Source organism: Anomaloglossus baeobatrachus, chromosome 11 (genome assembly GCF_048569485.1).
Source record: "Anomaloglossus baeobatrachus isolate aAnoBae1 chromosome 11, aAnoBae1.hap1, whole genome shotgun sequence".
NCBI classification, from domain to species: Eukaryota; Metazoa; Chordata; class Amphibia; order Anura; family Aromobatidae; genus Anomaloglossus; species Anomaloglossus baeobatrachus.
Window position 1 is genome coordinate 161,560,013 of NC_134363.1, and position 72,089 is coordinate 161,632,101.

Below are 72,089 nucleotides of genomic sequence, written 5' to 3' on the forward strand. Positions count from 1 at the left end.
GGAACATCAGTGATGCCAGAAAAAAAATGGACATGTCTCCATGCGGCAATCACGCACACACGGGTACGCCGCACGGAGACACGTGCAGTGAAAAATCACTGACGTGTGAGCAGACCCATTCATTATAATGGGTCTGCGTATGTCAGTGATTCTGGTACGTTTAAAAAAAAGCACAAACGTACCAGAATCACTGACGTGTGAAAGAGGCCTAAGGCTATGTGGCCATGATCCAGCGACACGGCGTCTAGTACACAGTGTCAGCCTTCCTGCAGAGATGTGAGTGTTGTCCACGGGAGAACGCAGCTGCCCATGCCCACGATTTGGGTTCAGGCTGCTGTGGACTTTAGCTCTATTCTACCTTCAGAGAACACTCTCGTCTCCGCAGCATAAATTGACATGCTGATCCTCGGGAAGCCACGCCACCGGTCAGTTTATGCTGCGGAGAAAAGAAGCACAGTGGACATGGGATCTCCAAAAATCCTTCCACTGTGCTTCTACTGCACAACGCAGCGTTATGGACGCAGGGAAAACACTCAGCGCCCAAACCACTGCAAAACCTGATTGTGGGCACACAGCCTAAAAAGCGTCAATGGATGAATGGATGTCAAATATATATATAACGTCCCACCCCCGCCTGCATATTCTAAGCTGGCACCTTTATTACCTTTCATGTGGCACTAAAGGGTGCCTAGCTTAGTATTTATCCAAAAAAAAAAAACAATGAAAAAAATGGCGTGGGGTCCCCCCTATTTTTGATAGCCAGTCAGGGTAAAGCAGACAGCTGTAGCCTGCAAACCACAGCTGGCAGCTTCATCTTGTCTGGTGATCAATTTGGAGGGCTCCCCAGGCTTTTTTTTTTTATTTATAAATAAAGAATTAAAAGAAAAATAACGTGGGGTCCCCCCAAATTAGATCACCAGCCAAGGTGAAGCTGACAGCTGGGGTCTGGTATTCTCAGGGTGGGAAGAGCCATGGATATTGGACTCTTCCCAGCTTAAAAAATAGCAGGCCACAGCCGCCCCAGAAGTGGCGCATCCATTAGATGCGCCAATCCTGGCGCTTCGCCCCAACTCATCCCGCGCCCTGGTGCGTTGGCAAACGGGGTAATAAGGGGTTGATACCAGATGTGTAATGTCACCTGGCATCAAGCCCAGCAATTAGTGATGTCACGGCGTCTATCAGATACTAGACATAACTAATTGACAGTTAACAAAAGCAAAAAAAATGACAACAATTTTTTATTAGAAAAAACACTCCCCAAATCATTCCCTTGTTCTCCAATTTAATCAAAAAATTTGAAAAAAATGGGTCCGCAGAAATCCATTTGGATGTCCCACGTCGGCTCTGGACCTTCTAGAATATGGGGGCACGTTCAGGGAACGTATCCCCCATTTTCTAGGAGGGCAGACCCTCCATTTGAGGAGAGTGGGTGCCAAAAATCTGCACCCACTCTCCCCGGGTCACAGCTGCAGAGTGCGAGCAGCCAGCACAGCTCTCTGAACACAGTGCTGGCTGTCAGCTGCTCTGCTCATGTGACCGCACTGACCGGCGTCTGCTGTGAAGGAGGAGGGGCCGCGGGGGATCAGCGCTGCGACCGGACAGGTAAGGGGGAATACCGGGGGGAATAGGGGGTGACCTGGCAGGGCCTGGGGGGCATTTTTCTGTCGCATGTCTCAAGGCACATGCGACAGAAATCATAGGAGCAGGGCGGCCGGTGCACTACTGTGCGCGCGGCCATGTTGGATTTTCGGGAGGGGGGGGGGGGTCGGGGGTCGGGGCGGGCACTTTGGCGACACCGGGGCCTTTCCAGGACTTTGCCAGGAAGTGAGGTCAACAGGAAACCTCTTGACCTCACTTCCAGGTAAATGCCTGCGTTCTGTGTGCCGACAAAGCCCGTGGTCCGCAACAAAAAAGCAGCTCACTGCGGTGTAGCTGCGTTCTGACCCCACATCATTGATTCAATGGGGGAGAGAACGCAGCCACAAAGCACAAAAGAAGTGACATGCTGCTTTTCTTTCCGCACCGATTTTTGGCATCCAAAACGCTGCGTTTAGAAACGCAGCGTGTGCACTGATTTTTTGGCTTTCTCATACACTTTGCTGGGAAAGCTGAACGCATGCAATTTGCCACTGAAACGCTGCGGTTCTAAACGCAGCGTTTCCGCGGTAAAAAACGCAATGTGTGCACACAGCCTTAATCTACCTGCTATAGCTATTAAATAGCAAACTAACCCCTATTCATATTGCCCTCTTAAGGGCTCAAATACATCTGAAAATATTTCAGATTTCGGATCCGAAATTCGGACCCCATTGAAATGCATTGATTTCAATGGGGTAAAACACACGTCCGAATTTTTTTCGGCCGATCCAAAAAAAAAATTCGGATGCATGTCCGAATTTTCATTTTCAGACTGAATTTCAGCCCAATTATAATAAATGTGAAAAAAAAATTCGGTCCGAAATTCGGTTGTACTTGTAAACGGAACCGAATTTCAGGCCGAAATTTTTATTTTTTTTTTTTTCATTTTCCCATTTAATTTACATCCGAATTTTGGATGTCCAAAAAAAATTTCGGATCCGAAATTGCGCAAATTCAGACCCGAAATTCGGATCCGAAATTTTTTTCGATGTGTGTCTTAGCCCTAAGGGTGCTTCTTTATGTTACCCGATGTTTCAAAAATGGTGCTGCCTCAGTAACTGACTGCAGTGGATTCACATGATCAGCAGAGACAGGACATAATCAGGACTGGCTATCAACTAGGGAAAGATGGATGCCCTCTAAAATGCATTAAAAAACTGATTACTTACCACCATATTTTTTCATTCCACTGAAATTCGTACACGAAGTTCTTACAATTTTCTGGCTCTCATCGAAATTGATGAGCTCGCCTCGATATTCTGCAACAAAACTCCCTTTTTCGATTTCAGTTTCAGCAAACACTCCTCTTCCTGTAGAAAATATTTATCATTACCTAGGACAGTCATTCTAATGCATGACAATATTAAGGCAATTTAGTTAAAACTTGTTTTAACTCACCTTTAAGGGGATTGATGTATTTCATGGTCAGTCCAGGTTTGTCAGTGATGGCACTGACATAAGGTATGGCGTCTTTTTCGGGCGTTATCCTTCGCCTTTTCATTGTGAAAATCCAGTTGTCTATATCAAAGCAAATTCTACTACTTGTAAAGTATGCAGAAAATGAAATGTAGAACATATAACATCAACTGCTTAGGAACGCATCATAGGTTAGTACTTAAAGGGATATTGTCATGTTCTAGTCATAATGCAAGCCGGACATTTGTCATGTTACCCTGTAATCGCCGGCCTGTTCTAATGCTCACAAGATATAGGCTCAGCTGCTCAGGCTCCCCTCGGCCTTCTGTCTGGGGGCCCTGAGTTATGTCCCAGACACACGTGTGCAGTAGGGAATATCCCTGCTGAGATGCCAGGGCTAGAGCACGCGTTTGCTGTGGAGTAGGGAATATCCCTGCTGAGATGCCAGGGCTAGAGCACGCGTTTGCTGTGGAGTAGGGAATATCCCTGCTGAGATGCCAGGGCTAGAGCACTCGTTTGCTGTGGAGTAGGGGATATGCCTGCTGAGATGCCAGGGCTAGAGCATGCGTTTGCTGTGGAGTAGGGGATATGCCTGCTGAGATGCCAGGGCTAGAGCACGCGTTTGCTGTGGAGTAGGGGATATGCCTGCTGAGATGCCAGGGCTAGAGCACGCGTTTGCTGTGGAGTAGGGAATATCCCTGCTGAGATGCCAGGGCTAGAGCACGCGTTTGCTGTGGAGTAGGGAATGTCCCTGCTGAGATGCCAGGGCTAGAGCACGCGTTTGCTGTGGAGTAGGGAATATCCCTGCTGAGATGCCAGGGCTAGAGCACGCGTTTGCTGTGGAGTAGGGGATATCCCTGCTGAGATGCCAGGGCTAGAGCACGCGTTTGCTGTGGAGTAGGGGAATATCCCTGCTGAGATGCCAGGGCTAGAGCACGCGTTTGCTGTGGAGTAGGGGATATGCCTGCTGAGATGCCAGGGCTAGAGCACGCGTTTGCTGTGGAGTAGGGGATATGCCTGCTGAGATGCCAGGGCTAGAGCACGCGTTTGCTGTGGAGTAGGGGATATCCCTGCTGAGATGCCAGGGCTAGAGCACGCGTTTGCTGTGGAGTAGGGGAATATCCCTGCTGAGATGCCAGGGCTAGAGCACGCGTTTGCTGTGGAGTAGGGAATATCCCTGCTGAGATGCCAGGGCTAGAGCACGCGTTTGCTGTGGAGTAGGGAATATCCCTGCTGAGATGCCAGTGCTAGAGCACGCGTTTGCTGTGGAGTAGGGGATATGCCTGCTGAGATGCCAGGGCTAGAGCACGCGTTTGCTGTGGAGTAGGGGATATCCCTGCTGAGATGCCAGTGCTAGAGCACGCGTTTGCTGTGGAGTAGGGGATATCCCTGCTGAGATGCCAGGGCTAGAGCACGCGTTTGCTGTGGAGTAGGGAATATCCCTGCTGAGATGCCAGGGCTAGAGCACGCGTTTGCTGTGGAGTAGGGGATATCCCTGCTGAGATGCCAGGGCTAGAGCACGCGTTTGCTGTGGAGTAGGGGAATATCCCTGCTGAGATGCCAGGGCTAGAGCACGCGTTTGCTGTGGAGTAGGGAATATCCCTGCTGAGATGCCAGGGCTAGAGCACGCGTTTGCTGTGGAGTAGGGGATATCCCTGCTGAGATGCCAGGGCTAGAGCACGCGTTTGCTGTGGAGTAGGGGAATATCCCTGCTGAGATGCCAGGGCTAGAGCACGCGTTTGCTGTGGAGTAGGGAATATCCCTGCTGAGATGCCAGTGCTAGAGCACGCGTTTGCTGTGGAGTAGGGGATATCCCTGCTGAGATGCCAGGGCTAGAGCACGCGTTTGCTGTGGAGTAGGGGATATCCCTGCTGAGATGCCAGGGCTAGAGCACGCGTTTGCTGTGGAGTAGGGGATATCCCTGCTGAGATGCCAGTGCTAGAGCACGCGTTTGCTGTGGAGTAGGGAATATCCCTGCTGAGATGCCAGGGCTAGAGCACGCGTTTGCTGTGGAGTAGGGGATATCCCTGCTGAGATGCCAGGGCTAGAGCACGCGTTTGCTGTGGAGTAGGGGAATATCCCTGCTGAGATGCCAGGGCTAGAGCACGCGTTTGCTGTGGAGTAGGGGAATATCCCTGCTGAGATGCCAGGGCTAGAGCACGCGTTTGCTGTGGAGTAGGGAATATCCCTGCTGAGATGCCAGTGCTAGAGCACGCGTTTGCTGTGGAGTAGGGGATATCCCTGCTGAGATGCCAGTGCTAGAGCACGCGTTTGCTGTGGAGTAGGGGAATATCCCTGCTGAGATGCCAGTGCTAGAGCACGCGTTTGCTGTGTAGTAGGGGAATATCCCTGCTGAGATGCCAGGGCTAGAGCACGCGTTTGCTGTGGAGTAGGGGATATCCCTGCTGAGATGCCAGGGCTAGAGCACGCGTTTGCTGTGGAGTAGGGGAATATCCCTGCTGAGATGCCAGGGCTAGAGCACGCGTTTGCTGTGGAGTAGGGAATATCCCTGCTGAGATGCCAGGGCTAGAGCACGCGTTTGCTGTGGAGTAGGGGAATATCCCTGCTGAGATGCCAGGGCTAGAGCACGCGTTTGCTGTGGAGTAGGGGATATGCCTGCTGAGATGCCAGGGCTAGAGCACGCGTTTGCTGTGGAGTAGGGGATATGCCTGCTGAGATGCCAGGGCTAGAGCACGCGTTTGCTGTGGAGTAGGGGATATGCCTGCTGAGATGCCAGGGCTAGAGCACGCGTTTGCTGTGGAGTAGGGGATATGCCTGCTGAGATGCCAGGGCTAGAGCACGCGTTTGCTGTGGAGTAGGGGATATCCCTGCTGAGATGCCAGTGCTAGAGCACGCGTTTGCTGTGGAGTAGGGAATGTCCCTGCTGAGATGCCAGGGCTAGAGCACGCGTTTGCTGTGGAGTAGGGGATATGCCTGCTGAGATGCCAGGGCTAGAGCACGCGTTTGCTGTGGAGTAGGGGATATGCCTGCTGAGATGCCAGGGCTAGAGCACGCGTTTGCTGTGGAGTAGGGGATATGCCTGCTGAGATGCCAGGGCTAGAGCACGCGTTTGCTGTGGAGTAGGGGATATGCCTGCTGAGATGCCAGGGCTAGAGCACGCGTTTGCTGTGGAGTAGGGGAATATCCCTGCTGAGATGCCAGGGCTAGAGCACGCGTTTGCTGTGGAGTAGGGGATATGCCTGCTGAGATGCCAGGGCTAGAGCACGCGTTTGCTGTGGAGTAGGGGATATGCCTGCTGAGATGCCAGGGCTAGAGCACGCGTTTGCTGTGGAGTAGGGGATATCCCTGCTGAGATGCCAGGGCTAGAGCACGCGTTTGCTGTGGAGTAGGGGATATGCCTGCTGAGATGCCAGTGCTAGAGCACTCGTTTGCTGTGGAGTAGGGAATGTCCCTGCTGAGATGCCAGTGCTAGAGCACGCGTTTGCTGTGGAGTAGGGGATATCCCTGCTGAGATGCCAGGGCTAGAGCACTCGTTTGCTGTGGAGTAGGGGATATGCCTGCTGAGATGCCAGGGCTAGAGCACGCGTTTGCTGTGGAGTAGGGAATATCCCTGCTGAGATGCCAGGGCTAGAGCACGCGTTTGCTGTGGAGTAGGGGATATCCCTGCTGAGATGCCAGTGCTAGAGCACTCGTTTGCTGTGGAGTAGGGGATATGCCTGCTGAGATGCCAGTGCTAGAGCACTCGTTTGCTGTGGAGTAGGGAATGTCCCTGCTGAGATGCCAGTGCTAGAGCACGCGTTTGCTGTGGAGTAGGGGATATCCCTGCTGAGATGCCAGGGCTAGAGCACGCGTTTGCTGTGGAGTAGGGGATATGCCTGCTGAGATGCCAGTGCTAGAGCACGCGTTTGCTGTGGAGTAGGGAATATCCCTGCTGAGATGCCAGGGCTAGAGCACGCGTTTGCTGTGGAGTAGGGGATATCCCTGCTGAGATGCCAGGGCTAGAGCACGCGTTTGCTGTGGAGTAGGGGATATGCCTGCTGAGATGCCAGGGCTAGAGCACGCGTTTGCTGTGGAGTAGGGGATATCCCTGCTGAGATGCCAGGGCTAGAGCACGCGTTTGCTGTGGAGTAGGGGATATCCCTGCTGAGATGCCAGGGCTAGAGCACGCGTTTGCTGTGGAGTAGGGAATATCCCTGCTGAGATGCCAGTGCTAGAGCACGCGTTTGCTGTGGAGTAGGGGATATCCCTGCTGAGATGCAAGTGCTAGAGCACGCGTTTGCTGTGGAGTAGGGGATATCCCTGCTGAGATGCCAGGGCTAGAGCACGCGTTTGCTGTGGAGTAGGGGATATGCCTGCTGAGATGCCAGGGCTAGAGCACACGTTTGCTGTGGAGTAGGGGATATACCTGCTGAGATGCCAGGGCTAGAGCACGCGTTTGCTGTGTAGTAGGGGAATATCCCTGCTGAGATGCCAGGGCTAGAGCACGCGTTTGCTGTGGAGTAGGGGATATGCCTGCTGAGATGCCAGGGCTAGAGCACGCGTTTGCTGTGGAGTAGGGGAATATCCCTGCTGAGATGCCAGGGCTAGAGCACGCGTTTGCTGTGGAGTAGGGGATATGCCTGCTGAGATGCCAGGGCTAGAGCACGCGTTTGCTGTGGAGTAGGGGAATATCCCTGCTGAGATGCCAGGGCTAGAGCACGCGTTTGCTGTGGAGTAGGGGATATGCCTGCTGAGATGCCAGGGCTAGAGCACGCGTTTGCTGTGGAGTAGGGAATATCCCTGCTGAGATGCCAGGGCTAGAGCACGCGTTTGCTGTGGAGTAGGGGATATGCCTGCTGAGATGCCAGGGCTAGAGCACGCGTTTGCTGTGGAGTAGGGGATATGCCTTCTGAGATGCCAGGGCTAGAGCACGCGTTTGCTGTGGAGTAGGGGATATGCCTGCTGAGATGCCAGGGCTAGAGCACGCGTTTGCTGTGGAGTAGGGGATATGCCTTCTGAGATGCCAGTGCTAGAGCACGCGTTTGCTGTGGAGTTGAACCCTATGTGAGCAGTTCTTACCTTCAATGAGCAGAAGTCTCTTTTTTCAGATTTCAGTATCTCTGTGGGTATCTGGCAGAAATATGGAATACTCTTTACTGCTAAGACCCTGCACACCACTACTGCTAAGTGACATGACCAAGACTGTATCTGTGTCCCCACAACACGACAAATGTGTGTGTGAGCCTGCATTGTGGGGTATATAGAATATATTATAGAGCTGGGAAGGATCGTTCTAAGCAGTGAGCTGTTCCAGTATTTGTAGGAAAATACCCAGTAGAAGCATCAAACACAGCACCAATACCTCCCATCAGTATCCCACCACAGTGCCATGTAACCCATGCCCTACACTCCCATCTACACCAATACTATACAGGCACAAGCTAGTATATCTGACTAACAGCCCCCAAAATATAAAGAACAGCCTATAGTTGAGTGTGGATATAAAATCTATGTGAGCAGAGCTAGAATAGAAATCACTGACCGCATTGAAGTCATTCTGACCATAAATCACCATGATATCAAGGTGAGGAGTTGTGTGTTACTGCTGGGAGGAAAGGGTTAACAGTGGAATATTAAGCTGCATTTCTGTGTGCAGTGTTGCTAGTCAATGTAACAATTCAGTATGAGCTGCTCTTGGTGCGGGGGGAGGGAGATGCTCTCCTGAGCAAGCTAGATGGGGAATGAACATGATATCTATATAGTGTAAGGGATATATATTCCACATACTCCGCTTTCGAGCGGCCGCAATTGCGTCCCACTTTTGCAAGAACGGACCGCAAATGCGGCCACAAAAACAGCAGCAGTGTGAATGAAGTGCAAATAGTAAATTTGACAAGTCATTTAAGGGTACGTTCAGACGTGGTGGATTTTTCACAAGGTTTTGCACGGAAATGCCACTGCGTCCACGCCCTCCATTATACCCTGTGTGAACAGCAAAAAGCAGTTCACACAGGGCGGAAAATTGCCGCCGTGGAAAGCAGGCCGCAGTGCGGCAATTTTCAACCACATCTTGTCAATTTGCCGCTCGGATTTCTTGCGGAATACAAACGGAAATTGCTTATAGGTTAGAATTGAACCGCTGTCAGACCGCTCTTGCAACATCTTAGCAGTGTATTTTTTGGCGCTTTTGCCGCACATAAGAGCGCCAAAAAAGCACCTCAAAACCTGCAGAAAAGGTGGAATTAATTTTGCCAATTGCAATAACAAGCATGAAGTCTGTGACAGAATTACCTAACAGATGAGAATTATGGCTCGTCCACACATGCCGGATTTGTGGCGGCTGATCCGTAGCCGCCAGCAAAACCAGTACTGATGTCATTGGTCGGATTATTTTCATCCGGAAATTGATCTGGACTGCCGTTATTCTCAACCACATCATGTCAATTTGACGGACAGGATCCGTCCGATAATTTGACATGCTAGAATGGCAGAAACCGTGGCTAAATATCAGCCGCGGCTTCTTGCGGGAATTAGCGGTGGTAAGGAACTACCGCCGCTATTCCACCCTATTACTGCCATATATACGCCGACCAATTGGTATATATACTCTGGAATACCGCCGCATTTAGCGGCCAAAGTCCATACGGATTCCAGACGCCATACACCCGCAGCGTGTGGACGTACCCTTAGACTTAACTCAGATTTAAGGTCCACTAAGAGGTCCCCTTATCCTTTATATATTACACATATATCATGTTTATTCACCAACTATTTAATCGCTTAGGAAAGTTACTGGAAAGCTGGGTATGTGGGATATATCTATTACACTGTATACTGTACATATATCATGTTCATTCCCCATGTCTCTTGCTCAGTACAGTTACTGGAAAGCTGGGTATGTGGGATACTGTATATCCATTACACTGTATACTGTACATATATTATGCTCATTCCCCATGTATCTTGCTCAGTACAGTTACTGGAAAGCTGGGTATGTGGGATACTGTATATCCATTACACTGTATACTGTACATATATTATGCTCATTCCCCATGTATCTTGCTCAGTACAGTTACTGGAAAGCTGGGTATTTAGGATATATCCATTACAGTGTATACTGTACATATATTATGTTCATTCCCCATGTCTCTTGCTCAGTACAGTTACTGGAAAGCTGGGTATGTGGGATACTGTATATCCATTACACTGTATACTGTACATATATTATGCTCATTCCCCATGTCTCTTGCTCAGGAAAGTTACTGGAAAGCTGGGTATTTAGGATATATCTATTACACTGTATACTGTACATATATCATGTTCATTCCCCATGTCTCTTGCTCAGTACAGTTACTGGAAAGCTGGGTATGTGGGATACTGTATATCCATTACACTGTATACTGTACATATATCATGTTCATTCCCCATGTCTCTTGCTCAGTACAGTTACTCAGTACAGTTACTGGAAAGCTGGGTATGTGGGATACTGTATATCCATTACACTGTATACTGTACATATATCATGTTCATCCCCATGTCTCTTGCTCAGTACAGTTACTGGAAAGCTGGGTTTGTGGGATATATCCATTACACTGTATACTGTACATATATTATGTTCATTCCCCATGTCTCTTGCTCAGTACAGTTCCTGGAAAGCTGGGTATGTGTGATATATCCATTACACTGTATACTGTACATATATTATGTTCATTCCCCATGTCTCTTGCTCAGTACAGTTCCTGGAAAGCTGGGTATGTGGGATACTGTATATCCATTACACTGTATACTGTACATATATTATGCTCATTCCCCATGTCTCTTGCTCAGGAAAGTTACTGGAAAGCTGGGTATTTAGGATATATCTATTACACTGTATACTGTACATATATCATGTTCATTCCCCATGTCTCTTGCTCAGTATAGTTACTGGAAAGCTGGGTATGTGGGATACTGTATATCCATTACACTGTATACTGTACATATATCATGTTCATTCCCCATGTCTCTTGCTCAGTACAGTTCCTGGAAAGCTGGGTATGTGGGATATATCCATTACACTGTATACTGTACATATATTATGTTCATTCCCCATCTCTTGCTCAGTACAGTTACTGGAAAGCTGGGTATGTGGGATATATCCATTACACTGTATACTGTACATATATCATGTTCATTCCCCATGTCTCTTGCTCAGTACAGTTACTGGAAAGCTGGGTATGTGGGATACTGTATATCCATTACACTGTATACTGTACATATATCATGTTCATTCCCCATGTCTCTTGCTCAGGAAAGTTACTGGAAAGCTGGGTATGTGGGATATATCCATTACACTGTATACTGTACATATATCATGTTCATTCCCCATGTCTCTTGCTCAGTACAGTTACTGGAAAGTTGGGTATGTGGGATACTGTATATCAATTACACTGTATACTGTACATATATCATGTTCATTCCCCATGTCTCTTGCTCAGTACAGTTCCTGGAAAGCTGGGTATGTGGGATATATCCATTACACTGTATACTGTACATATTATGTTCATTCCCCATCTCTTGCTCAGTACAGTTACTGGAAAGCTGGGTATGTGGGATATATCCATTACACTGTATACTGTATATATATCATGTTCATTCCCCATGTCTCTTGCTCAGTACAGTTACTGGAAAGCTGGGTATGTGGGATACTGTATATCCATTACACTGTATACTGTACATATATTATGCTCATTCCCCATGTCTCTTGCTCAGTACAGTTCCTGGAAAGCTGGGTATGTGGGATATATCCATTACACTGTATACTGTACATATATCATGTTCATTCCCCATGTCTCTTGCTCAGTACAGTTCCTGGAAAGCTGGGTTTGTGGGATATATCCATTACACTGTATACTGTACATATATTATGTTCATTCCCCATGTCTCTTGCTCAGTATAGTTACTGGAAAGCTGGGTATGTGGGATACTGTATATCCATTACACTGTATACTGTACATATATTATGCTCATTCCCCATGTCTCTTGCTCAGTACAGTTCCTGGAAAGCTGGGTATGTGGGATATATCCATTACACTGTATACTGTACATATATTATGTTCATTCCCCATGTCTCTTGCTCAGTATAGTTACTGGAAAGCTGGGTATGTGGGATACTGTATATCCATTACACTGTATACTGTACATATATTATGCTCATTCCCCATGTCTCTTGCTCAGTACAGTTCCTGGAAAGCTGGGTTTGTGGGATATATCCATTACACTGTATACTGTACATATATTATGTTCATTCCCCATGTCTCTTGCTCAGTATAGTTACTGGAAAGCTGGGTATGTGGGATACTGTATATCCATTACACTGTATACTGTACATATATTATGTTCATTCCCCATGTCTCTTGCTCAGTACAGTTACTGGAAAGCTGGGTATGTGGGATACTGTATATCCATTACACTGTATACTGTACATATATTATGTTCATTCCCCATGTCTCTTGCTCAGTACAGTTACTGGAAAGCTGGGTATGTGTGATATCTATCCCTCATCATCCACATTACGAGCCTTGTGTACACTTATATTCATAATCCACATTATGCAACCCTATGTGCAGTCACCCCAAACATATAAAGAGCAACATACAGCATAAAATAGAGAGTTGTTTGCTGTGGAGTTGAACCCTATGTGAGCAGTTCTTACCTTCAATGAGCAGAAGTCTCTTTTTTCAGATTTCAATATCTCTGTGGGTATCTGGCAGAAATATGGAATACTCTTTACTGCTAAGACCCTGCACACCACTACTGCTAAGTCATATGACCAAGACTGTATCTGTGTCCCCACAACACACTTTAAACAAATTTGTGTGAGAGCCTGCAGTACCTCGGTTTGCCAGAGGTGGAATCTTGAGGCTTTTCTGAAGTGTGTATCAGCTTGCAGTACCACAAAGGCACCAGAGAGGGAGTGTACACACATTGAGCACACGCACTCATACACACTCATACACACTTTCTCTTATATATGTGTATAAAGAGGACACTTGAGATTTTGATGCTAGGTGTATAAACAAGGTCTTCTCCATTGATTAGCATTGGCAGCTTTGTGGGGACCTGATTTTTGGTCCCCACGAAGACAGAGGTCCCCACACTGTTGGTGTGTATTCAGGTCCATGTCCCCACAAGTATAGCAAAACAAGTACACACACACACACACACACACACACACACACACACACACACACACACACACACACCTGACTCATGGCAGTTTATAAATTGCATTTTTTTTCTGGGGAGGATGGGCCTCCTATAGATCTGTCTTTCACATTGAAAGAGTAGAGTAAAAAAAAAAAAAAAAAAAAAGTCAAAAATCAATAGAAAAAAAAAAATCTTCCTTTGGGTTTGCTTTTTGTATGGTTTCTGCCATTAGATCAGACTGATTAAAATGGCAACTGCTGCATTAAACATGCAAAGGGCAGCAAGAGGTGCCAAGAATAACTTGGAAAGAGTCCAGTGAGCGGTCCTACTTGGTGAGCGCCAGCCATCTCTGCATGCACAGATACAGTAAAGGCTATCACTCAGCAAGTAGTACCGCCCACTGGACTCCTGAGGCATCTTCCCTATAAGAACTGGGTCCAGGTGGCGAGTAATACATTATCTTACCAGTTCCTGCCTTTGGAAACCGCAACCCCATCATGGAATGGAAGAAAACGTTGTTCCGTTGTGATGTCCATGAGGAGGAAGGTTCCAGAATATTTGGGAAGTACCTAGGTATCTAAACTAGTAAAAAAAGGCATCAGAGAACATAGCCCATATCAACAAAAAATTCCCATATACTCACCTCCGGTACCGGCACTGCTCCAGTGGTGTTGGCACTCAATCTCCCAGGGCTCATGTGAGGTTGTTACATCCCGCGAGCCCTGCGCTCAATCACCACCGGCTTCACTCTCACCACCTTCGGATGACTCGACCATCAGAGTTAAAACTTCAGCTGCTCTCTCACTTCCTATGGATATTTGCTATGTCTAAAAGCTGGTGAGAGTGAAGCCGGGGCTGATTGGGCACAGGGTTCGCATGATGTAACAACTTTGCAGGAGAGCAAACGCCAACACTGCTGGAGCAGCGCCAGCACCAAGGGCAAATGCCAACACTGCTGGAGCAGCGCCAGCACCAAGGGCAAACGCCAACACTGCTGGAGCAGCGCCAGCACCAAGGGCAAACGCCAACACTGCTGGAGCAGCGCCAGCACCAAGGGCAAACGCCAACACTGCTGGAGCAGCGCCAGCACCAAGGGCAAACGCCAACACTGCTGGAGCAGCGCCAGCACCAAGAGCAAACGCCAACACTGCTGGAGCAGCGCCAGCACCAAGAGCAAACGCCAAACACTGCTGGAGCATTGCCAGCACCAAGAGCAAATGCCAACACTGCTGGACCAGCGCCAGCACCAAGGGCAAACGCCAACACTGCTGGAGCAGCGCCAGCACCAAGGGCAAACGTCAACACTGCTGAAGCAGCGCCAGCACCAAGGGCAAACGTCAACACTGCTGAAGCAGCGCCATCACCAAGAGCAAATGCCAACACTGCTGGACCAGCGCTAGCACCAAGAGCAAACGCCAACACTGCTGGAGCAGCGCCAGCACCAACGGGTTAGTATAAGTGAATTTATTTTAAAGGGGGGAAACACTCAGATTGAGAAGGGTTTGACCCAGTAATGGACAACCATCATTAAGATATTTTATGAAGAAGAGAGGGGAGAAAGTGAAAAACAAGCAGTAAGGGACAGACCATACTGCAATCCTCATGTTTAATCTCACTTCTGTGCTGGATTCACATCTACACTGCTTAGTTTTACTGTATAATAGCTTCCATGCTACCGCTCTTTATGAACAAGGACTAGATAGTGACAAGAGAGCAGTACAGGCGATATAGCACTTACCTCTCCTTCCGCTAGCTCTAGAGGAAACTGAAAATTAGAGGCAGAACCTGCACGAGGTTAAAACTTGTGAAAAATGCAGGCCTCGCCATCGCATTCCACCCGGACCCATATTACTCTATGGGGCTGTTCCCATCTACGATTATTTTCTCAGTCGCGCTCAGATCGAGAAAATAGTCGCAGCATGCTGTGGGTGTAATACGTTCTGTTTTCACTCGCACCCACACAAGTCTACGGGTGCGAGAGGAACATCGCACTGCACTTGGATGACACAGAAGTGCAGTGCGATAATTAATCAGCTGACAATTGAGGTGATAGGGACGGCACAGTGGCTCAGTGGTTAGCACTGCAGCCTTGCAACGCTGGGGTCCTGGGTTCAAATCCCATCATGGACAATATCTGCAAGTTTGTATGTTCTCCCCGTATTTGCATGGGTTTCCTCCGGGAACTCCGGTTTCCTCCTACTATCCAAAAATATACTGAAAGGGACCTTATATTGTGAGCCATAATGGGGACAGTGTTGCCAATGTATGTAAAATGCTGTGGAATTAATAGCACTGAATAAAATATTACATATACGGAAATGAATCCCTCCCTCTCCTCCGCAGCTGTGATCTGATCTCAGGATCGGATCACAGTGGCATGACACTCGGCTTACACTCGCATCACAGCAGGAGTTGAGAGTCGCAGCCGATGCGCTCGTGTAGCCTTAGCCTAAAGCTTATTGAGGGAAGGTTTCATAATGAAATGGGGAATGTATCTAAAGTGGTAAGTCTAGACCTTCCACTGGTGACCAAACATTTACAAGAGAAATGTACTGGACTATACTAATTTGCAAACTTGGTACATTTTTATGAGATTAGACAATACTGTCTTGATAAAGGCCCAGTCACACACAACGACTTACCAGCGATCCCGAAAACGATGCGATCTGATAGGGATCGCTGGTGAGATGTCACACAGTCAGATCTTACCAGCGATGCAGGAACGATACAGGTCGCAGTAGTGACCTGTATAACGATCTCAGCAGTCACTGTGACCCTGTCACACAGCGATGGGTCCTGCCCAGCAGGACATCGCCTTTGAAGAAAATGGCCTGGACCATTCTGCAACGACTAGCGATCTCACAGCAGGGGCCTGATCGCTGGTAAGTGTCACACATAACGGGATCACTACTGCGTCACAGAAAGCGTGACTTAGCAGCGATCTCGTTATGTGAGACGGTACCTTAACTTATCACTGTCTCCAGACATCTTATTCATGGCAGGCTCACTCCAGGGGCAGCGACATCGGGCCATAAAAGGGATTATCAGCATTTGCTGGCCGGTGCACTTCCGCTCAGGTATTACCAATTACCCGGTGACACAAAGGCTTCAACAGGAGCAAGTGTAGAATAAAAACATCTGAGTCAGTTATTGACGCGTGGTAAGAAGCTTTAGGTTGCATAGAGCTCAATATCTATATTGCAAAACCAACTTTCTCACTTGGGGTCATAAATATAAATTCCGAAAACACACGCTATAAAACTGACTTTACATGTTACAGCTGCCAAACCTAGAGAACCCACGAACGAACACACACACACACACACACACACACACACACACACACACACACACACACACACACACGTGTATACGTTTGTCCGAGTGGCAAAAACTAACTTTCTCCAAAAATAAGACCGGGGTCTTTTTTTGACTCCAAAAGATGGGCTATGGTTTATTCTCAGGGCAGGTCTTATTTTTTTTTTTACATAAACAGCAATCCACATTTATTCTTAGGGGACGGAAACTAAACTCACCAAAACCTTTGCTTCTCTCTATTCATCACCAAAAGGTCCTTAAAACAAGCTAAGGGTAAGTGCCTGCAATTAGGACCCGCTACATCGGGGACGTGGTGGGTCCTGACCTATGGGGCCATGAGTCTCCTCCGCAGGAGAATGCCGTTGCTTGTGCCCACGATTCGGTTTCGGGGCGCTGCGATCTCATGCTTGTGTTCTCCCTATAGAGAACGCTTGAGACTCTGCAGCAAAGAATTGATATGCTGCAGCTCAGAAGGCCGCACCACATGTCCATTTTCGCTGTGGGCTGCACACACAGTGGTTGTCACAGAATTTCTAGAAATCCCATCCACTGTGCTCGTACTGTACATTCCGGTGTTTTGGGGGCAGCGAAAAACACTGCATCCAAAACTCTGCAAACACTGATCGTGGGCACGCAGCCTTAACCCTGGAATACAAACACTGGGGTCCGAGAGTGGGGACCCAGAGAAATTGTGCAGTTTGACACCATACACCCCCCCAATGCTGCGACCCCCACCACCCCCACCCCCCCAGCCACATTCAACTAGGCTTTTATTTCAAGGGTGCCGCAGAAATCCTGTAAAATCATAGGAGGGCATATTTTATTTTATTAGTTTGGGGGGGGGGGGGGGGGGGGGTTTGGGGTTAATACCAGGAGTATCTCTGGAACAAATGCATGTAATTTTACAGAACAAAAAAATAAAAACCATTTTTCAATAGGATAAAGGTTGAAGGGGCAGAGGATGGTATATACTACCGTTGCAATTAATACTACTTGTAGCCATGCCTGGTCCAAGTTTTACCCAAAAAGTTGGCACAGCTGACCAGTATTTACTACAACCACTAAAAAGTTATAAAAATTTAAGTAGAAACTGCATAAAAAAAAAATAAAAAATCTAATGTATGTAATTGGCGACCAATGCTAGAATTAAAGGAGGCCGGAAACTGAACCCAGCGCTCACGTGAGACGGCCCCATGTTATGGTACGCCTAAGGATTGAAGGTCTCATGATCCAAATTTACAGTTTCGTAAATGCCCATGATGTTGCCAGTCTGGTGATTGCAGACCTTATACACAGACCGTTAAATATGGCCAGTTGATCGCAGCCGTACAAAAATTTCCAATACAAGGTATGGATTGGAGCATAGCGCTGAACAGGGCTGACCATGTCCCTTTTTGCCACTCATACCTTTTTATAGGGCGGGGGTATCGCCTATCCTGTAGAGCTGGTCATGACTGCTGTTCCTTCCCTTTAAGGCCCATAGAAGTGAATATAATATATGTTCTAAACAGTTTGGGTTTTTTTCAACCCTACCCATACACCATAGTAACATTATCAAACCTATGAAAGCCAGCACTAAACAATCAATTCAGCATTAAAAAAAAAGAAAAATCAATAGTTATAAACTGGGAAAGTTTCTATCTATTGAAGTTTCACGTCCATATAGTGCAAAGGTTAAAAAAGAACCAATCAGACTCCAGCTTAGTGATGTCATGTACAACAATTATGATAATATAGATGCACGGCTGATGACTGATCGATGAGAAGAAAGAAGAATCTGTAGGTAAAAGGTCTTCATCCGACAAGCCGGATGATGAACACACCCTTTGTTGCCGCCTGCCACCAATATACTGTACATATTTGTTGCAGGGCAGAGGGATGTTACGGGGGGGCTGGCAGATCAGGATAAGGTGGTAAATATCCCAAATCGCCAGTCGGGGTCCACCATGCTCCAGATGACAAAGGAGCTGCTGGCAACCTGAAGGTTAGGCGGAGAATACAGAGCTGGGTGGGTCTGAGATAACCCAGGAACCGGTCACATGTGTAGGGACAAGTCAGACCTGACGACAACCCAGTTAGCGTTTTGGTGTACCTGAACGCTACACAGACCACGTGTGCAGGGAACACGTCAGGTCGGGTGGTGACCAGGTAGAGTTGACCGGAAGACCGCGGCAAAAGCACCCTGTCAGCCACGTGTGTAGGACACGTCAGGCCGAGCGGTCCTCCGATTAGCGTTTCTGGTCGCCTCTTGACTGGCCACGTATGTGAAAAACACATCAGGCCAGGTGGTCACACCAGTAGCGTTGACTGGAAAGCCAAAGAGGATAATAGAGTCCACACACCCAACCCAGGAACTCCCTGTTAACACCACAGGGGTCCTGGGGTATGCTGTCCATGTAGGTAGGGGACCGGACAGGTGGCACAGCAGCCGCAGCCCAGTTAACACCACTGGGCTGCTGCAGCAAGACTGGAACGGCAAGAGGGATGCATGGCGCCTGTCCCTGATGTGCTGAGCCACGAATCTTTGCGTGACAGGCACAGTTCGCCTAACCCTACCTACCGCTTCCAAACAAAGGCTTATGGCGCAATGGGCTCTCTACATGGAGATGTGCTCAGAACAAGCATATGAGAAGACTGCGCACCTCCATATTGCCTCCAGCCTTTTTTTTTTTTAACCTGGGTCCACCCCAAACCCAGGGTGGATCACAATGGCACCTCCAGGGTCCAATAGCGGAGTGCCATGTCATCAGTGAAATCACCAGCAGCGTATCCGGAACCGCCACGTCATTGATTACCTCATGGCAGCCACGCCCCAAACACCACCAATCATCTGACGACCAATGGTGAGGTGCCAGGTCATAGGGGCGTGCTCTCCGCGAGCCAGTCTGAGTGGCCACGTCATCAGGACACCTGATGCCCTCTGCCCTATCAGGGCCTGCCACCTCACAGCCATGCCCAGTGAGGTCCTTACCTACTAAGTGCCTGAGCATGCTCAGTAGCCTGAACAACAGTCTCAGAAATCAGACTACCTGCCTGAGCATGCTCCGTAGGCACAACACAGGCCTTTGCACAGGTACTTTGACATCGTGCCTTGTCCAAGAGGCTTTTCGCACTAAAGGTAGGAGCATGCTCAGCAGCCTGAACTGCGGACTTGGCCTCAGAAATGGCACTATCAGGCTGAGCATACTCACTAGGCGAAATACTGGACTTAGGCTGTGGCAGGGGTAATCGGCATGGGCATGCACACTAGCCACCTCTCCACACTTAGACGTGGAGAAGGAAGCAGCCAGCTGGACGACCCAAGGCACGGCCAAAAACGGCAGCTGGCGCTTGGGCGTCAACAGGAACCACAGCAGGCTGCTTGCGGCGCCAATTCGTAACAAAGGAAGAGTTGAGAATATGGAGATTAGATGGTGGAGTAGTAATCCGGCTCCGACAATGTGTTCTAAAAGTTTTATTTCAAAAAAGGGGTTTAACATTGACATAACTGTTAATCAGTGGAAGAGAAGAAGTGGGTTATGCTGTGCTGTTGGATGGATTCAGGAGAGCAAAGAATATAATCAGTAGATTTTATGGTTCATAGTTCTGTGTTTCAGAGCCAACATGCTCCTTCAGGAACTAGCAATAGCAACATAGCTGTTGGTTCCTGATGGAGCATGCTAGCTCCGAAACACAGAACTATGAACCATAAAATCTGATTATATTGTTTGCTCTCCTGAATCCATTCAACAGTGCAGCATAACCCATTTCTTATCTTCCACTGATTGATGTAACTGTTAATTTAACCCCTTTTTGAAGTAAAACTTGTAGAACACCTAGTCGGAGCTGGATCACTAGTCCACTGTGTGTTCAAGTTTTACTTCAAACAAAGGGGTTAAATTAACAGTTACATCAATCAGTGGAAGAGAAGAAATGGGTTATGCTGCACTACCGAATGGATTCAGCAGAGCAAACAATATAATCAGATTTTATGGTTCATAGTTCTGTGTTTCGGAGCTAGCATGCTAAAATCTGATTATATTGTTTGCACTCCTGAAACCATTCGGCAGTGCAGCATAACCACCCATTTCTTCCCTTCCACGTGGATCTGCAGCAGCCGTTGCTCGCTAACAAAAGCACTACAGGAGTTGCGACTTGCACATCTTACCCACATGAGTGACTCCCTGCACCTTCTTCTACTGGTTCCAACCAGGATGAAACACCTGTTTTGACCCTCTTGTCTTTTAAGCCTCAAACTAACATTTACAGCACATAGCCACCTTAGACTCTGTCAGAAAGGGCAGGAGAATGAATGACCAAATTGGTTGTGTAGCACCTCCAAGACCCTGGAGGTGCCTGGTGAGCAGAGGTAGAGGACGGGCTTTAATTATTAAAACCCCTCCATTACTATACGCTGCAAAAAAAAAAAAAAAACCCAAAAACAAACAACAAAAAACCTCTATTTCAAGACTGAAAAGTGACTATGGTTCCTAGGCATAGCTGCCCAACCTGGTGCCTTCTACATCTCCTGGTTTCAAAGGTGGCCATTAAGTAGTGTGGGTAATGAAGGAAAAATCATGCATATTTTGCTTTGTCAAATAGGTAAGGCATGGGTTAGACTTCTAACATCATTGCCCGTACCACAGCAGCCGCCATCTTTGAAGCAGGGGGATCTGAACACCAATTTGATCAAAGGAGACAAATTGAGAGCACAGGTAGGACAACTATAGACAAAATATGTATAGTCACATTGAAGTCCCAGGGTGGGGGAAAAAAAAAAAAAAAAGACACTATTCTACACCACCATAGATTATGTCATTAATCTAATCCGGTACCAAACCATCAGGGATGGCTACCACCGATACACTCCTGTGGACTTCCAGGAACATCCAAATTAGTCTGAAAGTCTAAAGCTATAAATCTAGAAGAAGATTTCCCCGAAAAGGTGTTTTGGTTCCCATACAGATTATCTCCCGGCATTTTCTAAATCTTGGATGACCGTACGGGTGCAGGGTTTGTGTTGCTGCACAACAAAGTCTGAAAACACTTATTGGAGCGGTAGACATGACAGCCATCATTACAGCACTATAAATCTAGTGAGGCAGAGTAATTACGTGAATAGTCAATCTAGAGTGAAACTGTAAATAAGATATAACGTATCAAAGCTGCAGGGTAGGGGATGGGGGTATGAGGGAGATGAAGCTGCAGATTCTCACTTCATTACAAGTAAAACATCTACAGCAGCCCAAGGAGACTGCCATTTTCTTTTACAATGATTAGTATTTTTAACATTGGATTTTGACCAGTTTTTCAGTCCATTATCAGTAAAATGAGTTTCCACTCTCCTTCATAAGCACTACTAACATTAATACATGGTGAAATCTGCCCTGTGCACTATCGGTTAACCCTGGACCAGAAGGGAGACTTTACAGCCAACGACTGGCTGTAGTGTCCCAAGATCAGTGGTCAGGACTTTCTCTACTCATCCCGTTCAGTACGGCAATGGAGAAGGGATTAAAGGGAACCTGTCACCAGATTTGGGGCCTATATGCTGTGGCCACCACCACTGAGCACATACATACATGTTAGAATCCTGTATATAAAAGACCAGGCCGCTGTGTAGAACGTAAAAATAATCACCTAGAAGATCGCTCCGATGCACAGTCAAATAGGTGTCTCAGTTCTCCGGGACAGACGACTACTCTTTCGGCCATCTTGGTCCTCCTTCTGAAGGCGGTGCATGACGGGTCTTAAGTCATCCACACTAGCCGGTATTGAGGTCCTGTGCAGGCGCACTACAATACTTTGATCTGCCCTGAGCAGGGCAGATCAAAGTGCACCTGCACAGGACCTCAGTGCTGGCTAGTATAGATGACGTAGGACACATCATGCACCCCAGCTTCAGAAGGAGGACCAAGATGGCCGAAAGACGAGGCGCCAGTCCGAGACACCCAATCTGCACTGGAGCGACCTAGGTGAGTATTATAAAGTGTTTATGTTCTACACAGCGGCCTGAGCTCTTCTATATACAACATGTTAGAATGGTGGTGGCCGCAGCTTATAGGCCCCAAATCTGGCGACAGGTCCCCTTTAAGCAGGAGGAAAAGTATGTCTTCCCACCATTAACGGAGAAAAACAGAAAACCCCTTTAACTTTAAAGAAGGGCACATGGAAGCATTGAGCTTTACCTAAATATAAAGCGGGAACCAAGCTTTGATTACAAAAATATAACCTTTACCAAATCATGGTATAAAAATGTGCAACAAAAAAAATTAAATAAATTTCCCTTCATTTATTAAAGCCATGGTAATTAAAAAAAAAAAAAATAAAAAAATACAAAATAAGGAAATCTCCACATTAAAAATTCCAGACTGTGGTTGCTTTTAAGAAATTCAGTGCAAAACAAGCAAAAATGTATAAAAATAATTGTTCTACACATTGTACAAAATAGAAAGTTCAGTTTTTTGGGGGGGAATACATGATGAGCAGTGAGGTTTTCCACGTGGCACAATTATATTGCAAATTAAAAACAATTTTGTGGTCACTTGCTACATTGGGCAAGAGGTGATCAGCTCCTCGGCTTCTTCAAAGTGGAGTCTGTTACTTCATTATCCATTTCTGCTTGACAGAAGCACGGGGAGGATATTTTGGAAGATTCGGGCTGCACCCCGACCTCACGTCAAACATGGCTTACTCGAGTATCCGCAGAAGGATCCAGGAGCACCGGGGCAGATTGGTGCGTTCGCTCACGTCGGACGTATCTTGGTTTCCGTCCTAAAAGAGCAAAAAAGGTTTAGGCCGGGATCTTTAAGGCTTAGGTTTCACATTAGGCTTTAAATAATTCACAGTATTTTGATGTCAATGCAGGATAATTATACATACTGAGTATGTATATCTGTTAAAGGAATCCACACAGTCGCATTTACAATCACAAAAGTTTGCACAGGCGCCCCATTTGACTCAGGGAGCGTCAGACTGTTTTGACAAGAACATTTAACCCCACTCTTTACAGTTACTCTCCAAACATGCCTCCATTAAAGTGAATGGAGCTGCGAGCTACAGGCTATTAATAGGAGCTATGATTGGTTGCTATAGGAGCAAAAAAAACATTCCTAGTATAAGAAGCTTTTGTGTGAGGTAATAGGATGTCAGTGGAGAGAGAGACCGGGGAAAGACAGAAAGGGGAAAGACAGACTTACTATCCTGGGTACTACTGCCAATATATCAAAAAATAAATCTATAATAAATAAATCTAGAATAAATAAATAAATCTACATACACATTATATATTAAACATATATATATGTGATATATATTTGTGTTGAAAAAAAAAATTAGATCTTATACTGTATAAAATAAGTGAATATCTAAAGAATACATATATACATATACACACACACACACACACACACACACACACACACACACACACACACACACACACACACACACTTATTTCACACTTCTACAACCTGACTTTACTGTTTACAGTATGCACACTAAAGTTGTGTTACCTGAAGTATTTAGTTCTGGAATCATGGATGCCTATGGGAAGGGAAAGAAAATAAAAAAAATTAAAAATTCTAAACTATAAGGCTATGTGCCCACGGGACTCTGTAGCTGCGGATTTTTCTGCATCAAAACCCGCAGCTTTCCCCCGGAATCCGCACATTTTCATAGGTGCTGATTTGACGTGGATTTTGTTGCGGATTTTGCAATTTTTTTTTATTTCAATTGAATAGGCAAAATCCACACGAAAATCCGCAACAATAATTGACATGCTGCAGATTTTTCCGCACGAAAAGCCGCATGATTTCCGCTGCGGAAAAATACGCAGCGTGGGCACAGCATTTCCCAAATGCCATAGAAATGGCTGGGGAGTAGCTGTGCTGCAGATTTCTGGAAAATCCGCGGCTTTTCCGCGAGAAATCCGCGGCAAAATCCGCAGCGTGGGCACATAGCCTAAATATTTTTAGAATGAAGTCTTGCTATGTCAACATGCATAAATACAAAGGCTTTGTCTTAAATTGCAAAAAAAAAAAAAAACCCACAGAACCCCCCCAAAAACAGGGTGATACAATAATCGATCATTGAAAGGTTTTCTTTGTGCTTAGGAGTCCAGTGGGCAGCACCATTTAGTCACTGAAAGTCTGCAATCAGATATTTGGACCACCCACTGGACTCATGAGTAGAGGTGAGCGGACCCGTGGAAGTTTTGTTTGGTGGGTTCAGCTGGACTTTTAGATAAAAGTTTAGGTTAGGACCCAGACTGGACCAGAACCCCAATGGAAGTCACTGATTGTGGGCGGAGGCCTGAATTGCCCAAACGGCCAGCCATAAACTAATAACTTCCGGGGGCAAGTTTTTGTTGGTGCACACTACATCCGATCACACTGTTACCCCCAGTATGAGCCGCTCAAACCCTGCAAGCGGCTCACTGGGCTGAGCACCGAGTGTTCCCGAGCACAGCAATGCTTGCATGTGTAAGAATACATAACACCACACACACACACACACACACACACACACACACACACACACACACACACACACACACTTTTTAGTCTACGTTCGTTACAGAACCTCAGGTTCGCTCATCTCTACTCCTGAGCTAGTAGAAAATTAAGTCAAATTAGGAAGTATAGAGAACGAGTTCCCACAGAATTCTATATTAACCTGCATACACAAGGGGACGTATACAAAGCTCCTACCATTTCACTGGGTTGCAAGATGGATGCTAGATAGAGAAATATAAAAACAATTAGTAATTTTGTATAAATATATTTTCATTCTCTCTAACACCACTTTTCACCAAATATCTGCACTAGAAGGTTGTTCGTTTTCCATTGGAAACGATCCTGCCAGTTTCCAATGGATTGGATAGAGACGTCATCAATAAAACAATCCTATAGGACGCAATGCAATACAGATCCAAAATGCAAACTATTGCGATTTACAGTAAAACCTTGGAAATGTTTTTCAAAAAAAAAAAAACATTTTATTTGCAGCCCAGGCTGACAAGATTGATCAGTCTTGAGAACAAGGAACGCAGTGGCAGCAGTCACACATGATCTTTGCTCCATTATTTATTAGGGTATAAAACAGACATCTCCAACATGGGGAAGTGACAAAATACAGGATGAATCCGCCACCAGCATCTGCTACAATAATGTCAGACCATACAGCTCCACAAAGGAGGAAAAACACAAAAAACAAAAAAACAAAACAAAAGCTGGGAAATTAGTTTTTTTAGCACAAGTTTTACATGGATATGCGATAGAGATGAGTATATTTTGTTTAATAAGAGGGAAGCCCCAGACTGGCGATTTTATTATAAGTGTTAATTAAGTGTCAAAAGTGCTCCTGATATCTCCCGAAAGCGACCTAAACTTCTGGATTGTAGGACCCCACACCCCTCTCACAATGCCAGTAGATCTCGGTCAACCCACTTTACCAAGCTGTTCCCGAACGGTAACCGCTCCTAGGACGTAACGGTTTGACAACAGCTTCTTAAACACCGTGGCAGCGGTGCGTTAGCGTTTCATTGCGAGAATGGCCAGGATCCCATCACACCCAAATTTGGTGATTACATGTAATTTAGTTTCAAAATTACTCCCAATGTCCCCCAAAGGATACAACTTTTTACCAGTTTGGGGGTCTGCCCACTCTTATTAAAAAGGGAATCTGTCACCAGGTTTTTGTGCCCCCATCTGAGAGCAGCATAATGTAGAGACAGAGACCCGGATCCCAGCGATGTGTCACTTACTGAACGGATTGCTGTCAATGTTTTCTCTGCTGCAGATCTAGGAGTTATACGGAGCTCATGAATATGCTGGACTACCTGCAGCACGACAAGTAGTCCTGTAATGATAAAATCACTGATTTAGTCAGCAGTAGATTATCAAAACTACACTAAGCAACCCAGTAAGTGATACACTGCTGGAATTAGGATCTCTTCCCCTACTTTATGCTGCTAGATGATAAATTCACTTTAAAAAAAAAAAAAAAAAAAAGCAGGTACTCTTAACAAAAGCAACTTTGCATAAGTCAATAGTACAAGATAATTAGAGTTTTCTTATCAGAGAAATATGTAGTTTTCTCCATTTACAAGCCACTTCTCATCCCCTGAACTCCTCATTAAATCTGAAAAATTAGCTAAGATTATCCTGCTCAAGACAGGACGACCTTCCAGATCAGATTAGTTGCCCGTTTGTATCTTTGCCGCTTTCTGCTCCTCCCCTCTATATATACATCCACCTACCTGTGCTACAGCCTGTTAGTAATTGGTTTATCTCAGTGTTGGATTCACATCTACACTGCTGTATAATATCCACAATGGTGCTGCTGCTCCTGACCATATGCTGCATAAAGCAGCCAGTCTTCACTCACTAGCTCAAACTACTAAAAAAAATTAGAGTTAGAGGACGCAAAAGGGAAAAAAAAAAAAATTTGTGACAATGCAGGATACAAACAAAAAAAAAAAAAAAAAATTCCAAGCAGGTCTAAGCTTTTTAACGAACATTAAATAATTTGGCAATTACAGCTCCTATGCAAATCTAAGGGTCTGCAAGGGAATAGACTTTAAAACCTACTGCATGGAGTTTCATTTTTGCAGTAAAATTACCCGACCCCATTTGCAAATTTAATTTATTGTTTGACCAAAAAAAAAAAAAAAAAAATATTGTAGGAGACCAGACAGTATGTAGGGGAATTTAGGTATAAATACATTACAGAATATATTTGTTTAGAAGAATGCAACATCTTAAAAGTACTTAAAGTTCCATTTATAGTATACAAAATAAGCAAGAACATGTCTTTCACACCTGACATTTGTCACATACCTTTATTCCTCCTGTAGAATATTTCCGGGAGCATGTGCGAGCGTTTGAGGTAGAAGAACGAGGCCACGGCGAGAACAAGGAAGAGACTGATGAAGAGCGTCCCGAGGACCAGCGATGCCGCCACCCCTGGACTACCTGGATGGAAAGAAAGACTGCAACTACCATCATTGCTTTGGGCGACGCTCCATATTTAAAGCCACTTGTGGTCTGCCAAGCAGTCACAGGCCTTGTCCCCTGTCCATTGCCAAATTTGCAGAGGAATGGATGGCAAATCAAAATTTTAGGCGTTATCCCAAAACAGATGACTCCTGTAGGGCAGCTTCATACATCCCAAATGTCACAGGTCATGTACGAATCAGCCATGGGTCTCCAGATCCAATCTCAGCGCCAGGCATTTGAAGTTACGGAGTTTGGGTAAGGAGGCCTGGTGCCAGTTTAGATGTGGCAGTATGCACATGGACCACGAGAGGACTGCAGGGGGTAGACCAGCAGCAGATTTCACAGAGGAAGTTTCCTTTCCTCCTCTGCAGAGAGCATTACATGTAGCTTTAGTTTCTGCCATTCATTCTATTGCACAGAATTTATATAGATACGAATAGGAACAAATTCTCATAATTGGGACAAGTCTTGGATTAAACAAAAAAAAAAAATAAATAAAATAAAAAACCCTGCAACAAAATTTACAAGTCACTAAGAAACTATACTGTATCAGACATTTGCTACGTACAATTAACAGCCACTTCTTCCCCTCCCCTTCTCAACACCCACACAAAAAAAAAAATAAAAAAAAAAAAATCTAACCCTAAAATCAAATATAAATAAAAAATTTGCTTGGGCCACCCTGCGCTGATGATTCCAATCCCCAGCTGCCTAGTTTTACCTGGAGATATTATTATTATTAATATATATATATATATATTTTCATTAAATATAAAAATTTTAAAAAAATCTCCTATTTTTTGGTTCCCAGTCTGGTACCTATAGGCAGCTGGGAGGTGGGGGCATCCCACACCTGCCTGCTTTTCCTGGCTAGCATACAAAAAAAAAAATATAGTGAAGCCCACTTTTTTGCCCAAACAAAAAAGTGCTTCCCTGGATTTTCCATTGCCAGTGGAGGCAACACCAAGCAGAGGGAGTTAACCAGTAGCTGCTTGGGTTACCCTTAGCAATAGAAAATGCAGTGGAAGCCAATGCATTTTTTAACCCCTAACCCTAGGGTTATATGTTTGGTGGTTGGTTTGTTTTATCATTTTTAAAAGTAAAAAAAAAAAAAAAAAAAAAAAGAAGAAGAAGAAAACCCACGACATTGGCTTCGCCCAACAAGCACCAGAGCATTGTACTGTTCTCATCCCTACTCCTGACCACAGCCAGCAGAACAAATAATCAGCTGACTCCAGTCTAAGTCAGTTACTTGTTCTGTGTCTCCCTGCATCCATCGCAGCATGTGCGCGCTGTGAGGTCAGCTGAGTTTGGGTGGCACTGGAGTCACCTGATCTGAACTCTGCTGACCTCACAGTCCGCGCATGCTGCGATTGATACAGGGAGACACAGAACAAGTAATTGTCCGACACTGGAGTCCGCTGACCTGATTACTTGCCCTGCTGGCTATGAGGTCAGGAGTTCAGATCAGCTCACTCCGGTGCCAGCCAAACTCTGCTGAATTCCATAGCCCGCACACACTGCGATTGATGCAGCGGCACACAATTTAAAATCGGGCAACAATGGAGTCAGCTGATCTGAACTCAGCTGAACTCCTGACCACACAGCCTGCACATGGTCACACGTGATCGGCAGCAGCTAGTGACTGCTGCATCCATCACAGTGTGTGCGGGCTGTGAGAACAGGAGTTCACCTGACTCCAGTGCCGGCCAATAAATTCAGTATCCCGCTGTATCCATTGCAGCAGCCATAAAAAAAAAAAAAAAAAAAAAAAAAAGTAGAAGGATCCGGTAAAATGCAGATGCATGCATTGCACAGGAACCGGTTTTGCGGCAAAAAAAAAAAAAAAAAGTGAAAGCAGCCTTATTCAGTACAAAAGTGTTAAATGTTATCCTGGACTACGTCCGAATTTGTCCCGAGGAAGAGAAGCTGCGGTGTCCCTGGTTGCACTGTGGAGGTGGCCGAAGAGACGCTGCCTGGAAGCAGGGGCTCACCTATGCCCACAACTATGGCCCCCTGCGTCCCCCACAACACAGACAAAGGAATGCTTATATAATCTGTGGTCCCTCCAGGGGGAGTTTATAGCCCCCCATTTCAAGCAGGCGACAATCCTAGCTCCGGGCTGGTTTGGCTGCACGTGATCCCTCAGAACGTGCGGCAGCATTAGCTTGTCGTCTTCTCCTTCCCTCGTTAGGTCATTTAAGTTGCATATCACATATGATAAGTGTATTGATCTTAGTTTAATCATTAGGTCTCGGGTAATCTGAGCAGCACAAAAGCTCCAGGAGTTGTGTTTTGCCTTTGAGGTCACGTACAGTCGTTGGCAACAATAGAGTCCAGAGAAATGGTTTACAATATGGCGACGAATACGTGTACAAAAGGAAAGTGCACTACCAAAGTGGGGACCATACCCCAGATTGGAGCCTGTGCCCTGAAAACATTGCTCACAGTAAAGTAAATTGTATCCTAAGAGTGTGGAGCTATCAAGCACAGTGTGTCTAACCATTACCAAAAGGAACCTGCGACATATCACGTTTCTGAAACCAACTACCTCTGTGAAGGATATTTATAAAATAATCTCCAGTGGATATGTGATGAATATTTCATCTATCAAGAATCCTATTAAGGAACAAATTTTGGTTATTGGACTTTTTAATTCTGCATTAGCTATGGCATATATGTGTTTGTTTGCTTTGCTGAAAAAAAATCTTTTTTCTAACAGTTCAGATGATGGTTTTGGGCCGCTATTAAGTCTCTGTTCTGTAGAGAGTGACCTTGTGGCATTCTATAGGGTGCATGGTATTTAAATCAACAGTTCAGTGGATGAGTTTACACTACATGTTGGGTGTTGGTTCTGTTGGGAATAACCTGTGGGTATTCCAGGATGCGCCTATTTTTTTTTAAGGTTGTCCCTGTTCTTTCCTCTGCTATTTTGACCGGCTAAGGGTGTGACATGGATGTTGAATAGCGGTCATGAAAAACATCAAAAGGGGTTACCAGGGTAATATCTGCATATCTGTGGTCATCTATATGGTCTCTAAACTGGGTAGGGGTTGGAACTGGACAGAGACGAAATATCTTTTTGTCTCTATAGTCAGCTCCAATACCACTGCTTGGAAGTGAGCTTAGTAGGGGTTTGGAGGGCTAAAAATATAAAATATAAATATCAGTATGAATTGTACACAAACCCTTAAATATTTGTAATATTTGGATTTTTTCTTTTCTTTGTCCCTCTAAAATATCTATTTTTTGAGGAGGAGAAGTGTTTATCGATCTGTGGAAAGAAAAATGAATTGTACATTGTTATATATCTACCCTCTAATTGGTTGAACCCAGTGGGGACATTGTATGTATTTATGTCTGAGTCTTTTTTAGCTTTGGTATAATAAAGGATACTTTTTTAAAATTTGGGGTCTATAATATACTTTGAGATAATTTTTGACCCCTGCAACTTATCGAATTGTATTTGTAAAGGACTCACAGTAAAGTAAGTGGCAATAGGATAAGTTATTGGCCTTATCCACAAGTGAGGAATAGTTTTAGACAAAACTTTCCAGGTGAGGTCATCATAACCCCCATGATTTGTCCTATGGAATGAGATGCACCCTACAAATGTGAACCCCTCAAATGTCCTTTTAGGCAGATCCCAATTATGTAAGACATCCCAATGCATTATCCCTACATATATGCTACAAAGCTTCCAATATAAACATGGCACACATGGTTATATCAATAAACAAACATTTAAAGAGGACCAACCACCAGGATTTTCATATAAAAACTAAATGCAGTGCTATAATGGTGCTATCATGCTGATTCTATACATATCTTTAGTTATGAGATCGGATGTATTGTCTCTGAAATACAGGCAAGTAAAGTTTGTGAAATGCACTGTTATTTGATTGATATTTCACAAACTTTACTTGTCTGTATTTCAGAGACTATACATCCAATCTCACAACTAAAGGCATGTATAGAATCAGCATGATAGCGCCAGTATAGCACTGGCTTTAGTTTATATAGGAAAATCCTGGTGGTGGGTCGTCTTTAAGGAGTCATATTTTTGTATTAAAGAGTTGGTCAAGATTAGGGAAGGTCACTACGTAAAGCAATGACCATTGCTCGCTGTTCCCGCACCATTGTTGCGGTGAACCGTGAGGACTCTGCATCGTGAAACATCTGTAGTGGTCGTGTGAATGATTGATGCAACGTCATCTCTGGGATTCTTAGTGCGACAGCGAAGTTAACAAGTAAGTAGCGGTCAACTCTTTAATTTGCAAACACTTTTCTAAAGTTCCCAAAAAAAATCCCAAAATGATAGCCCCAACAATCAAATCTTACAATACACATCTAGTTTAGCCGAACAATCACTGGTCAAATTGTTTGGGGGGGGGGGGCTGATATCTAACAGCTTGCATATACGTTACATGAGGATTGGATGAAGTGGTCAAAACGACATGGACATGGATCTCAAATGTACACCCCCACCACTTTTCAACATAGTCAAGCATGAAGCTCTCATTAGGGATTCAGTGAGAAAACAAATGGTGTCCACTTACTCAGATGATGAGGAACATATGGAGTTGTGCTGATATTCATGGGGATTTCTGATGCTCGAGTGGTTACTGACATGGCAGAAAAACAAAAACAAAATGCTGGAATGACCGTCAGGAATCGGATGGCAGCAAAACAATTACAGCTTTGTTATTAAAAAGTTGAAGATTTGTGTCAGATGACTATACTTTCTTATTAGGATTACTACTTCTTGCTTATGTAGTAATAACATCAACGACAACAGTAATACCAATGACTGTGCAAACCAAGCACTGTCGCTCGGTGCACCCTTAGCGTCCAAATAGTTCAGCGTCTCGTCCCACTTACCGTATGTTCCATCCATCTGTGCCTTGCTCTTCCTTGATCGACAGCTTTGGCTTTACAGGACAGAAATAGAACTAAGCGGGAAAGCTCCCGCAACGGCTTGGCCACACCCAAGGGTGTACCGGCTGCCTGTGCTTTTGTAGCGCCCCTGAACCCCTCAGGGCACTACTAGGTATTGCATCCTGACAAAGATGCAGGGCCTACACCCAGGAACCTGGTATCTCAGTGCCAGCACCAACAAAAAACATCCTCAGTTCCCTCACAATCATGGGTCACCGATTAGTTGGGGACCCAATGGATGACCACTTAGGGGTGGAGCCGATCCAGTCCATTAGCCAACAACCCAGGGGGGAGGAGAGAAAAAGTAGGTCAGTCAGTAGTGACAGTTGTAGGAGACGGACGTGTCTCCAGACGGGGTCGTGTAGCTGTGGCCAGACTGGTACAGGAGAATGGTTGCCAGAGGGTCCGACGAGGTACCCCTGGAACCAAACCACTAACTGGGCACAGGGCCCTAGGTTAGGTGAAAGCTTCAAGCTACCTGACAAATACGTGCACAGTGAGGGGACCATCCAGGACCTCACTGACCCAATCGTCTGGGGGCACCAGCAGTAAGGAGAGAACCAGGGACCGGGAGAGAATATCAACCCTACAGGATTCACACTGCCGGCCGTATGGACTAAAGCCTGACGACAAACAGGAGGGGACCCCAAGACGCTCCAAGCCATGGAGTTCCACAAAACTACCGAGAGGTGCAGGGGGAAGAAGCCACCAGGTTACCACACCAGCACTGGGACTACAAGGACTAGGGGTCTGAACCAGCCATCCAGCATTACCATCGCTGTGAGTAAACAAGAGTTGCACTGCATTGCCATCGAATAATCTCAGTTCTTTCCACACCGTACCCCATCATCCACCCCCTGGGGCTCAGCCCTACTTGCAGAGGGCCCAACATCCAGACTGCCATTACCACCAGCCCCAGTGGCTATAAACTGTGCAGCGGCGGCTCCAATTACTTAGCCGCAACACGCAAGTGGTGTCCGGACAAACTCTTTCATCTCCCCTGTATATAACCTATTTTAAAAAGCAACCCCCAGGGTCACGGAACTGGGCAATGGCCATTCCACCCCTGTGACACAGCATCCCCGTACATATACGGCCCGGGACCGAGTACCCCATAGCCCTGGGGCGAGACACTTGAACAGTTTTGTGCTAGCAGAATCTAACATCAGTGGCACTGGAACTCTCCTGACCCCTAGGATATAATGCCCAGCTATACTGCAGGTCACATTTTACATCCCTCGTGTCCGATCCCCCCCCCCACACCCCCAGTATTATAAAGCATGAAATCACAGAAGACGAGGGCCATTTTTCTGCGTTTCATAATGGTTAATATCCTTGAAAACACCGGGACCTGAGTGATGTTCATTTCTCACACGTGCAGGATTATTGCTAGAACAAAGCATGGGTGAATCATGGGATAAACGCCAAGAATTCACATGAAGCGAGGTGGACTGGTTCTTCAGATATGCAAACTTTTTTTTTTTTACCAGAAACAATAACATTGTGATAATTCCATTGTGCAAATGATCAGAAAATAGAAGAATCGGGCTGGCCCCACCGGTCACACCCGCATTTCTCCCCCAGTGAAAGCCTGGCAGCACATGCACTGCGCCAAACTGCACACGAATCATTTTAGGGGGCTTTCTGCCTTTTTAGAATCATTTGTTAGCTCCCTGAAAATAAGAATCGTGCTGCTACTGAGAGTCCTAGTGATGAATTTCTCCGCAGCACCTCCGCAGGGGAAATAAAATATTACACAGCATTCATAAAAATCAATAGGGTATATGCATGCATGTGTGGTGCCCCTGAGGTTTCAGTAGCCACAGGGTACCAGTGGTGCGGTACTCATCCTGGGTAAGGAGGAGGTCTGTTCTGGTTCACAGCATCCACAACCACACAAGCCATTTGCCCTCTCACTGGGATGGGGTCATTTAGGATGGTCACCATATTGTCTGGGGCCTCCCACCCACTAGCTCTGGGGCTCAGGGAGCAACACACACACACACACACACACACACACGAGCTCCTAGCCCCCTCAGGCCCAGTGCACATCTCAGGGTGCGGATCTCTAGGCTGGTGGGCACTTCAAGGCCTGACAGAATCCGCTGGGCAGAGGATTTCAAGTCTTCTGGCCCACAACACCTGGGGAAAAGCAGCACATAAAGCCAGGAGTCGTGACCATAGGGCATCTCCAACAACGGACTCGCGCTGCCTGGTATATGGGATGGGGAACATAACCACCCCCAGGACTCAGGTCCCTGTGTAGCTTCAAATCGCAGGGACTCAGCGCACGTGGGGGGGGGGGGGAATTTGGGGTGGAAGGACTCATGAAGTATTCCCCCCCAACTATCCAGGATCACCTGGAGGCCATCACGGCAGAGTCTGGCAGTCCAACGACAGGAGCGATTCAGTGAGTAAACACCCTAAACTGCAACCGCTGTGTCGTCTGTTCCTTCCCACGCCCCCCACACAGGAGTGGACAACTACTCGACATCCTCCCTGGGGCCTAGCTCTGCCTGTGGAAAGCTGAAACATCTGAGCAGAGTTATCATTCTGTGTTCCCCATATGAATGGTGCAGCGGACGCCCATACTCCATCTCCAGCTGTTTGCATGCGTGAAGGCAGCCTTGGAGGGGGTTGTCCAGAATTAGGAAAACTTTACAGCCGCTAACTGTGTATTGCTACCCACCTCCATTGAAGAGAAGCTGCAATACCAGGTATAACCCATGGTCAAAGATGGCACTGTCATCCAAGCAGCTTCAAGTTTTTTTGTAAAACTGAAAAATCCCCTTTACAGTCCTCCAAAACTGTTCCTATAGAATGTATTGAGTCATAACTATATAGTATTAAAAAAAAAATATATATATAATATAAAATATAATATAATATAATATAATATATATATTTTTTTAATTCTATATTAAATAAAAGATATTATATTCTAATTTTTTATTATATAATAGATATTATAAATATATTATATATTATATAATTTAATAAATTATATAATAAAAATATAATATATTATATATTATATAATTTTGATATATATTTTTTATTATAATATAATATATTTTTTTAAAAATTATATAATAAATTAGATTATATAATAAAAAGTATTATATTATAAAATAAAAAAATATATAAATTATAAACTAGAATATATTTTTATTATATACAAAATATTTTTTTATTATGACACTTTTTTTACTCTAACAGCGTCACTTCTGCCAGTGGGCAGAGTCAGGTATTGCAGCTCACAGAAACAAATAAGGCTAAACTGCAAGACATAACCTATGGACAGATGTGTCTTAAAGGCACTGCCTCTCCAGTCTGACTACAGCCATGAGGACTCCAACCATCATAGCCTGTCAAAGGCTGGAGCAGCAGCAGAGAGGCAGTGCAGGACAAGTGTTTGGTTTTTTTTTTTCTCCCCCCTCATTAAAAGGTCTGAAACCCTACAAAACTGCAAGGTGAGTCTCTGGCCACAGACTAGACGTGCACTACACCTGCATGCCATCTCCTTTTATCCTTTAATCACAAATTCCAATATTTTTAAAGCTTTGCCTCGGTATTTTTATTTGACTGGTCCGAATACTCAGGCAGTGATAAACCGGAGTGACCGGGTCTTCACGCGGTGTCCGCTGCTTTTATTCTCCCTTTGTCAGGTGGACGAGAGGAGACTTGTCTGTGTGAGTGTAGGACGTGAGTGATGCAGCGGTGCTGAATGCTGCCTCTCCGGTCTAGCTGGATGCACCGGCTTCTGCAGCCACATGTTACACACTAACAGGCATCAACCGTTCTGCCGTGCCCCAGGATGACATATGGAGCGATGAGGGACTGGGTATTTGGTGTTGTCACGAACCACCGGGGGGTCACTCAGAAATCCCCCGCGCTGGCTACCAGTATGTCACAATCGGGGGGTAACAAGCAGGAGTCAACCCTCCTTTATACCTCCCGACCGACAGACAGAGCACGTGACGCGCTCTCTAGCGCCCCTCTTATAGTCAGGCCAATTATGGAATTGCCCGACAATAAGCAAGGAGGCCGCTATACTACTTATGCCGATTATTGAAGGGTCCCCGGTGAGAGTAGGGTATATATTCCCCCGACCTCCGCGGGCGGAATATATAATATCTTCCCGGATCTCACTGGCCTCCCCACAATAATCCTTGGCACAACTCGCTGCCACCAACCGATTTACGGTAACTATTAGCCGAACACACAGACGTGGGATTCAAGATCGAGATAACAGAACAGCCCAAGATTAATTATATAATTTAATCGCCTAAAGCACACTAGAAACTACAATATATACAATAGGGAATCTACAGAATATACATATGTCAGAGTACAGTTACAGATAAAGCATGGTTTACAACAGGTATGCAATTCAATCAGTTACCTTGTGCGTCTGGCCACAGGGGGGCGCTGTAGACCAGGTTTCCAGGAACTCTCTCACAGGTCTGTCCCAACCAGGCCCCCGAGCAGAAGAACGCTGGAAAATGGCCGAAGTAGGGTTATCAACCTGGGCAGATCCAGGTCCCCTCCTACCTTAGTGACCTCACAGGGAAGCACTGCCACTCCCCCTGCATGGATCAGAATTATCCAGCAAAGGGGATTTTGGCTATAACTTTGCCTGGGAGCGTCGTAGGCAGACGCCAATGCTCTCATTGTGACAGTTATGAATTTAGCTACAGAACGAGGGGACTCATGACCTGTCTGCCAGTTCCCCATTGGCTGATATCACGCCTGGGGCATTTCCCAATGTCCTGTTCCCATAAAAAGGGGGTGCCGGCATCGTCCACATGCGGAGACACCATTTTTATGGTTGCCATATTTATCGGAAATATGGCTTGCGAGATATGAACCATTTTTTACTGGAGTCGTTCTGTCTGGCTATTTCCATAGCTAGCAGCTCCTACTACAGGGTGACGGCAGGGAGTCATCCTGTGTCCATTGTCCTAAAGCCACCTAATTTCCATATCACAGGACATGGCCATGGATTTGTTGCTAAACCAGTTGTGTGAAGGGAAGGGGGTAGTGACACCAGGAGAGGGCTTCCTGACATGACTTGAATGTCATGATTTATCGTCATATCTCCGGATTTACCTCACAGGTGTAAAAAGTACCGTATTGTGGGTTACTTTGCAGCGCTGGGCTCCTGGGATCAAATCCTATCAAGGACAACATCTGCAAGGAGTCTTATGTTCTCCCAGTGTTTTTCATTGGTTTCTTCTTGGGTCTCTGGTTTCCTCCCACACTAGGGAATTTAGAGTGTGAGCCCCAATGGGGACAGTGATGCTGATGTATGTAGAGCGCTATGGAATATGTGGCGCTATAGAAGATACTCACCATCTCTGCACGCTGTCCGATTCAGAGACGCTTCCCAGCCAGTTTCATTGGTACATTGTAAACAGGAAAGGCTTCCATTATTAGTCCAGACCTGGAAACATCCTGAGGGGGGTGGGGTGGGAAGAAAAGAGGAAAAAAGTAAAATTATAACCCCCCAAAAAAAGCCAAAAAAACAAGCAGGGCAACTTTAACAGCGCATGCAATGTAAGCTCTAGGCTGAATTCACACAGTAGTAAGTTACACGGCATTTTGGCCACGATTTGAAAAACATGGCCGCTTCTTCCCAAAACTAGCGCCACACTTAGTTTCTGGTTGATAGTGGCATTGCAACTCAGCCCCATTCATAACAGAGCCGAGATACAATACCAGCCAACCCATGGACTGAGGTGGCACCGTTTTGGCAACAAAGCCACCATACTTTTCTGGGGCAGATTAAAGCTTTGAAAAAAAAAAAGTTTGTGACTGGCATTTTACCTGTGTTTGAATCAGCTCCGCTAAACTGGGCCGAACCGGGGTACGGCCATTATTATTTATTATAGCGCCATTTATTCTATGGCGCTTTACATGTAAAAAGGGGTATACATAATAGGGACAAGTACAATAATTAAACAATATAAAGGCAGTCTGGTAGAGGAGGAGAGAGGTCCCTGCCCACGAGGGCTCACAGTCTACAAGGGATAGGTGGGATACAGTAGGTGAGGGTAGAGCTGGTTGTGCGGTGCTATAGCAGACTGAGGGTTACGGCAGGTTGTAGGCTTGTCGGAAGAGGTGGGTCTTCAGGTTCCTTTTGAAGCTTGTCAAGGTAGGAGAGAGTCTGATATGTTGTGGCAGAGCATTCAGAGTATGGGGGAGGCACGGGAGAAATCTTGCATGGTGGGAGGATGAGATGAGAGGGGAGAAGAGAAGATCTTGTGAGGATCAAAGGTTGTGTGTGGGTAGGTACCGGGATACTAGGTCACGGATATATGGAGGACAGGTTGTGGATGGCTTTGTAAGTCATGGTTAGGGTTTTGAACTGCAGTCGTTGGGCAATGAGAAGCCAGTGAAGGGATTGGCAGAGAGGAGAGGTTGGGGAGTAGCGGGGGGACAGGTGGATTAGTCGGGCAGCATAGTTTAGAATAGATTGTAGGGGTGCGAGACTGTTAGAAGGGAGGCCACAGAGCAGGAGGTTGCAATAGTCCAGGCAGGAGATAAGGGCATGCACTAGGGTTCTTGCAGCTTCTTGGCCATGACCAATTAATCAAAGTGTCAGTATTTAGCACAGCAGACGTGAGACTGGTTCTTGACCAGTGTAGCATTTAGATGCGATGAGTGCCCTCAGAAAATTTGCAGCTTTGTACTCCAGCAAGACCGATGCAGCATGAGAACGCAATACGCCGGCCTTGATGAACCAGGAACCTATGGGTACAATTCATTAATATTGGCATTTTAATGAATAGTGTCCAGGAATAAAGTGCGCCAAAGTCATTAGGAGGAAAGAGCCTTTTAAGAATTTGGCTCATCTTTCATCTGCCGTGCGCCACTCCCCAAAATGTGCTCCAGGAGTAACTTATTCTAAAAATGTGAATATTAAGAATCTCTACATCAACCGCAAAACACAACCCCTTCCAGATGAGAGCTGCCTAATTGTCAATAGGTTAGAGAAGCTGGCAAAAAAACAAAACCCACAAATCAAAACACCACCACACAAATTTTGCAATAGTTTTACATCAAATATCTGGTGAAAACTGGAGGAGTCGAGTTCTTTAATGTGAGCCATAAGGCACCAAAAATGTTCTGGATTATTGGGCAGCCATTAAAGTGTAAAAAAAAAACAAAAAACTAGAATTGAAAAAACAAAAAACCCCAACATTAAGAAACTTTTGGTAAACAAATACCTCTGTGATTAAATATCCATCTTGTGTTAGAGTTTGTGAAATTGTAGTGAAATGCCGCGATTCTAAAGGTTTCTGATGTCAGATTACAAAAAACAGTGAGATTTAGGTTTCGGTGTTAAAATATTGTGTTTCTAGGTTTTTGTTTTTTTTCTCCTGCATACGCCCAACATACCGAGCAGAATCCCAGCCCATTCCTTAGTCAGCGAGCCCTCGAGATTAGGTCACTTAATACGGTCTTGTGCTCAGGAGGGATTTCGGGCGTGATCCGCACTGAGGACAGATGATATAAGGACGACGTTCTGGCATGTGAAGAACTGGCCTCAGCCTTTACAGCGCACATTTATATTCTGCAATTCCGAGAATTTAATTTTAAAACCCAATATCGGGGTCCTCCTGTTACTCCTCAACGAGTAGCTAACTATTTGTACTCGCTATCATCATAACGAGTCCTGTCTAATACTCGCGTATTCGTTCCAAATAGCGTGTGCAATGCAAGTCAACGGGGAGAAACCTCGCAATGTAAGGAGTAACCTGAATGCCGCACTATTAGCTACTCGCACGAATAGTGCGGCATTCGGGTTACCTGTTACATTGCAAGAATCCCCCATTGACTTGCATTGCATGCTGTTTGCAATGAACACATGCATATTAGACAGTACTCGTCAACAGTATAGCGAGTACAAATAGATAGGTACTCGCTCAACTGTAGTGTACAACAAGTGGCAAATCTTAAAAAGGGAGGGGGGTGGGGTCATCCTGAATAATAAAAATATTCCTGCATTCCTCCAAAACCAGTAAGGTGCAAATCCAGACATTAGCACATGTGCTTGCCAGGCAACTGCGCTGCCCCCACCCAAGCCAGGCAACTGCGCTGCCCCCATCCAAGCCAGGCAACTGCGCTGCCCCCATCCAAGCCAGGCAACTGCGCTGCCCCCATCCAAGCCAGGCAACTGCGCTGCCCCCATCCAAGCCAGGCATCTGCGCTGCCCCCATCCAAGCCAGGCAACTGCGCTGCCCCCATCCAAGCCAGGCAACTGCGCTGCCCCCATCCAAGCCAGGCAACTGCGCTGCCCCCATCCAAGCCAGGCAACTGCGCTGCCCCCATCCAAACCAGGCAACTGCGCTGCCCCCCATCCAAACCAGGCAACTGCGCTGCCCCCCATCCAAACCAGGCAACTGCGCTGCCCCCCATCCAAAATGTATATACGAGGCTACATCGGGATGGGATGGTTTTACCCATGTGACACGCAGAAGGAAATCCCAATATTAGCCACGTTTACATTAGTATTGTAACCTTCTGTTGAGGTGAACGCACATCACACATGACATGGCTGCTGAACTTATGTAACAACCCATCATTAACACCACCGCAATTATCAGGAAGCACACTGTGGATGGCAGCCAACGTGCGCACAATTACCTGCACTGCATCTCTGATCCGCCGGGCAGGAGTCGTTTAAGATTAACCTCTCACTACAGCAGTCCGAGACCTGACGTAAGAATATGGAGAAAAAAAATGGGGTTAAATAGTGAACGTTGCGATGCAGAGTCTTGTGTAGAAGCTATTAGGGAACAATGAAAACCAACAGTGTGTCCTGCATCTAACCAAGAATATCTCTGGTGTCCTGGCTTATGGGGAGGGGGAAAGCATTTTATACAATGAGTTTGCTTGATATAAAAAAACCATGGCTTCTTTCTTCCAAAAGCACAACGTAGACAGAGCCGTCGTCTGGTAAAGCAGCCTAACATTTCCCTCAAGTGGACAGAGCCAAAAGACCAGACATGGCACAAGGACGTGAGCAGAAAGGATCCACGTGGTTATAGTCACAATCAAAGTACATTGGCGCACAGTGGTCCCAAAGAGGACAGTCCCGATTGGGACACAGATGCCATCAAGCTCTCTAGGAATACTGCTGCCTGTAGGAACCAGTTATGAAGCACAGTTGGTCTTTTGAGAATATACACATTGCGTCAAAATAGTTTTTGGGGACACATCACAGTATAACCCAAGTCCATTAAACCCAAGTAAGGATGCAGAAGAGATTGTGAACAAAATCAAAGTGACAAGAGCAATGGCGGGAACAGCAAGATGAGCCTCAAGGAACGGTTTTACAGCTGGTGAAAGACAACACCTCTCCTGAGGCTTCTCTAATTTCCTTGTGATAAACCCTAAGGTCCAGGTGCACAGGTGGTCCTTGTCCTCCCAGATGGTAGACCATATGTAACATAAGGTTTGCGGTGTCTGCAGAACATGGAGCAGATACCGGGACACAAGGAAAGAGGGTCGTAGAAGGAAGGGTAGGTGGCATCTGCTCCTTTGAGAGGAGGAACATTAAAAGCACTGCCAGAGCCCTTCAAGATTACATCCACCAACTACTTGTTTCTGACCTTTGGTCATGCACACAAACCATGATGGTGGCTGGAGGGCAGAGGTCCTGTTATTGGAGCTGGTGCTCACAGCCTGGCTTCCCTGCAGCTCAATTGCCATTAACCAGGGAACACCAGAATGGTCAATTCTAAGGCCGTTCCTGGAGGACGCTGGCACTGAGGTCATAGATGTTTCTCCAGTGCCACCAAGTAGAACCTCAGGAGCTCGCTTACGTCTTGATCCAGGTCTCGGAGGAGATCCTGGACACCATCTGCCTTCTGATCAGAAATGTTCCCAGGCTATATTGGGGCTGTAAACGTTACAGAGACAAACAGCAGTGGGGAAGGGGAATTATTCGGGGCGATTTGGAGTCACCGTTCAGTTGGTTGGATATTTTGGTTTCCATTGACCATTAAGTCGTTTTATTCCAGATCTGATGTGGATTTTATTGTCCTTTTTCACAGCAGTGAGGTTGTGTCTGTATTTGCTTTTCTCAAGGCTGGTCCTGTTTTATTCCTGTACAATGTGGTTTCGCACAGCCATTCGCACTTTTACATGTACACGCTTATGTAAACCACACTCCAGAGAAGGACCTTGCCAAAGTGAAGCTGCGCTTCTGGTTAGATTATATAAGGAAAGCCTATTGTTAGTAACCGGCTAATAAATATGTATTACTACGACTACTCCCTCGACACCTTGGGGGATGTCCTGAAGACAAAAGAATTGCACATGGAGGAGAATGGACATATTGTTCGGTCACAGAAGCCTGGAGGCTTGGTCTCCACGTGGCAGAACATTTCAGCTGCAGATCTGGCAACAAGTCATGTTTCACCTTACTGTATAACATACAGTAGGGTGCGAATATCCACACAGGAACGCACGTGCTCCGAATGCCATTGAGATTTTACCCCAGTACACGTGGCTGGGTTTTCGATTGGATGTACATGATGCCAGAATAGGACTCCATGCCGTCTAGATAATAGTCAGACCTTTTCCCACTATAAGCCCCATCACTTAGGATTCTTTAGTAAGACCCCACCTGCCATGATTCCTCCCATCTTTACCTTAATTCTCCTCTGCAGTTATAAAGCAGAGATTCATTGAATAATATAGAAACTGGACATTCCTACCTTAGGCCACGTGCACACATTGAGCACGTGGTCACTATTTTACAGCAATATTTGTAAGCCAAAATCAGAAGTGAGAAATGCAGATGTGGTGCTTGAGTTTCTATTACACTTTTCCTCTGAGCAATCCACTCCTAATATTTTACAAATACTGATTCAAAATGCTGACCAAAAGCTGAACGTGGCCTTACGGGTGGGGTGTGTCCTCGACTGTATAAACCAAGCACATAGCCCTATAGAGGGATGTGCCCTTAAAGTGATCCAATGGCCGCTTCTGTTCTGCAGAAAGTGATATGTAATCAAATATGCCAACTTGTTTACTCGGTGCACCCCAGGTGTGGCCAAGTGCCTTAAAGGGAACCTGTCACAATGTTCATAATACTTACCTAATGGTTGGTGCAGAGCAGACTGGTCGGATAGGAGTCTCCGTTCTCCAGGTCCAACGCCTCCTCTTTCCGCCATCTTTATCCTCCTTCTGAAGCCTGGGTGCATGACACGTTCGATGTCATCTACACTAGCCGACATTGAGGTCTCGTTTATGCGCACTACAATACCTTGATCTGCCCAGATCAGAGTGCGCCTGCGCAGGACCTCAATGTCGGCTAGTGTAGACGACATTGAACGCGTCATGCACCCAGGCTTCAGAAGGACGACAAAGATGGCGGAAAGGGGAGGTGTGGGACCTGGAGAACGGAGACTCCTATCCGACCAGTCTGCTCTGCACCAACCATTAGGTAAGTATTATGAACAGTCTGTGACCGGTTCCCTTTAAGGGACCACTCCACCTACCGGTTTTGCATGTCCCCCCCACCATCTGCATTAGTGATGGATGGAAATTGTTCGCCTGAGCTTTATCTGCAGATGATATTGCCCTTTCCAGGCAAGCATGGTCAATCACCAATGAAGGAGGCAAAGACATGCCAAACCAGCATCGAGCCTATTGATCACACCATGGGTGCACCAAGGACACCAATTCCCATATATAATGAAATGCGCTTTTTTTAGAAAATGACGGCAGAGATTAGAATACTAAAAAGAGGAATTATACTCAGACTTTGCCTTTTAGAGGCCATACTGTGTTTGAGCTGACACTCCCTTTAATGATTTATAGTGCATCCTCACGACAGGTCATACACATCTGATATACAGATCCCACACCAAACTCCAGAATGGGTAGCTAATGTCATCCAGGTTGAGAATCAATCCCATCCTGCATCAGATAACGTGTTGACTATCAATTAGTAGATGGATAGGCGCTGACTCTTCAATCAGGGGTGAGGTCCTAGTGGTGGGACCCTGACCACTACAGTGGTAGAATGGCATCCTCTATTCCACCTGGTCTGCAAAGTCATGACTGGAAGGAGTTGATTGAGGCGTCTGGTCGCACATGTATAGAGATGAGCTGATGCTGTGGAAGTTCAGGTCGGCGGGGGTTAGCCGAACTTTAAGATTGGATTTGGGTCCAAATCGAATGGAAATCACTGATTGGCAGTTCGGGTCTCTGCGTACATACAGCCAGGCATAAACAGATCACTTCCGAGACATGGTGGACAAAGTTTTTTGTTTGGTGCACACTACATCTGGTCACGCTGTTACCTCCAGTGCGAGCCGAACACTGCAAGCGCCTCATACTTGGCTGAGCACCGAGCGTACCCGAGCTCAAGCAAGTGGTCTTCATCCCTAAGGCACCCAAACTCTGGTTTTTAATACAAGCCCAACCACCAAACCTCAGGTTCACTCATCTCTACACGTGTCCTCCGCTACAGCGCTAATAAAGATGGCTTTGCGCAGCGCTCCAGTGTCATACGCTTCGAAAGACATGGTAGGGTGTGTGCAGACACCTCATGCAACTCCTCCTGGCACCAAAGAACGCAAGTGGCAGAACGTACACTGATCACCGATGGTTTTATAGTGGACAGCACAGACTGGCACCATCCTAGAGAGTGGATCATACATATATTGAATATACACACAGCGATCATACATACCAAGGAGTTTGGGTCTCCCACAGAATCCATGATAAACCTACTGAGGATGAGGAGGCAGGTCACGGCCATTCTAAAACGAAGAAACTGGGGTCAAAACCGTGCAGGCTAGGGATTATACACATGACGGCATCTTATACGTCTCATCTACTCACCTTGGAATTATCCAGAAACTTTTCTACCCATGCATTTTCCCACCGGCTGATTTCTCGGGCGGGTTGCTGTGTAACCAGGGACGTTATCTCGCAGTGTCTGGATGCGTTTCACATGCAAGGACCTGGCATTAAAAGAAAAATCAATGTGCTTTTTGCCGATGTGGTACAGCTGATAAAGCGTGGAAATCACGGTGGCACGCCGTCTGCGAGTGGCAGGAGATGGGTCGCCCGAATAGTGATTGTGGAGGACGCAACGCCACACCGCGATCATGCAGCGACAACCTCACAGGGATCTGTTTTATCTCCCCCCCCCCCCCCAGACAGGATGATCAAACAAAATTAATATTTGATTGCTAAAGTGCGGAGAAAGCAGCAAGACCGGGGAAAGTTTGCTACGATTAGGAGACAAAGCGATCTGTAATATATGGAGCAGGAGTCCCAAAAATGCAGGTGTTCATACTGCCCCCTGGAGGAGGAGTTATGTAGTGCACGACTTCTGTTTAGAAGGGTGACCTTAATGCTAGGAGTTTACATTCATTATGACCCTGTCCACGGCGTCTCCAGCGGTTTGCAGGGTTGTACCCGTTTGGAAGCATAGACGTTCTTTAGTACCGTATTAAGGGTCTATTAACAGTAGAGGTATATACATTAGGCTAGAAGTCCATAAAAGTAGAAAACCACGGCATACACCGTTCCAAGATCCAGAAAGTGCTTTTATTTCTTCATATAACGTGCAGGTAAAATGGCAGGCAGAAGAGCTGGGTGCAGGACCCCCCTAGGACGACAGCCGTTTCGCACCTTGTGTGCGTCTACGGGTCCAAAAGGGCCATCGTCCTTGGGACTCTTCTTCCCGCACGTTATATGGAATAAAAGCACTTTCTGGATCTTGACCGGTGTATGCCGTGGTTTCCTACTTTATGGACTTCTGTTCTGGATATCTCCTCTCCTTTCATCGTCCACCCATTACCATTTCTTCTAAAAGGAGGACTGAGGCTGTTCCAAGGCATTCAGTGTATGGTATTGCACGGTTCAGTGCGGAACCGCTTCTGTTTATTACATATACATTCGGTTACATTCACACTTGCATTTTGCATCAGTCACAACCCGTCGCCTTGAGGAATTACGCTATCCTGCAAATATTTTGCAGGAATCTGTTATTCTTTCCCCCCATAGACTTGTATTTACGACGGATTGCGACTGATGGACTTGCGACGCACAATGTAACTTTTTTTAGGAGCGGCAAAATAAAACAAACAAAAAAACAAAAAAAAAACGCACTCTGCAGGATTCCGTCGCAATCTGTCAAGAGCTATCGTGGCTGTCTATGGTGCTAGATTCTGCCGTAATCAGTCACACGATGGAATCCAGTGATGGATTCCATCATGCTCTACTGAGCATGCCCAGCATGTCTGGCACACCCATTGGGCTGTCCCAAACAAACGGATCCTTCAAAAACAGATGCATAGCGGATGTAACGGACGCGATGGATCAGTTTTTCCTGTGAACGGAATCCTGTTAAATAACATCCGTTGCGTCAGTTCACATCTAAAAAAGCGACAGATCCGTTGTTGCGTCGCAACGACTGGCCTGACATTTAAAACGATGTGTGAATGTAGCCTTAGAAGGACTTGCCCCTATACAGCGCCAACACCAACCATTTTTTTGTCCAGCACAAATGCAATCTTAGAGATCCAAAAAGCAGATTGTGCGCCATCTTATAGCGAGATATTCGAGGTGTCCACCTTGTATGCATCGCTCAGAGGAGGACACCTTCACACTGCTGTCCCTCCGAATTCACATTCTCTTTAGTAATGGCTGAATTCGGACATTCTAGTTTCACGGTCCAAGGACGAATTGGGATTTTCTGATGGGACAGGTCTCCTGACCAGAACAATAGTCTCACATATGCAGAGGGGGGTGTAGAGTTTGGGTCAGGAGACACAGGGTCTGTACTCCGACGTCTGAATACAGTCCAAGTGATTATAGCAGTGTCTGCGTCACTTATCGGTGACCAATGTCTCCCGCCGATTCATAGGTGACAATGTTTAACCCTCCCAATCAGGGGCAGAAAAAAAAATAAATAACTAATGCCCCCTTTATATAGGTAGGCTGAGTCCCTTTACCTCTTGGGCCCATTAACAGCGGCATGTCCGCCTCCGCTCCCCATGGTGATAGCCTAATTCTGGTCAGTGAATGTCAATGTGCCCATGACTGGAGAGCAGTGTCTTCCTCCTGTGGCGATGCAAGAGTTCTCCGCTGGAAAACACCATGTCTGTGCCGACGATCAGGGTTCAGGCCACTGATTACTTTAGCACTATTCTCCCTGCAGAGAACATTGGCAACTCTGCAAGCATAAATTGGCATGCTGCAACTCGGAAAGCCACGCCAAGCACAGGGGCAAGGAGAATTCTATAAATCCATCCACTGCACAACGCAGAGTTTTAGACGCAAAAAACCCACCCAAGACACTGGACGCCGATTGTGGGCACGTACCCTTGAAGTTTGGACAAGGTTTCAAATAATTTTTCCAAAATGGTTTGCTGCCCCTTATAAATCAGAACATTGAAAAACAGAAATGCCGAGAGGTCACCTTTATGAAATCACAAATTCTGATGTCAGAGTCGGAAACTGCACTGGTTATGATGGTCCTGTTGCAGCGGCGGCATCAACGGTGGTCACTGAGGAATGGTCATAGCTGTCTCATCTAGTAGAGAAAGGGAACAAAATATAAAATCATAAAAGTAAAAACCACATACAAAAATAGTATACAACACACAAAGGGGAAGTCACCAATCCTGCCCTGAGGAGTTACAGGAATTGCCATTGAGTTCATTTGGCAAATATGGCAGGACAAGCTCCCGAACAACAAACATCCAGAAGCCTTGAGAAAATTCACTTACCGGTAATGGGTTTTTCCAGGGCGACAACAGTGCCACTGCTGGTGGCTACGGGAAAAATCATAATTACTTACCGGTAATAGGTTTTTCCAGAGCCTCGACAGCACCACCACCATGCGTTACATAATACTAAGTAATTAAAAAGCTTTATAATGGAAGCGTATCAGCGTCTGTGCAACGAGATCGGCTTCATCGGAGGTCAAAGAGGTCCTCCCGGCATGAAGTTGAGCAAAGCGTGAAGATGGATGGATATGTGAAAACTACATGAAACTTCTGGGGCTTCCCGCAGTCGAACCATCAGAAATCAGCCATAATGATGTGAGGTGCTACTTCACTCGGGACACACCAGACACACCCACCCTTGTCCGCTGGACGCTTGTGGTATTGCAGCAGAGAACAATTCAGTCAGCTTTTGTAGAGAACCTTGATGACATATGAAGTTTTACACGGCTACATCCCTTACCTTTAAAAGGGTTATTGCCATCTTTGAAGGGGGTCCGACGACTCTGCTTGGCCATCTTCAGCAGTGTCGTGAATGGAGTGGAGGTGCCCCGGTCAGATGAAGCTGTGCAGAGCTTAGTTCTCAGGACCAATGAGGGTCCCAGCAGGTAGAAGCGCCACAATATCACCTATCCCTTCCATTTTTTAGAAAGGTATCCCCTTAGTCACAGTGTGAAGATTGTACGAGACTGCTGGGACCTCCCCTGCCTAAATGGAGGGGTGGTCAGGACTCTGTCCATTCATTCTCTATGGGACTGCTGGACACAGCCACACAGTGGTCGGACCACCATCGATCAGCAAATTAAATTGTAAAGATACCAATAATCCTTCAAGTATCGTTCTGTGATTGAGGCAAATTAAAAAACGAAATAAATCTGAAGCCATAATAAGAAAGCCACTGATTTTGCAGCGTTACCTGGAGTAAAGCCCTCGGTGGTGGACACGAGATGTGTGCCGGGAAGTCCTGTCACTGTGCACTTCCTTCCTGCAAGACGTGAGAAAAATCAGCCCGGTTTATGCCGAGGAGTCATCTGCATCTGACTACGAGGCTTTACAGTCAGCGGAGGTTTCTGGCATTGAGCACACGTAAGGGCGGGTGGTCGGCCCACCCTGTCCGCAGCGCTGCCATCACATACACCATAGTCACAATGAGGAACGAGTCGCAGGGAACGTTTCCTCATTTTACTTCCAGGAGATACTCGTTATAGACTGAAACCAAAGATTTTAAAAAGTGACAAAGGAAACGAAGCCATATCGGTGGTCACCTATGAAATGGATCCTTCACCACCCTCAAAAAGTATCAATGGCTATGATCAATATGATGGCACTTCCCGATGTGACTGGTGCTGCACACATCTACGTGACCCCGTTCTCAGGTGAAGCGGCTCGTCAGGTGAGACTACACGTGGGACACGTGTATCCCATAAGGAACAATTATATTAATGGGAACTGTGCTGTTTACATCTCCTCCTCAAATTGCAGGACGGATTTCATGGACCATCGTTTTCACTGCTGGAGACAATTTATGCTTTTGCAAAAAGCAGAACCCCACACGGTGGCAGGTCAGAGAAACAGGGTAGATGCTACGTGGCCGGTATGGTGCCCACTATGGAAAAGGGTAGAATGTGCACCAGAATCTGGAATAAGGCACAAGCCATAATACTGTACCATTCAGGAAAGCCCACAGGTCTCCGTGCAGGACGCCGCCGATCCCCAGACCCACGACGCCGCCGATCCCCAGACCCATGACGCCAACGAAGTGGCCACATGTTCTAGGTCAAAACCGGCAGGAAACGAGGCCAAAGTAAGGAGATATTCACACATTGGGGTTTTTCTGTTGCTGCTTTTTAAAGGCAAATTAAAAGCTTTTTACAGTACCAGGAATCTCAGGTACACGAGGGCTTATTTCTCCCGATTGAATTAGAAAACTGCAGCATTGAAAGTTTCAGAATTTTTGCGCTATAGAAAGCAACAAGGAAGTGTAAAAAAATCAAACCATGTGTTTTTTTGGTAAATGAAACTACCTTTATTAAAACATGTACTGTAAATATAGTCTCTACAAAAAAAAAAAAAAAAAGGGGGTACAACGGAAAGCAAAGCAGTAAGGCTGCACGGCAGGCAGAGAAGGGGGCCACCGATGCAATATCACACAGCGAGGGGGCCACCAGGACTACACACCACACAACGAAAGGGGTCACCTGTGTAATGTTACACAGCAAACGGGGCCACCAACACTCACTACACACAGCGAGGGGGCCACCTGTGTAATGCTACACAACAAAAGGGGGCCACCAGGACTGCACACCACACAGCGAGGGGGCCACCTGTGTAATGCTACACAACAAAAGGGGGCCACCAGGACTGCACACCACACCGCGAGGAGGGCCACCAGTGTAACGTGCTGCACTCACTCCACAGCGAAGAGGGGCCACCAGCACTCACTCCACACAGCAAGATGGGGACCAGCAGTGTAACGCGCTGCACACCAAAAGGGGGACCAGCAGTGTAACGCGCTGCACACCAAAAGGGGGACCAGCAGTGTAACGCGCTGCACACCAAAAGGGGGACCAGCAGTGTAACGCGCTGCACACCAAAAGGGGGACCAGCAGTGTAACGCGCTGCACACCAAAAGGGGGACCAGCAGTGTAACGCGCTGCACACCAAAAGGGGGACCAGCAGTGTAACGCGCTGCACACCAAAAGGGGGACCAGAAGTGTAACGCGCTGCACACCAAAAGGGGGACCAGAAGTGTAACGCGCTGCACACCAAAAGGGGGACCAGAAGTGTAACGCGCTGCACACCAAAAGGGGGACCAGAAGTGTAACGCGCTGCACACCAAAAGGGGGACCAGAAGTGTAACGCGCTGCACACCAAAAGGGGGACCAGAAGTGTAACGCGCTGCACACCAAAAGGGGGACCAGAAGTGTAACGCGCTGCACACCAAAAGGGGGACCAGAAGTGTAACGCGCTGCACACCAAAAGGGGGACCAGAAGTGTAACGCGCTGCACACCAAAAGGGGGACCAGAAGTGTAACGCGCTGCACACCAAAAGGGGGACCAGAAGTGTAACGCGCTGCACACCAAAAGGGGGACCAGAAGTGTAACGCGCTGCACACCAAAAGGGGGACCAGAAGTGTAACGCGCTGCACACCAAAAGGGGGACCAGAAGTGTAACGCGCTGCACACCAAAAGGGGGACCAGAAGTGTAACGCTCTGCACACCAAAAGGGGGACCAGAAGTGTAACGCTCTGCACACCAAAAGGGGGACCAGAAGTGTAACGCTCTGCACACCAAAAGGGGGACCAGAAGTGTAACGCTCTGCACACCAAAAGGGGGACCAGAAGTGTAACGCTCTGCACACCAAAAGGGGGACCAGAAGTGTAACGCTCTGCACACCAAAAGGGGGACCAGAAGTGTAACGCTCTGCACACCAAAAGGGGGACCAGAAGTGTAACGCTCTGCACACCAAAAGGGGGACCAGAAGTGTAACGCTCTGCACACCAAAAGGGGGACCAGAAGTGTAACGCTCTGCACACCAAAAGGGGGACCAGAAGTGTAACGCTCTGCACACCAAAAGGGGGACCAGAAGTGTAACGCTCTGCACACCAAAAGGGGGACCAGAAGTGTAACGCTCTGCACACCAAAAGGGGGACCAGAAGTGTAACGCTCTGCACACCAAAAGGGGGACCAGAAGTGTAACGCTCTGCACACCAAAAGGGGGACCAGAAGTGTAACGCTCTGCACACCAAAAGGGGGACCAGAAGTGTAACGCTCTGCACACCAAAAGGGGGACCAGAAGTGTAACGCTCTGCACACCAAAAGGGGGACCAGAAGTGTAACGCTCTGCACACCAAAAGGGGGACCAGAAGTGTAACGCTCTGCACACCAAAAGGGGGACCAGAAGTGTAACGCTCTGCACACCAAAAGGGGGACCAGAAGTGTAACGCTCTGCACACCAAAAGGGGGACCAGAAGTGTAACGCTCTGCACACCAAAAGGGGGACCAGAAGTGTAACGCTCTGCACACCAAAAGGGGGACCAGAAGTGTAACGCTCTGCACACCAAAAGGGGGACCAGAAGTGTAACGCTCTGCACACCAAAAGGGGGACCAGAAGTGTAACGCTCTGCACACCAAAAGGGGGACCAGAAGTGTAACGCTCTGCACACCAAAAGGGGGACCAGAAGTGTAACGCTCTGCACACCAAAAGGGGGACCAGAAGTGTAACGCTCTGCACACCAAAAGGGGGACCAGAAGTGTAACGCTCTGCACACCAAAAGGGGGACCAGAAGTGTAACGCTCTGCACACCAAAAGGGGGACCAGAAGTGTAATGCTCTGCACACCAAAAGGGGGACCAGAAGTGTAATGCTCTGCACACCAAAAGGGGGACCAGAAGTGTAATGCTCTGCACACCAAAAGGGGGACCAGAAGTGTAATGCTCTGCACACCAAAAGGGGGACCAGAAGTGCAATGCTATACAGTGAGGGAGCCACAAGGACTGCGATGCACACCACACAGCAAACGGGGGGCCACCAGTGCAACACCACAATGCACCATTTCAGCCTCAGGTGACATTACAAGCGTCACAAGTGATTTTATCTATTTAGTGTATTATAGCTGCCATTATCTGACCGGGGATATTATTGAACTGCACCGTCCGTAATAAAACCTGAACGATTTTTGCCTACACAAAACAGTATGTATATTTATATGTGTGAACGCGCCCATGTCCAGTCTGTTACTAATAAAGTTTTATTGATACGGAACTTCCAGCCACTAATTACCCCAGAGCCATACACTGATTAATGGAGAAGACAGACGGGAAAAAACCCGCACAAAACACTCGCTGCCGCCGCCCGGCATCTTCTGTCTCTTACCTCCGCAATGAGCAGTCACTCCTCACACCTGAAAGCTCAGTTCCATCTTCGCACGCTTCCTCCTCCTGGGACTTGTAGTCTCGCCAGCACCAGACCTCATCAACCGGCAACGTCAAACACAAGCTGGAAGAACTACGCTTCCCAGAGTCCTGCGCGGCCCCTTCGCCTCACCTGTGTGTGTGGGCGCGCCAGGTAACAAAGCCGCTTTTATTCCCTTCTCCGCCTTTGTAGAGAGAATGGGCGAACGTGCCCAGAGGGATGACGGGAATTGTAGTTTCAATTTATATCTGGAAGGCTTTTGCAGCTGCAGAGTAGAACTCGAATTCCCGTCGAGCATTGCGCAAAGAAGAGCGAAATTACTAGTCGGCGCGCACGATAATGTCGTTGCTAAGAAACCACGACGCTTTCTTTCCGCTGAAAAACGTGGTTGTAAAATAAAAAGAGCAGACAGTGAAATATATGAGCTGAGCATCAATTAAAACATGAATATGCGCAAATATAATAATATATTTTTATATATAGCGCCAACATATACTGCAGCCCTTTACAATTCAGAGTGGACATGTGCAGACAATATGAGACCATACAGAATAAGTGCTTATATTGTATGGTCCGGCCATCAATGTAATAAATAGGGGATTCTGCATGAACTGGTCACCATCCAGTGTGTAAGTATAGATAGAGAGGGCTATTAAGTGGATTAAGGGGGTAAACAGATGATAAACAGGCCCAGATGTGGAAAAAAATATTGTAAGGGCAAATCGAGACTAGTTAGATGTAACATGATCTAAAGAAATGCGTTTGAGGGCGCTCTTAAAACTGTGGGTATTGGGAATTTAGTGAACTGTCCTGGGTAGTGCATTCCAGAGAATTTGTGCAGCTCGAGAGAAGTTTTAAAGACAGGAGTGGGAGGTATAGATGGTAGAGGATGACAGAGCGTCAGTTCTGAAGTGGCAGAAATGAGTTTGGATCTAAATCCCATTGACATCTGTGCAGAGATCTAAACATTGCTGTGGGAGGAGAGGAGAGGAGAGGAGAGGAGAAGAGAAGAGAAGAGAAGAGAAGAGATCTTCACATACAGCTCTGGCAAAAATGAAGGGACCACTGCAAAATTGTCATTTTTTTCTGATTTTTCTCTTTTATATTTTTGAGTAAAATGCAAATTGTTCTTTTATTCTATGAACTACAGACATCTCCGAATTTCCAAGCAATAAATTTTGTATTTATTTTCTGAAAATGATAAATGGTCAAAATAACAAAACAATGCAGATAATGCAAAGAAAACAAGTTCCTAATCATTTCGAAACAACAATACTAATAATGTTTTCCCTCAGGAAGAGTTCAGAAAGCAATATTTTGTGGAATAATCATGATTATTAACCACATCTTTCATGCGTCTTGGCTGCTTTCCACCAGTCTGTCACACTGCTTTTGGGTGACCGTATGCCACTCCTGGTGCAAAAATGTAAGCAGTTCTTCTTTGTTTGATGACTTGTGACTATACATCTTCTCTCTTGATTATATTCCAGAGGTTTTCAATAGGGTTCAGGTCTGGAGTTTGGGCTGGCCATGACAGGGTTTTGATGTGGTGGTCCTTCATCCACACATTGATTGACCTAGCAGTGTGGCATGGTGCATTGTCCTGCTGGAAAAACCAGTCCTCAGAGTTGGGAAACATTGCCTGAGCAGAAGGAAACAACTGTTTTTCCAGGATAACCTTGTATGCGGCTTTATTCATACGTCCTTCGCAAAGTTTATTCTGCTCAATTCCAGCCTTGCTGAAGCATCCCCAGATCATCACTGATTCTGCACCAAATTTCACAGTGGGTGCAAAACACTGTGGCTTGTCGCCTCTCCAGGTCTCCGTCTAACCATTAAGGCCACTTTACACACAGAGATAAATCTGCGGCAGATCTGTGGTTGCAGTGAAATTGTGGGCAATCAGTGCCAGGTTTGTGGCTGTGTACAAATGGAACAATATGTCCATGATTTCACTGCAACCACAGATCTGCCAAAGATTTATCTCTGTGTGTGTAAAGTGGCCTTTAGACGATCAGGTGTTGGGCAAAGCTGAAAATTAGACTCATTAGAGAAGATTACCTTACTCCAGTCCTCTATGGTCCAATCCTTATGGTCTTTGGCAAACTTCAGCCTGGCTCTCCTTTGCTTCTCATTGATGAAAGGCTTTTTTCTAGCTTTACATGACTTGAGCCCTGCCTCTAGGAGCCTGTTACGAACTGTTCTTGCCGTGCACTTCACCCCAGCTACCATTTGCCATTCCTTTTGTAGGTCACTTGATGTCATCCTGTGGTTGCTGAGTTACTTTCGAATAAGATGACGGTCATCCCGGTCAGTGGAGAGTCGCTTTCGCTCTCTGCCGGTCTGTACTCTGGTGGAAATCAACTGACACTGGAATGGATAATGGCTGTCACATGGAGAGAAGCTGATTTTTATATAACTGTGCAGTGGTCTCTTAATTTTTGCCAGAGCTGTATATAATGTGTGTATTTTGTATGCATGCTGTGGTTTTTATTGATACCATTTTGGGGTTCATACAACGTATTGATAATTTTTCATAGCATTTTTGACAGGAGGTGCTTTGACTCGATGATTTTTTTTCTTTTAGTTTTCTTTAAGTTTCCCACGTGGGTTAAAGGGAACCTGTCACCTGCTCACCTCCAGGGCGGTCCAATACAATCCAGTCCGATGGGTGTTGCTGCTCTTGCGTCTTTCATCTTGTGCGATCACTGTCCTCTTTCTTGCTTTGTGTGGATGACGCATCCTATGCCATGCACACAGTGCCCTCCATTGCGCTCCTGTGCATGCGCACTTTGACCTTCCCGGCTGAGAACAGAGCAAAGTGTTGTAATGCACATGCATGGGCGTTCTTTGAAATTTCCTCGTGCCTGCGCTTTACAGTATTTTGCTCTGCCCTCTGCAGGGAAGATCAAAGTGCGCCTGAGCAGGACCGCAATGGAGGCCTCTGTATGAATGACATAGGATGTGTCATACACACGAAGCAAGGAGGATGGCGATCGCACAACTTGGAGGAGGCGCCGGACCGGAGAGCAGTGACGCCCATCGGACTGGACCATATCGGACAGCCCCGAGGTGAGTAGGTGACAGGTTCTTTTATATATGCTTATAGGCAGGCTTATACGGTATATCCTAGGTCATATGCAAAGGATTTTTAACAATCCACATTTGACTTTTAGGATCGCTACTTCCAATAGGTGGCGCTGTGCTAGAGTTTGTCTCCATTCCTGGAGAGACAATTTGAAGGTTCTTTTTAAGTATTTTTAGATTTTATTCAGCAGCAACATATATTTTAGTGTTTTATTTCTTTATTACCCGGGCTTGTACTTGACATATATAATCCTTTTATGTTTCCTCAACCATGAAGAGATGCTTCACCAATGGTGAAAACCTGCACAGAAAACTCGCGTCCACGCAAGAGAGATTGACCTGCTGCGTGTTGGAAAAAGGCATTGTATGTGAGTTTACGCAGCGTAAAAAAGAAGCGCAGTGAGCCGGAGATTTCTATAAATCCCCTCCACTTACATTTACATTTATAAGACCCTGCGTTATTGATGATACTAAAATATGCAGCGTCAAAAGCTCATTGTGGGATCGTAGCCTAAGAGTAGAGGCTCTGAGGTGACCCCACCCAGGTCTCGGAGCGATGATACGGCCAAATATTCACACAGGCAGTTCCTCTCATTGTGTTACTTGTGGAATGTAAAATATGAAGGCACGGGGTCAAAGGGGGGCAGCCCTGGGATCGATCACTAATCTGGGCCGCACATGGCCTGACAGCAGCTTCATCATGTGTCACCGACAAGAAGTAATCATCTTAGCATTTGTTCCATGTGGATGTAACATCATTTTATGTTTCTTCTTTTCGGCAGGAGAAGCGATGAACTCCTCCTTGTATATAGATTAATGTTAAAGACTAATTGACAGATGACAGAAAACGGGTGGAGGAAGTACGCAAAATGGTGAAGAAGTGTGCGATATTGATCCGTGTTTCTGATCAAATTCCGCAATGAAATTCTAGGCGTCCTTGAAAGAAAAATCGGACAACACTCAATTGCTTCGTGGTATCAGCTAGGTTGGCTGAGGCCCTGCCAACGAAGAAATAATAATTTTCTGTTGGCTGAGGCCCCTCTTTTTCTAGTCACATGGGTATAACATCAGCACAGGTCCTTCTAGCCACTTAGTAAAATGATTCTATAATAGAAGTAGTATAAATAACAGGGTGAGGAGGACAGGAGGGGGGCGAGGCCTCATCCAAAAGAAAAATAATGTTGCTTTCTGGTATCAGCTATGTTGGCTGAGGCCCTGCCCCTTCTGGTCACATGGGTATGACATCAGCACAGGTCCTTCTAGCCATTTACTAAAATGATTCTATAATAGAAGTAGTATAAATAACAGGGTGAGGAGGATAAGAGGGGGGCGAGGCCTCAGCCAAAAGAAAAATAATGTTGCTTTCTGGTATCAGCTATGTTGGCTGAGGCCCTGTCCCTTCTGGTCACATGGGTATGACGTCAGCACAGGTCCTTCTAGCCACTTAGTAAAATGATTTTATAATAGAAGTAGTATAAATAACAGGGTAAGGAGGACAGGAGGGGGGCGGGGCCTCAGCCAAAAGAAAAATAATGTTGCTTTCTGGTATCAGCTATGTTGGCTGAGGCCCTGCCCCTTCTGGTCACATGTGTATGACATCAGCACAGGTCCTTCTAGCCACTTAGTAAAATGATTCTATAATAGAAGTAGTATAAATAACAGGGTGAGAAGGACAGGAGGGGGGCGGGGCCTCAGTCAAAATAAAAATAATGTTACTTCCTGGTATCAGCAATGTTGGCTGAGGCCCCATCCCTTCTGGTCAGATGGGTATGACATCTGCACAGGTCCTTCTAGCCACTTAGTAAAATGATTCTATAATAGAATTAGCAAAAATAACAGATAGGGGGAGGACGGCCAGGCAGGGGGGCGGGAATCACTATCAAAACCCACCCCAGCTACCAGCTGCTTCCGATCAAAAAGCTGCTCATTTTACAAACTTTACTTTCTTGTGTTTCAAAACCTATACATCCTAGCTGACAACTAAAGGTATGTATAGAATCAGTATGAGAGTGCCAGTATAGCACTGGCTTTAGGTTATATAAGAAAATCCTGCTGATTGGTGCGCTTTAACATTTTGCCTTCTCAATGTCAGTCTGCACAGTAACAGCCTTCAGAAAAAGTTTGCTTTTTTGCATAATGTTCACAGCAATCCCATCAGTCATTTGTGCACTTTTTTTTGCACTTTCACTATTGCTGGGTCTTAGCACACATGGAAAGTTACAGCTTCTCTCCATGTGCCGTTCGGTCGTCTCTGTAGACTTCCCATTATGATAACATGCCATTAGTGTATCCTTATCCCAATTAACTCTTTTATTTGCTCGTGTCCTATCGTGGCCTGTATGAACAAATACGGGAGGGGTCAATGAGTAACGGCAAAAACAGACACTCCTATTCACAGCAGCTAATGCAAACCACGCTCTTAATTTCGGCCTTGGCCAAGTGCCGAGTTCCAGTTCAGGCAACACATAAAGTCAACTTCTTGCAGCAAATCACCAATGTAAGTCATTGATCTTATGGTCTGTGCATGCATTGTGCAGGCCCAACCAGTATCCTCCATCAGATTGGATTCCCAAATTATACCTTCTGAGCACCTTACTTTAAAGCTATTAAACATTTTGGGGGCTTTGTTTTATTACTTAAATGCATCTATTTTGGGCTAAAAAAAATAACATTTTTGTAATGGAATTTCAATTATATCTCAGGTGTTTTATTTGAAATGAATAATGCCTGCAGAGCTGAAATCCATGAAGATTCGGTCACTATCCGAATATTTCTGAACCTAACTGTAAGTCACTGGTCGGTTCTATACGAAAAAGTGTTATCCCCACAATAAGTCCAGTGGGCTTATTCAAAGAGGTGTCCCACAATAGCCATGAGCAGTCCTACCTCTAAAATGTGACTTCCCACAATTACTATGAGCCCAGTGGGTGATACATCTCCTAAAAGGTGTTTTCCCACAATTACTATGAGTCCAGTGGGTGATACATCTCCTAAAAGGTGTTTTCCCACGATTACTATGAGTCCAGTGGGCGGTCCTACCCTAAAAGGTGTTTTCCCATTATTACTATGAGTCCAGTGGGCGGTCCTACCCTAAAAGGTGTTTTCCCATGATTACTATGAGTCCAGTGGGCGGTCCTACCCTAAAAGGTGTTTTTCCACAATTACTATGAGTCCAGTGGGCGGTCCATCCCTTAAAAAGTGTTTTCCCACAATTACTATGAGTCCAGTGGGCGGTCCATCCCTAAAAGGTGTTTTCCCACAATTACTATGAGTCCAGTGGGCAGTCCTACTCCTAAAAGGTGTTTTTCCACAATTACTATGAGTCCAGTGGGCGGTCCATCCCTTAAAAAGTGTTTTCCCACAATTACTATGAGCCCAGTGGGTGATACATCTCCTAAAAGGTGTTTTCCCACAATTACTATGAGTCCAGTGGGTGATACATCTCCTAAAAGGTGTTTTCCCACGATTACTATGAGTCCAGTGGGCGGTCCTACCCTAAAAGGTGTTTTTCCACAATTACTATGAGTCCAGTGGGCGGTCCATCCCTTAAAAAGTGTTTTCCCACAATTACTATGAGTCCAGTGGGCGGTCCATCCCTAAAAGGTGTTTTCCCACAATTACTATGAGTCCAGTGGGCAGTCCTACTCCTAAAAGGTGTTTTCCCACGATTACTATGAGTCCAGTGGGCGGTCCTACCCTAAAAGGTGTTTTCCCATGATTACTATGAGTCCAGTGGGCGGTCCTACCCTAAAAGGTGTTTTTCCACAATTACTATGAGTCCAGTGGGCGGTCCATCCCTTAAAAAGTGTTTTCCCACAATTACTATGAGTCCAGTGGGCGGCCCATCCCTAAAAGGTGTTTTCCCACAATTACTATGAGTCCAGTGGGCAGTCCTACTCCTAAAAGGTGTTTTCCCACAATTGCTATGAGTCATGTGAGCCGTCCATCCCTAAAAGGTGTTTTCCCACAATTACTATGAGTCCAGTGGGCGGTCCATTACCAAAAGGTGTTTTCCCACAATTTCTATGAGTCCAATGGGTGATCCATCACCTAAAAGGTGGTTTCCCACAATTACTATGAGTCCAGTGGGCGGTCCTACCCTAAAAGGTGTTTTTCCATAATTACTATGAGTCCAGTGGGCGATCTTACAAATAAAAGGTGTATTCCCACAATTACTATGAGTCCAGTGGGCGGTCTATCCCCTAAAAGGTGTCTTCCCACAATTACTATGGGTCCAGTGGCTGGTCCTACCCCAAAAAGGTGTTTTGCCACAATTACTATGAATCATGTGGGTGGTCCTACTCCTAAAAGGTGTTTTCCGATAACTACTATGAGTCCAGTGGGCTGTCCAACCCAAGAGATGTTTTCCAACAATTATAATGAGTCTAGTGGGTGGTCCTACCCCTAAAAGGTGTTTTCCCACAATTACTATGAGTCCAATGGGTGATCCATCCCCTAAAAGGTGTTTTCCCACAATTACTATGAGTCATGTGGGCGGTCCTACTACTAAAAGGCATTGTCCCGCAATTATTATGAATCATGTAGGCGGTTCAGATCCTAAAAGGAGCTTTCCCGCAATTATTGAGTGACGTGGGCAGTCCTACTACTAAAAGGAGCATTCCCGCAATTACTATGAGTCATGTGGGCGGTCCTACAGAAAAAGGTGTTGTTCCACAATTACTATGAGTCCAGTGGGCGGTCCATCCCCTAAAAGGTGTCCAGTGGGTGGTCATACTCTGTGAGTACCAGCTCTGTATGAACAGTCATAGAGGGAAGGCTGTCAATCACTAAATACGATTGTCTCCGGTGTGGGTAATTATAGATGGAGCAGGGATTTACATGGATGAAATAAATGTTCAGCTGATTCTTATCCCACAAAGCTTTATATCAATCAGCTCCCCTTGTTCTGCCCTATAATATGCATTTAGCATGACACAGAGGCTAAGCTTGTGTTGTTTGTGTAAATTACGGCTTGTCTTATGTAAATGAAGGCACGTAGTCGTGAAGATGAGTCAGTCTGTGCTAATAGCACATAAATGTAAAAACATACAGAGGATGTGATGAAACACATCAGATAAGAAGGTGAGCTATGCTGGACTTTAGTAACTACTATTGTAAATTAATATCAGAAGACACAACACAGAGACGTCAGCTCTTCCGTCCAGAATATAATGTACTGCAAGAAAGCTTTATCATCAAGGGAGTGGATTGTGCAGAAATAGATCGTAAAATCTGCTATTATAACATGTTGTACCGCACTAGTATCTTAAAGAGGATTTGTAGTCTTAAAAAGGATGTCAACAGATTTCACAACACAAATAGGTGAAGAGTTCAGGATCCAATAGAATTGTCTCCCATGTCTGTTATGAAAACAGTGGATCTATCCAGGTGTTTCAAGGCTAAATCCATGAACACCTTTATATCTTTTATCTGTTGCTGCATTCCAGGAAAAAAAAATCAGCGTTTTATATCATGTGCAAATTAAGTGCTTTTGGCATGATAAAGCACTTAATGGGCTTCTGTTTGTCAAGGTTATTTTCCCGACAAGCGGTAGACTCTTTAGCTTGATTGATAGGTCACTGTCTGATTTTGCTGCCTGACTTCACACACATAGTGAACTATCAATCAAGCTAAAAGGCCTGGTGCTGGGCAGGGAAACAATCTTGGGAGGTAGAGGCTTAAGACGTGCTCTCTTATGTCCAGAGCACTTAAAGCTTAATTTACATATTAATTAAAAAACACATTTGTCAGGAATGCAGCAACAGATAGAAGATATACAGTCAGGGCCAGAAATATTTGGACAGTGACACAAGTTTTGTAATTTTAGCTGTTTACAAAAACATGTTCAGAAATACAATTATATATATAATATGGGCTGAAAGTGCACACTCCCAGCTGCAATATGAGAGTTTTCATATCCAAATCGGAGAAAGGGTTTAGGAATCATAGCTCTGTAATGCATAGCCTCCTCTTTTTAAAGGGACCAAAAGTAATTGGACAAGGGACTCTAAGGGCTGCAATTAACTCTGAAGGCGTCTCCCTCGTTAACCTGTAATCAATGAAGTAGTTAAAAGGTCTGGGGTTGATTACAGGTGTGTGGTTTTGCATTTGGAAGCTGTTGCTGTGACCAGACAACATGTGATCTAAGGAACTCTCAATTGAGGTGAAGCAGAACATCCTGAGGCTGAAAAAAAGAAAAAATCCATCAGAGAGATAGCAGACATGCTTGGAGTAGCAAAATCAACAGTCGGGTACATTCTGAGAAAAAAGGAATTGACTGGTGAGCTTGGGAACTCAAAAAGTCCTGGGCGTCCACGGATGACAACAGTGGTGGATGATCGCCGCATACTTTCTTTGGTGAAGAAGAACCCGTTCACAACATCAACTGAAGTCCAGAACACTCTCAGTGAAGTAGGTGTATCTGTCTCTAAGTCAACAGTAAAGAGAAGACTCCATGAAAGTAAATACAAAGGGTTCACATCTAGATGCAAACCATTCATCAATTCCAAAAATAGACAGGCCAGAGTTAAATTTGCTGAAAAACACCTCATGAAGCCAGCTCAGTTCTGGAAAAGTATTCTATGGACAGATGAGACAAAGATCAACCTGTACCAGAATGATGGGAAGAAAAAAAGTTTGGAGAAGAAAGGGAACGGCACATGATCCAAGGCACACCACATCCTCTGTAAAACATGGTGGAGGCAACGTGATGGCATGGGCATGCATGGCTTTCAATGGCACTGGGTCACTTGTGTTTATTGATGACATAACAGCAGACAAGAGTAGCCGGATGAATTCTGAAGTGTACCGGGATATACTTTCAGCCCAGATTCAGCCAAATGCCGCAAAGTTGATCGGACGGCACTCCATAGTACAGATGGACAATGACCCCAAGCATACAGCCAAAGCTACCCAGGAGTTCATGAGTGCAAAAAAGTGGAACATTCTGCAATGGCCAAGTCAATCACCAGATCTTAACCCAATTGAGCATGCATTTCACTTGCTCAAATCCAGACTTAAGACGGAAAGACCCACAAACAAGCAAGACCTGAAGGCTGCGGCTGTAAAGGCCTGGCAAAGCATTAAGAAGGAGGAAACCCAGCGTTTGGTGATGTCCATGGGTTCCAGACTTAAGGCAGTGATTGCCTCCAAAGGATTCGCAACAAAATATTGTAAATAAAAATATTTTGTTTGGGTTTGGTTTATTTGTCCAATTACTTTTGACCTCCTAAAATGTGGAGTGTTTGTAAAGAAATGTGACAATTCCTACAATTTCTATCAGATATTTTTGTTCAAACCTTCAAATTAAACGTTACAATCTGCACTTGAATTCTGTTGTAGAGGTTTCATTTCAAATCCAATGTGGTGGCATGCAGAGCCCAACTCGCGAGAATTGTGTCACTGTCCAAATATTTCTGGACCTAACTGTAAAGGGGTTGAATAATTTGGTTTTCAAAGATGTTCATTTACATATATGCAATTTTTTTTATAGGGGTGATATTTTTGACTGATTTATTTTGCAAATTAAACCACTTTCAAATAATTGTATATGTTTCCAATAAAACAAACCCTGTGCTCCTTTTTATTCTTCCCGTACTTTTCACTAATATGGGTTTTGTAGGAGATATGACTTCAGGACCAGACTACACTTAGTTTATTTGTAGTCTGTTACCATGGAGATATAGAATTTCATAGTTGCTTTAGATACAAAATAACAGGAGATTTAAATAAATAAATATATATATATATATATATATATATATATGTTTGCAAAGTTGTTACATTTTAGATGCAATCTAATATATAATGATGAGGGGGTGTGGGTGTGTGTGTGTGAGTATGTATGTGTGTGAGTATGTATGTGTGTGTATTTATGTGTGTGTGTGTGTGAGTATGTATGTGTGTGTGTCCGTATGTATGTGTGTACGTATGTATGTGTGTGTGTATGTCCACTAAAGGAATTCACACCGTTGCATTTACAATCATGAAATTTTGCACAGACGCCTCAATTGACTTGGGGAACGTCATAGATTATATTTTGAGGAGGAAATGTAACCCCGCGCTTTACAGTTATCCGCCTAAACATCTGCTTACATTAAAGTCAATGGAGCTGGGAACACATCTGTTATTATAGATTCCTATTATGGACAGAGAAAGAGACACACACACACACACACACACACACACACACAAAGAGACACACACACACACACACACACAGAAAGAGACACACACAGAAACTATTTGGATGTTTGAGGTAATATATTGGCTGTTTAGACAGTAAGGCCGGCGTCACATGGTACGATCTACCGTGCGATCGCACAAGCGATTGTACCCTCCCCCGTCTTTTGTGCGTCACGGGCAATTCATTGCCCATGTCGCACAAAGTCGTTAAACCCCGTTACACGTACTTACCCCCCGGACGACGTCGCTGTGGGCGGCGAACATCCTCTACCTGAAGGGGGAGAGACATTCAGTGTCACAGCGACGTCACACAGCCGCCGGCCAATAGAAGCGGAGGGGCGGAGATGAGCGGGACGTAACATCCCGCCCACCTCCTTCCTTCCTCATTGCCGGCGGGACACAGGTAAGCTGTGTTCGTCATTCCCGGGGTGTCACACGGAGCGATGTGTGCTACCTCGGGAACGATGTACAACCGGAGCACAGAAGTAGGACCGATATTTTGAAAATGAACGACGTGTCAACGAGCAACGATAAGGTATTTTTGCTCATTCACAGTCGTTCGGAGGTGTCACACGGTACGACATCTCTAACGATGCCGAATGTGCGTCACGGAATCCGTGACCCCGCCGACAGATTGCACGATATATCGTACTGTGTGACGCAGGTGTACCGCCCCGGGCTCGGCTGCGCCCGGCCTCGCTGGCTCGAGCGTCTCCGGATCCGGGGGCCCTGTGGTCACTTCGATCTGAACGGGGCTGGCGGTTTAGGGGATGTTGGTGTACGGCCAGAGCCATGGTTAAGTTCGTGACGCCACCCTCGGGTTGTGGTGAAGGTGGACACCACCGCTGCAGTTACGGGGCACCCGGGGGAGATGTTGCGCAGCCAGATGTTAAGCCCTCCATGAGTAGGGATGGTGGCCCTGGGACCCGTTGGGGGAGTAGTTGGGCGGTTCAGGGAGGTGCGCGGCCGGAGGGCACTGATGTACTCACGATTAGTAACACACACAAGTCTTTGGTAAACCAAGATGATGGTGGTTGGTGCCCGCAGCAGGCTGCAGTCTGGTCCCCCACCCGGTTGGTGGTCTCTGCCTTTCTCCTGCACCTGTTTGAATGTTGATGGACTACCTGAACTTGCAATACAGGGGTCCGCTCCCCGGCTTATGTATGTCGGAGGAGCCCTTTGCCCGCAGACGATGGCCCCTGGTATCTCTCTGCCATGGCGGTGGCTTTCTATCCCCCTTGTTGGACTGTTGTCTTCAATCGGGATTTCGGGTGGGAAAGGAACTATAGTCCTGGCCGCAATCAGTGAATTAGCTAGCCCCCAGTAGCTTCTGGACCTAGTTTCAGGATCTGAGTACCCCCACTTGTGCTCCGGTTTCCAGTCGGTTCCCCGGGTCGGTACCGGCGGGCCACTACCATGTCCCGGTCCACCACGGTTCCACCGAGCTGTCTTTCCGGCTCCTGCAGGCAGAGGCCTCCGTCTGCTTCCTAGCCAAAGGTGCCCGGGCTCTAACCCTGGCACCTGTCAGTTAGTTGCAGACCTGACACACAGGCCTGCTTCCACTCCACTTCTCCTCCTAAACTAAACTGCTCTGTGTTTCATGCCTCAGGCTCTCTGAACTCCTTGGTGGGCGTGCCAACCGCCTGGCTCCCCCCCACTGGTGTGTCCATCCATCAATCACTGAGAGAGGTGACTAGGGTTTAAATGGTTGGCTGCTGACACCTTGTTAGGGGACTGGTGTTGTGCGGGGGTCTACCTGTCTACCTACATTAGCCAGGATATTTATCAGGTGGCCTACACCAACCAATCACAACTCTCCTTCTATTTTGCTACAGATCATTAATAAAAGCTCTGATTGGTTGCTATAGGCAATGAAGAACATTCTTAGCATAACACCGCTTATGTGTCAGTGAATATGATTTTGGTGGTGAGAGGGGAGTCGGAGAGAGACAGACAGAGGGAGAGAAAGACAGACAGAGAGAGAGAGAATGGGAGAGAGGCAGAATGGGAGAGAGAGGTAGAAAGAGTGGGAGAGAGACAGACAGAGGGAGAGAAAGACAGACAGACAGAGGGAGAGAGAGTGGGAGAGAGAGAGGTAAAGAGAGTGGGAGAGAGGGAGAATGGGAGAGAGAGTGGGAGAGAGACAGAGGGAGAGAAAGACAGACAGACAGAGGGAGAGAGAGTTGGTGAGAGAGAGGTAAAGAGAGTGGGAGAGAGGGAGAATGGGAGAGAGAGAGGAAGAGAGAGTGGGGGAGATGGAGAGATATGGAGAGAGAGTGGGAGAGAGAGAGGGAGAGAGAGTGGAAGAGAGAGTGGGAGAGAGAGAGGGAGAGAGAGTGGAAGAGAGAGTGGGGGAGAGACAGAGGGAGAGAAAGACAGACAGAGGGAGAGAGAGTGGGAGAGAGAGAGAGAGTGGGAGAGAGACAGACAGAGGGAGAGAGAAAGAGAGAAGAGGAGATAGAGAGAATGGGAGAGAGGGAGACTTAGGGTACCTTCACACTTAGCGATGCAGCAGCGATCCGACCAGCGATCTGACCTGGTCAGGATCGCTGCTGCATCGCTACATGGTCGCTGGTGAGCTGTCAAACAGGCAGATCTCACCAGCGACCAGTGAACAGCCCCCAGCCAGCAGCGACGTGCAAGCGACGCTGCGCTTGCACGGAGCTGCCGTCTGGAAGCTGCGGAGACTGGTAACTAAGGTAAACATCGGGTATGGTTACCCGATGTTTACATTAGTTACCAGCGCACACCGCTTAGCTGTGTGTGCAGGGAGCAGGGAGCCGCGCACACTGAGCGCTGACTCCTTGCTCTCCTAGCTGCTGTACACATCGGGTTAATTAACCCGATGTGTACAGCAGCTACATGTGCAGAGAGCCGGAGCCGGCAGCACAGGCAGCGTGAGAGCTGCAGAGGCTGGTAACTAAGGTAAATATCGGGTAACCACCTTGGTTACCCGATGTTTATCTTGGTTACAAGCTTACCTCAGCTGTCAGACGCCGGCTCCTGCTCCCTGCTCGCTTCATTTGTCACTCTCTCGCTGTCAAACACAGCGATCTGTGTATCACAGTGGGAGAGCGCCTTTGAAGAAAACGAACCAGGGCTGTGTGTAACGAGCAGCGATCTCGCAGCAGGGGCCAGATCGCTGCTCATTGTCACACACAGCGAGATCGCTAATGAGGTCACTGCTGCGTCACAAAAAGCGTGACTCAGCAGCGATCTCGCTGTGTGTGAAGCACCCCCTAGTTACTATCCCAGCCAACGCCGGGTACTACAGCTAGTAGAACTATAAAACAAAACTGGATGTGACCATGGACCTTCCCTTTAAGAAAATGTACTCTTTCCTGAGGATTACAGCCATTGTCACGCCGCCTTCCTAGGAGAATAGGTGAAGTTTGTTAGCGGAGATTTCCCTTTTCATTTGCTCAGTGAACTACAGAAATGATATTCTCTTTGTAATGTAATTCAGTTTCCAGCCGCACGACACCTGCATACAGTTCCAGATTAAATTGTTTTGTAAACCTCGCAGTTACTTTTCTGTTTAATGCTCCTTTTGAATAATGGATAAAGCTGATCTTCTTCGCCTCCATAAAAGCGTTACTCCGGCTCATTGTTACGGGGTTTAAAAATAATTGACTGAATTTCAACAATAAAATGGAAAAGCTCTCGAAGAAGCAGCTTTGATGTGACTTCCAAAGTGAGTCTAAGGCGTGTCTAGATTTGCACCAATTACGATGATTTTATTTTTCTATCTTTACAAAAAATAAACAATCCAGTGTACAATATACCCACAGCTACTACAACACTGATACAAACCCCTGGCGGATTTGATTACATTTTCTTTGTAATACCACATCTATACCTGTTGCAGTTTCTGACCTTTTCTTCTTGTTGCGCACCTGTATCAACTCCAGGATTGAACTCTGCTCCCTTCCCCTAAGCCCGCTGCACTCTGCTGTGCTCCACGTCAGTAAACTCCAGGGACATCCCCATCACTCAAGACCTTTTAAAGGCTGACATGGACACACATTTCTATAGAAGTATTAAGTAAACCTTGTGTTTGTTACATTCTGTTTGGAGATTTTCCCACCAGTTTACTCAGGTGATATCATTAATGATGAGTCACCACTACTGTGCTCGGGGTGATCAGTACTTGTAACGAGCAGCTGGTGCTCAGATGGACGCAACTTAAGTACCAGAGTATAAGGAAAGTCAATGGGAAACTCAAGCATTTTTCCAGAAGAGTAGTGCTCACTCATCACTAGATACAAGTACTGAGCACCCGAGCATGGTAGTGCTCACTCATCACTAGATACAAGTACTGAGCACCCGAGCATGGTAGTGCTCACTCATCACTAGATACAAGTACTGAAAACCCGAGCATGGTAGTGCTCACTCATCACTAGTTACGAGTACTGAGCACCTGAGCATTGTAGTGCTCGCTAATCACTAGTTACCAGCACTGAGCACCCGAGCATGGTAGTGCTCACTCATCACTAGATACGAGTACTGAGCACCCGAGCATGGTAGTGCCCGCTCATCACTAGTTATGAGTACTGAGCACCCGAGCATGGTAGTGCCCGCTCATCACTAGTTACAAGTACTGAGCACCCAAGCATGGTAGCATTTGTTCATCACTAGTTATGAGTACAGAGTACCCAAGCATGGTAGTGCTCACTCATCACTAGTTACCAGTACTGAGCACCCGAGCATGGTAGTGCCCGCTCATCACTAGATACGAGTACAGAGCACCCGAGCATGGTAGTGCCCGCTCATCACTAGATACGAGTACTGAGCACCCGAGCATGGTAGTGCCCGCTCATCACTAGATACGAGTACTGAGCACCCGAGCATGGTAGTGTCCGCTCATCACTAGATACGAGTACAGAGCACCCGAGCATGGTAGTGACCGCTCATCACTAGATACGAGTACTGAGCACCCGAGCGTGGTAGTGCCCAATCATCACTAGATACGAGTACTGAGCACCCGAGCATGGTAGTGCCTGCTCATCACTAGTTACGAGTACAGACCACCCAAGCACCTGTGCTGAAAACACAGATAAAGACAGACAAGGGAAAACCAAAACTCTGTCACACAGCACACACACACACATTAAGACAATAAGAGCTAGAAGGAAGTACAAAACAATAGGGGAAAATTCCACAGCCGCACCAAGCAAAGAGCACCACTAAACACAACTTTCACCAGAGAGAGTCTGCGACACCACACCTCACAGACCAACATAAAATAAACTATAGCTGGCATGGGTAGAAGGATCCCACCAGCATAAATAGGATGGGATCAGATGTGATAGGTCTCCCCACCACATGTGATTAAAGGAGCAAGCAGACTAGCAGAGATTAACTCTTTCTAGCCTGCCTATAAATCAGCACACAGCAGGTCGACCCCCGTGTCTGCCTGTGTTGATCTCAGACACCAGAGAAACCATTGGACGGAGTTTCAGAATCTCCAATCCTAATAGTGCCCAATGCCGCCATGACAGTTGGCGAAGTGTGTGCAAAACTCCATGTGACAGGTTCATGATTGTGGATGGCAGTGGAAGCTCATGGCCCCAATGCAAAAGCTGCAATGGGGCTCCAAATTAATACACATTTTTAATAGTAATGGTCTTTTCATATAGGCAAAAATGTTTTTTTTTTAGGCCCCCTAGGTTCCAGGGCTCGGTGGCGATTGCAACCCCTGCATCTATTGCAGTTACGCCTCTTGTGATTGGCCTAACTCCATGGTACTGTAGTCCAACTGTGTCCAACCAAAGTTACCGTCTCGGAGTATTTCGATTACCACTACTTGCATGATCACCTTCAGCTCATCTTGTCTACATGAACATAGTGATACATTTAAAGTTTTTACCCTTTACTGCTGTTCTGGCAAACTTTCACCTTGTAATTTTGGTTTCAATTATGGCAGATATTTTTGATGGGCTTAGATATCAAACTGGCTTAAGGCGCTGAACTCCTGAGTTTAGATGAGTGGACCCTTGGAAGTTTGAGTTCACCGGTTTCAGGCTGACTTTAGATAAAGTTCAGTTTGGGACTCGAACTTGACCTGAACATAATCCCGGAGCCCGAACCCTATTTTAAGTCACTGATTCGGCAGTTCGGGTCTTCGCCCACATACAATCAGCCATAAACAGAACACTTCCGGAGGAGGGAGGTTCTTTTTTGGTGTATACTACATCCAATAATGCTGTTTTTACCCCCATTGAGAGCTATTGAGAGACTGTAAGGGGGGCTTTGCAAGTTGCGACATCGCAGCAGCGATATCGTCGGGGTCAAATCGAAAGTGACGCACATCTGGCGCCGGTAACGACGTCGCAACGTGTAAAGCCTAGAAGCACTGATAAACGATCACAAAAGCGTCGTAAATCGGTGATCTGTGTAGCGTCTGTCATTTCCATAATTTCGCTGCAGCGACAGGTACGCTGTTGTTCCTCGTTCCTGCGGCAGCACACATCGCTGTGTATGAAGCTGCAGGAGCGAGGAACATCTCCTTACCTACGTCCCGCCTGCAGTGAGAAAGGAAGGAGGAAGGAGGTGGGCGGGATGTTTACGTCCCGCTCATCTCCGCCCCTCCGCTTCTATTGGCCGCCTGCCGTGTGACGTCGCTGTAACGCCGCACGACCCGACCCCTTAGGAAGGAGGCGGGTCGCCGGCCAGAGCGACGTCACAGGGCAGGTAAGTGCGTGTGAAGCTGCCGTAGCGATAATGTTCGCTACGGCAGTTATCACAAGATATCGCATCTACGACGGGGGTGGGGACTATCGTGCTCGGCATCGCTACAATCGGCTAGCGATGTCGCAGCGTGCAAAGTACCCCTTAGTGTCTCCTACTTGGCCAAGCACCGGGCATACCCAATCACCCCACTGCTCGATCAAATTGGGTAGAGCACCCAAACTCCACACTCGGACACTGATTTCTTTAAAAGTTTGTGTTCAGTACGGACCCTGAACCCTACAATTCAGGTTCGCTCATCTCTACAGATGAGTGAACCCGAGGTTCGGTGTTCGTACCAAAGACAGACCGGAACTGCCCAATTAGTGACTTCCATTGGGGTTCCGGTGAAGTCCGGGTTCCAAATCGAACTTTATCTAAAGTCTGGCAGCACCCACCGATCCGAACTCCCACGAGTTCGCTCAGCTCTACTCCAGGGGCCAGCTGAGTGTAATTCACACCAAGAGTCATGGGAAATGTGGCGCCATCCGTAAATTGTGCCAGCTTGATCGATTCATAAACCATTACACCGATGTTCAAAATAAAGTTGAACGCTTCGCGAACAAAATAAATCTATTTTTGCAATCCAAGCAGAAAAGACACCACAAGGCAATGGAATTAATTAGTTACACATAATATAATTCCGTAATGCACAAAACGGTTTGGTAATGATTTTCTCTCATCTTGACAGGGAGGCGATTTATCAAACGAATGTGTTTTGTTAAGAACGTCTCTGTTAAAAGTAATCCGGTGCGATTCCTAAAACAAATGCATCAATTATTAAAGATGGCTAATTAATTATGGGTTTTTGAATTGCTTGGAGCGTGGCATTACTTTCCTATGATTTCAGCCATCTAATTATTCTCAATTAGCCGATCAGGAAGATTACCTGCTAAATCCTAAACACCTGTGGTATGTACACATGACATGTACTGTAAATCGAAGATTTATCACATGACAATTAGATATAGTCTATTACATCATTTGCACAAGG

At 46.2% G+C, this 72,089-nt stretch overlaps 1 protein-coding gene across 4 annotated transcripts; it reads right to left on the reverse strand.

Moving 5' to 3' along the window:
- Positions 1-22,769: 22,769 nt before the first annotated feature.
- On the reverse strand, positions 22,770-53,272 carry C11H1orf159 (chromosome 11 C1orf159 homolog). 4 transcript variants are annotated; one of them, XM_075327134.1, is made up of 12 exons: positions 53,057-53,272; positions 49,098-49,166; positions 47,875-47,988; positions 45,285-45,406; positions 45,133-45,202; positions 41,070-41,139; positions 37,773-37,874; positions 32,039-32,104; positions 27,321-27,455; positions 25,191-25,216; positions 23,994-24,024; positions 22,770-23,253 (listed from the first exon to the last, which is right to left on the reverse strand). In XM_075327134.1, the coding sequence occupies exons 5-12, from the start codon at positions 45,199-45,201 to the stop codon at positions 23,159-23,161; spliced, it is 594 nt and encodes a 197-aa protein (XP_075183249.1). In that variant the 5' UTR covers position 45,202; positions 45,285-45,406; positions 47,875-47,988; positions 49,098-49,166; positions 53,057-53,272; the 3' UTR covers positions 22,770-23,158. The 4 variants fall into 4 exon arrangements, with proteins under 4 accessions (XP_075183249.1, XP_075183250.1, XP_075183252.1 ...); XM_075327136.1 differs by having other exon boundaries at positions 23,186-23,253; positions 25,156-25,216; XM_075327135.1 differs by lacking the exon at positions 32,039-32,104.
- Between the last annotated feature and the right edge of the window lie 18,817 nt (positions 53,273-72,089).

Coding starts and splice junctions, on each gene's coding strand:
- C11H1orf159 (XM_075327134.1), bottom strand. CDS start 45,201: ATGGCCGTGACCTGCCTCCTCATCCTCAGTAGGTTTATCATGGATTCT. Junction 24,025..25,190: donor TCTTGCAACCCAGTGAAATG/GTAGGAGCTTTG, acceptor CCCTTCCCATAG/GCATCCATGATTCCAGAACT. Junction 23,254..23,993: donor TCCAGAACTAAATACTTCAG/GTAACACAACTT, acceptor TTGCTCTTTTAG/GACGGAAACCAAGATACGTC.